The 71,841-nt window shown below is 44.9% G+C and overlaps 3 protein-coding genes, 1 long non-coding RNA gene and 1 pseudogene across 6 annotated transcripts; 1 reads left to right on the top strand and 4 right to left on the bottom strand.

Moving 5' to 3' along the window:
* Positions 1 to 19,759: 19,759 nt before the first annotated feature.
* On the bottom strand, positions 19,760 to 21,463 carry LOC103650259 (uncharacterized). Of its 2 annotated transcripts, none has more exons than XR_002268394.2 (4): positions 21,176 to 21,454; positions 20,884 to 20,969; positions 20,729 to 20,773; positions 19,760 to 20,049 (listed from the first exon to the last, which is right to left on the bottom strand). It is a non-coding gene; the product is annotated as an uncharacterized lncRNA (long non-coding RNA). The 2 variants fall into 2 exon arrangements; XR_002268395.2 differs by having other exon boundaries at positions 19,763 to 20,049; positions 20,884 to 20,976; positions 21,176 to 21,463.
* Positions 21,464 to 23,033: 1,570 nt separating this feature from the next.
* Positions 23,034 to 24,454, bottom strand: LOC100276115 (uncharacterized). The gene is made up of 2 exons (NM_001139047.2): positions 24,302 to 24,454; positions 23,034 to 24,116 (listed from the first exon to the last, which is right to left on the bottom strand). The coding sequence occupies exons 1-2, from the start codon at positions 24,389 to 24,391 to the stop codon at positions 23,583 to 23,585; spliced, it is 624 nt and encodes a 207-aa protein (NP_001132519.2). The 5' UTR covers positions 24,392 to 24,454; the 3' UTR covers positions 23,034 to 23,582.
* A 2,559-nt stretch (positions 24,455 to 27,013) lies between these two features.
* LOC103650260 (transcriptional regulator of RNA polII SAGA subunit) lies at positions 27,014 to 30,545 on the bottom strand. 2 transcript variants are annotated; one of them, XR_002268058.2, is made up of 3 exons: positions 30,294 to 30,545; positions 27,632 to 30,027; positions 27,046 to 27,518 (listed from the first exon to the last, which is right to left on the bottom strand). XR_002268058.2 is itself a non-coding variant. In XM_008675860.3 (2 exons), exon 2 carries the CDS (start codon positions 29,844 to 29,846, stop codon positions 28,875 to 28,877), a length of 972 nt encoding a protein of 323 aa, XP_008674082.1. In that variant the 5' UTR covers positions 29,847 to 30,027; positions 30,294 to 30,545; the 3' UTR covers positions 27,014 to 28,874. The 2 variants fall into 2 exon arrangements, 1 of the variants encoding a protein (XP_008674082.1); XM_008675860.3 differs by having other exon boundaries at positions 27,014 to 30,027.
* A 13,522-nt stretch (positions 30,546 to 44,067) lies between these two features.
* Positions 44,068 to 55,508, top strand: LOC103652040 (DIMBOA UDP-glucosyltransferase BX9-like; annotated as a pseudogene).
* A 281-nt stretch (positions 55,509 to 55,789) lies between these two features.
* Positions 55,790 to 58,809, bottom strand: LOC103650261 (uncharacterized). Its single transcript, XM_008675862.4, has 2 exons — positions 58,294 to 58,809; positions 55,790 to 58,203 (listed from the first exon to the last, which is right to left on the bottom strand). Exons 1-2 carry the CDS (start codon positions 58,349 to 58,351, stop codon positions 55,958 to 55,960), a joined length of 2,304 nt encoding a protein of 767 aa, XP_008674084.1. The 5' UTR covers positions 58,352 to 58,809; the 3' UTR covers positions 55,790 to 55,957.
* Between the last annotated feature and the right edge of the window lie 13,032 nt (positions 58,810 to 71,841).

Below are 71,841 nucleotides of genomic sequence, written 5' to 3'. Positions count from 1 at the left end.
CCTTTGCGCGGGGCAAAAGGACAATTGAGGGGTACCTCGACTTTTTTATTTATACGCGCCTTCGTCGCCTCTCTGTGAGGAGGAAGAGGGGGAACGCGTCACGCTACCCTCAATGGGCAACGAGCATGACGTTTCCGTTGAGCTGTTATCGGGTAATCTGAGTGGGGGTTCGGCTTCATTCGATAGGGGTCGGCTAGCGGTCGGGAGACACACCCCAAAAATTGATGTAACAGCTGTTTCACAGGAGTAGGCAGTTCCCTCTGTTATTTTTCTGCATCTTCATTATTAATCAGCATCATCTCTACCACCGTAGCACTTGGAACTTTCTGCACTAACCCTTGTAGCATAATAGTGGATCCTTGTTTTGGTATGAGCAGCCATTTCTACACCCAATCCACCTCCACGATCATATCATAGTGGGGCAGTTTAAAAAATGTTAAGTCTGACACGAACTCATACCCTTGTATCTGCCACTTAGCCTATAATATGGTGTGCTGGCAAGGTACTACTGCTTCATTAGCCACTTGCACATGCAAACAAGAAGACTTCTAAGATATACCTTGCAAGGACGACTTCCACCTGTCATTCAAGAATGAATAAGAACTTCCACTGTCAATAAGAATGAATAGTGGTATTCCCTGAATACTGCCCTGTGACTTCAGAGTATGTGGAGCATCTGAACCCAGCCATGCTGCTTTGGAAACCGATAGAAACAGTTGTGCATATGGTTCCTCAGTTGTCTCCACCACTGGCTCTTCTTCTGGTTCTTCAGACAACAATTCCCATACTTCATCCATGGCGTGCAATTGAGATTTGGCCACACATTTATGACTGTAACTCCACTTCTCCGCGCATTTATCACACAGTCCCTTGGTCCGTCTGAAACGACGCAGAGAATCCAATTTGTCCGAAGAAGACCATTTATCTGGTTATGCACCGCTCTTCGTGATTTCCTCCTTGTCCATCTTGCCATAATATGATGGTTCTTTGTAAGATGTTCGTCCAAATGGTGGTTTTGTACGTCGCCATTTACTTGAAGACGCTGCTTCCTCCTGCACCAATGCGAGAGAGCAAGCAGTATCGAGAGTCGAAGGCTTTTGCACCATTATGACAGACTTAATATCATCACGTAAGCCGTCCACGAATCTCATGGTGCAGTATAGTGGATCGGCATTGGCTTCGTAAGCTGAAAGATGATCCACAAGAGTAGAAAATTGCTCTACATAATCGGCCATCGATCCCCATTGTCGTATGTGGAACACCTTACGAATGAGAGATTCGGGCTGATCACGGCCAAACCGCTCATGTATTTGGAGGCAAAATTCAGACCAAGACATGGACTGAATCCGGCGCCCGATCGACTGCAACCACCCAACCGCTCGTCCTCCAAAATGAATAGACGCAATTTTAATCCATTTGTGTCTATCTACCTCATACATGTCAAAGTAACTCTCACATCGTGATTTCCACAGCTGTGGATTATCACCGTCGAACTGCGGGAAATTAATCCGAGGCAAACTCCCGTGACCCCCTCTATTTGCTTCCTGATTATCCTCCCAATCAAAATGATGATCCAAGCCAGAACTATCACGAGGCTGCGGATTCGATTTTTTGAAGAATCAGGAGGGGGAGACCCCTACTGCGAATTTTATTAGAAAGCGAAAAGAAAAGGTTAGAACTTAGTCCTTTTACAAACAATAAAAAGAAAATAATAAGAGAGCACTATTCCTATGTCTGCCATAGACTCAGCCAATTCGGGATAGAGGTGTCAAATTTCCCCCGCGCTCTATGAATGATCAGTCGCATTTCTCTACTGAATTCCTGCGTACAGCGGAGCACCGAGGGATCTTTGTTTGAAAACAACCACTCGTTTCGGCTTTTCCAGATGCTCCAAGTCATGAGAATAATAATCTCCATAGAGAAGGGAACGTTAAGCTGGTGTTTAAGGTTCGCTGATGCCTCCTCAGGATTAGAAATTCTGGGCGGAGTAATGCCAATTGAGTTCCAGCAGGCTTTCACGAAGTTGCATCTGAGGAATAGATGATATAGGGTCTCCTCTGTTTGCCAAAGGCAGTTTTCACAAGAATAGGAGTCCAGCTCCATGTTTCTCCTTCTCAGCATATTTCTGATGTTTAGCCTATTTTTGAGCCACAGCCGTAGAAGACTCTATGCTTAGGCTGACATTTGCTTTTCCAAACTACGAGTTTGTACTGATATCGACCAAACCCATGCTCCCGGTGGTGCTGATTCTCGTGATGGCCATAGTGCCGGTATAAGGTGCCCGCCAGTGTAAGATGTCGCAGCATGTTCGCGTCTGGTCGCCGACCCCCAAGGATGCAGGATACACGGGCTGGATGTGTCGTTTAACATCGTCTCCCTTTCCATGAAGAGATTGGCGCGATGTATCTCTAGATTCGGGTTATCCAGTCTCTTCTCAATATCTGGCTTCCAACCTTCGAGCTGTGCGTGATCCATCTCGAGAGCGATGAAGCGTGCTTCCATCTTCTGCTCATTCTCTTTGATTCGCTGCTCGAGCACCCCGCAACGTCCCACCATAGTGCCGGTCAATCGCCCTTCCATGGGAGACATTTCGTCTAACACCTTCTGCATCGCCGCCTCCATTCCTGCGGCCACCGACGACCGTTTGCGACATCCCGGTATGATATGAATCTCCTCTAGGTTTGAAACTAGTCTGATACCAGATGTTGACGGCTCTCGGCGTCAAAAGGAATAAGAAGCAAGAACCGGGAAGAAGGAATTTAGGCGATGAAGATTCTGATGTTCATTTTCTTCGTATCGAGTTCATTGTCTCGGACATATTTATAAAGCGTCTCAGTGCTACCGTCACCGTACTGGAATAGCTACCTGGACCAGCTATACGGACTTTACACGGCCCACGTCGGCCCATGGAATTTCCAATTCGTCTTCCTTTCGCGCCTAGACCTGTTGTCGACACCGTTTTCTTCATCCTGCGCCTCCTCCGTGCCCATGTCGCGCACCACTTCCTTTGCGCTGGCATCGTCCACAGGTTACTGTCTTGTGCCATTCCATCACGGACTGGATGGATCACTGATTCATCAGACATTGCACTTGCACCGGATGGATCACTTGGAGTGTGTTTGGTTTGAGGAATAAAGTGATCCATCTTCTTCTTATTTCTCACTTTTTTGTTTGGTTTGTGAAATATAATAGGTTAATCTATCACCACCTCATTCCTCATAAGCTAATAATTAGTATATACATGAGGAGTGAGTTGATTCCACCAAAATTGATGGAATTAACTTATGATGCATCACCTCATGAAGCATAGAGTGACTACACAAACCAAACACACCATTGGTGTGGGGGGCACAACAACAACGTCTAGATCCAGAAGCAGAAAAAAAATGTGAGGAAGGCCTTGCTGCATGGCAAGTACAGAGAGAGGATGGATCACTCTTGGGGGGAGGGGGGCACAACAACAACGTCTAGATCCAAAAGCAGGAAAAAAATGTGAGGAAGGCCTTGCTGCATGGTTCGTCCTGCTCATGTACAGAGAGAGGATGTATCACTCTTGGGGGGAGGGGGGCACAACAACAACGTCTAGATCCAGAAGCAGAAAAAAAATGTGAGAAAGGCCTTACTGCATGGTTCGTCCTGCTCAAGTACAGAGAGAGAGGATGTATCACTCTTGGAGGGAGGAGGGGGCACAACAACAACGTCTAGATCCAGAAGCAGAAAAAAATGTGAGGAAGGCCTTGCTGCATGGTTCGTCCTGCTCAAGTACAGAGAGAGTGGTGGTTGCATTGACATGGGCGCAAGGAAATCTGTACCTGAGATCAGGCCTACCTCCACGATCCGGATTCGTGGAGAAGATGTGCGGACAGGCTGCTGAAGACGTCGGGCGGTAGTTTTCAGCAGTGGTTGTAACTGAAACCGACTCCTGCGTGTTTGTGTGGCGAGTGCCGCTTGGTAGCTCATGCTTTCGGTATGCATATGTATGTTTCTTGGCTGTAACCCGGACACGGGAGGGGTACTTGTCGTGTGCAGATCGCTTTACCTAATCCTCAGATACTTCTCTATTCTTTCATTAGAAGAATAGAGTCAATTGCAGACGGATCTCTGAATGAGAAAGCCAATTTGAACCGTCAGAAAACTCAGAGGCGTTCCTAGATGATTCGATCTCTCTGATCCAGACGGCTACTGCTTGTGTTGAAGGTCTGAAACCAGTTTCCGTGGGCTGCCTTACCGCTATTTGCAGGTGGTTTGTTCTGTGAGACCGCTGCATGGTTTCACTGGCGAACACCGATGTCGCACATCCAGCTGCAACTGCAAGTAAGTATTCATGCTGAGGCAGATAGCACGGTCTTGGTAAAACTCCCCGGGCGGCCGACAGGTTGCTTGCCAAATGGGCATCGATGGCTTGGCCGTCGGCATTGACAGCCCGACACCTTCGTCCATGTCAACAGCACCACGTTCATCTACATACAACACAACGCAACCAGCTCAGCTGGTACAATGTGATTGATTGATAGATGGACATGGACGGCGAGCTGCTTGCTGTGCAGGGTTTCATGTCATCCCCAGGCTGATGTAGTACTGCCGGCACTGCACCAGCAGACACGGCGCGTGCTGCCGCATATGCCATCTTCGAATGAACGCTCCACGACACTCCAAATTAATTTAGAAGCATATGGTTAGGGTTGCTGACAACAGTTAAACATTGGCGACCTTATTTATTATGGGTACGGACTTCCACAATTAGATTCGACCATTTAGCCTCAACTATATCCTGAACCAACGCCTCATGAAAAAAAACCAATGGGTAATCGATCAAACTACTTGTTGGATATAATCTCAATGTTGAATTTAAACTAGGAAATCAAAACACGGTGGCCAATTAATGCTCTATCTAGAGGCGATACCAAATAGAGATATAATAACTACTACCAATCTCATAAATCAACTTCCTAATTTATGAAAAGTAAAAATATGTGTTTCGTTCAGCTCTCAGAGCTAGATTCGTTGACAAAAATCTCAGAGCTAGCAGAGGCTAAGAGCTCTCACTTTTTCATGTAGCTGTATAGTAGTTTTTCATGTAGCTGTATAGTTCGTCTGACTCTTCCCGTCTCACTGCCTGATGCCCTGATTATATTACCACCTTTTATGGCAAACCTTGTTTCTGTCACTGCCTTTGAACCATGAGTGAAACTAAGGCTATGACCAACAGATCGCGTATATGGCTTTGTAAACCACTATTTTACACAGTAGACTGCATTATTTTTAAAGTGGAGTTTAAAATAAAAAGATGAGAATGAGTAAGGGGGTGTTTGGTTTTAGAGACTAATTTTTAGTCTCTCCAATTTATTCCACTTTAGTCACTAAATTATCAAATATGAAAACTAAAATAGAGTTATAGTTTCCATATTTTGCAATTTATGAACTAAAGTGGAATAAAATGGAGGGACTAAATTAGTCCCTAGTGTTGATTAGACGTAATGTGCTACCGCACATGCTGCTGTCATTCTCTTATATATATATATATATATATATATATATATATATATATATATATATATATATATATATATATATATATATAGAGAGAGAGAGAGAGAGAGAGAGAGAGAGAGAGATTACATGCATGCAGAATTGGCAAGCCAAATTACAGGGACGAAATTACAGGGACGCAGGCGAACTAAGGAAAGAATGCATGCAAGCATTCTATGTATAGATGATTTACTTCTATCTTTAACATCCCCCTCAATCTGGACGGTATGTAATTAAGTTTAGATTGGCACAAATCCCCTGAAAAGCAGGTCCAGGCAATGGCTTGGTCATAATGTCAGCAATTTGATCTTTGGATGAGATTATCCGGACATGAAGTTGATGAGAGGCGACACGCTCACGGACGAAATGATAATCAACCTCAACATGTTTTGTTTGGCGATGAAAAATGGGATTCGCCGAGAGGTAGGTGGCACCAATATTATCACACCATAAGGAAGGAGGTCGCGACAAGGATATACCAAGTTCACGAAGTAGGACTTGAATCCAGATAAGTTCAGCTGTAGTGTTGGCAACAGCCTTGTACTCTGCCTCCGTACTCGATCTAGACACTGTCAGATGCTTACGCGAACTCCAGGAAACCACGTTATTGCCCAAAAAGATGGTATAGCCTCCAGTACTACGACGATCATCTGGATTACCAGCCCAATCAGCGTCAGAAAAGGCACTCAACAGCGTAGGCCCAGACTTGGTGAAGCACAAACCATAAGTAGTAGTAGCTCTTAAATAGCGTAAAATACGCTTGACAGCCGTCCAATGTGCCGTAGTAGGTGCTGAGAGGAATTGACACACTCTATTAACAGAAAAGGAGATATCAGGACGGGTGAATGACAGGTACTACAAGGCACCAACTACACTGCGGTATCGCGTAGTATCTTCTGAAGAAAGAGGGTCACCATCATTAAGACGTAGTTTCTCCACAGGTAGCATGGGAGTAGGAGAACCTGCTGAGGCCTCCATATTCGTCCGTAGCAGGAGATCAGTAATATATTTATGCTGTGTTAAGAGAAGGCCATTGGAAGTATGATGAACTTCAATGCCAAGAAAATAGTTGAGATTACCAAGATCCTTGACAGCAAACTCCATGTGTAGTTGATGAAGAAGACGCTCCGTAGCTGATGAGGAGGAGCTCACAATAATGATGTCATCCACGTATACAAGAATATACATATGAATGCCTTCCCTGTTGAAGATGAATAAGGAAACATCTGCTTTAGAAGGTATGAACCCCAGCTGGATCAGTGTAGTACTCAATCGTGAGAACCAGGCCTGTGGTGCCTGTTTGAGGCCATAAAGAGATTTATCAAGTTTACAAAGATAATCAGGATGATGAGCATCCTGAAAACCTGGAGGTTGCTTCATATAAACGTCTTCATTAAGAACCCCATGTAAGAAGGCATTCTGGATATCAATTTGCCGGAGTGACCATCCATGTGTGACAGCTAGAGAAAGAAGAACTCGAATAGTAGTAGGCTTGATAACCGGACTAAAAGTGTCATCATAATCAAGACCGTGTTGTTGCTTAAAACCCTTTGCAACTAGTCGAGCTTTGTAGCGGTCAATAGATCCATCTGGTTTATGCTTGAGTTTGAAAACCCATTTGGAATCAATCACATTAATACCGGAGCGGGGAGGAACCAAGTGCCATGTCTGATTTCTAATGAGAGCTGCAAATTCATCATTCATAGCCTGACGCCAGAGTGGATGCTTGAGGGCGTCAATGTGTGAGTGTGGTTCGACAGTAGACATATGTTCCACAGAATATGACACTGTCCCATCAGTACGAAGTTTAGGCTTACGAATAGCATTTTGTAGACGTGTACCATACGGGTGTGGCTTGTTTCCTGCAGTTGACGTAGAATTCGGTGCAACATCTGTTGGGGGCAGCGTGGAAACAGTGCCATGCAACAAAGTGGTGGAAACTGGAAGACCCGGAGCAGTGGAGACCGCCTGGGAAGAATCTGTCGCTGTAGTTTCCAGCAGTTGTACAGGTTGATGAGCCCCAGACGTGGAGGGGATGTCGGCTGCCACCATATCGGCTGTTACCACGTCATGGGCTAAGACTGGCGCAAAGTCTTCGGCAGAGGGCACGTCATGGGGCAAGGGCGGTGCATGGTCCTCAGCAGATGGCACATGTCCAGCCACATCATGGGGCAAGGACGGTGCATGGTCCTGAGCAGATGGCACATGTCCAGCATCAGCCACATGTGGGACAGCACACCGGTCTGCAGTCACAGAGTTAGCAGGAAGCAAAGTATACAAGTGATTATTGTTCCAAATAGCACTAGTACTGCCCTGGGATGGTTCTTCAACGGAGGATGAAGGAGTAGCAAAAGGAAATAGAGCCTCGTCAAATACTACATCCCGTGAAATGTAGACTCGACCTGAATCCATATCTAAACATTTATAGCCTTTATGAAGTGAACTATAGCCGATGAAAACACATGGTTTAGAACGAAAGGATAATTTGTGGCGATTGTAAGGACGTAAGTGAGGCCAGCAGGCACAACCAAAAATCTTGAGCAAGGAATAATTGGGTGGTGTTTTGAATAAATGTTGTAGAGGCGACAAATTATCAATTACTCTAGTAGGAAGTCTGTTTATGAGATATGTGGTTGTGGTAAAGGCCTCATCCCAAAATTTTAGGGGCATGGCAGCATGAGCTAAAAGAGCGAGACCTATCTCAACAATGTGACGATGTTTGCGTTCTGCTGACCCGTTTTGTTGGTGAGTGTGTGGACAAGACACACGATGTCCAATACCAAGAGAAGTGAAAAAAAATTATTATGGAGTTTTTGATATTCGCCGCCCCAATCGGACTGAACACACTTAATGTTTTTATCAAGAAGACGCTCAACATGAGCCTGAAATTGTAAGAAAATACGCTGAGCATCAGTCCTATCATGCATGAGGTAAATCCACGTGAATTTGCTAAAAGCATCAATAAAACTGATATAGTATCTGTAGCCACCGACAGACACTGGGGCAGGACCCCAGACATCAGAATATATGAGTTCAAGAGGAGATGTAGCACGGAAAGTAGAACTATAATATGGTAATTGATGACTGATAGTCGCTTAGAGGGGGGGTGAATAGGGCGAAACTGAAATTTACAAATATAAACACAACTACAAGCCGGGTTAGCGTTAGAAATATAAACGAGTCCGCGAGAGAGGGTGAAAAACAAATCGCAAGCAAATGAAGAGTGTAACACGCGGATTTGTTTTACCGAGGTTCGGTTCTCGCAAACCTACTCCCCGTTGAGGAGGCCACAAAGGCCGGGTCTCTTTCAACCCTTCCCTCTCTCAAACGGTCCCTCGGACCGAGTGAGCTTCTCTTCTCAAATCGAAACCGGGAACAAAACTTCCCCGCAAGGGCCACCACACACTTGGTGCCTCTTGCCTCAATTACAATGGAGTTTTGATCACAAGAACAAGTGAGAAAGAAAAGAAGCAATCCAAGCGCAAGAGCTCAAAAGAACACGGCAAATCTCTCTCGCTAATCGCTAAAGCCTTGTGTGGAATTGGAGAGGATTTGATCTCTTTGGTGTGTCTAGAATTGAATGCCTAGCTCTTGTAAGTGGTTGAGAAGTGGAAAACTTGGATGCAATGAATGGTGGGGTGGTTGGGGTATTTATAGCCCCAACCACCAAACATGACCGTTGGTGGAGGCTGTTTGTCGTATGGTGCACCGGACAGTCCGGTGCACACCGGACATGTCCGGTGCGCCAGCCACGTCACCAATGCCGTTGAATTCTGACCGTTGGAGCTTCTGTCATCTGGGCCCACCTGGGTGTCCGGTGCACACCGGACATGTACTGTTCAATGTCCGGTGCGCCAGTATGGGCGTGCCTGACTTCTGCGCGCGCAGCGCGCGCATTTAATGCGTCGCAGGTAGCCGTTGGCGCCGAAATAGCCGTTGCTCTGCTGGTTCACCGGACAGTCCGGTGTACATCGGACATGTCCGGTGAATTATAGCGGAGCAGCCGCTCTGTTTTCCCGAAGCTGGCGAGTTCCTGAGGCGCCGTTCCTTGGAGCACCGGACACTGTCCGGTGTACACCGGACAGTTCGGTGAATTATAGCGGAGCGCCTCTGGAAATTCCCGAAGGTGGCAAGTTTGAGTTGGAGTCCTCTGGTGCACCGGACATTGTCCGGTGGTGCACCGGACACTGTCCTGTGTGCACCGGACAGTCCGGTGCCCCCAGACCAGAGGTGCCTTCGGTTGCCCCTTTGCTCCTTTATTGAATCCAATACTTGATCTTTTTATTGGCTAAGAGTGAACCTTTTACACCTGTATAACTTATACACGAGAGCAAACTAGTTAGTCCAATTATTTGTGTTGGGCAATTCAACCACCAAAATTATTTAGGAACTAGGTGTAAGCCTAATTCCCTTTCAATCTCCCCCTTTTTGGTGATTGATGCCAACACAAACCAAAGCAAATATAGAAGTGCATGATTGAACTAGTTTGCATAATGTAAGTGTAAAGGTTGCTTGGAATTGAGCCAATATAAATACTTACAAGATATGCATGGATCGTTTCTTCGTTTTTAACATTTTGGACCACGCTTGCACCACATGTTTTGTTTTTGCAAACTATTTTGTAAATTCTTTTCAAAGTTCTTTTGCAAATAGTCAAAGGCAAATGAATAAGATTTTGAGAAGCATTTTCAAGATTTGAAATTTTCTCCCCCGGTTTCAAATGCTTTTCCTTTGACTAAACAAAACTCCCCCTAAACGGGATCCACCTCTTAGTGTTCAAGAGGGTTTTGATATATCATTTTGAAATACTACTTTATCCCCCTTTTGAACACAATAAGATATCAATTGAAAATACTCTTTGAAAAACTAAGTTTTCCAAATTGGTGGCGGTGCGGTCCTTTTGCTTTGGGCTCTCATATTTTCTCCCCTTTGGCATGAATCGCCAAAAACGGAATCATTAGAGCCCTAGAAGTACTTTCTTCCCCTTTGGTTATAAATAAGTGAGTTAAGATTATACCAAAGATGAAGTCCTTTTGCTCTCTCCCCCAAAAATGGAGAGTTGCTTGAAGTGACGGCGAAGGAAGAATTACGGAGTGGAAGCCTTTGTCTTCGCCGAAGACTCCAATTCCCTTTCAATATACCTATGACTTGGTTTGAAATAGACTTGAAAAAACACATTAGTCATAGCATATGAAAGAGACATGATCAAAGGTATATAAATGAGCTATATATGTAAGTCAACAAAAGAAGTTGCGCGAATCAAGAATATTGAGCTCATGCCTAAGTTTGTTAAAAGTTTGTTCATCAAGTGGCTTGGTAAAGATATCGACTAATTGATCTTTAGTGTTAATGTAAGAAATCTCGATATCTCCCTTTTATTGGTGATCCCTAAGAAAATGATACCGAATGGCTATGTGTTTAGTGCGGCTATGCTCGACGGGATTATCCGCCATCTTGATTGCACTCTCATTATCACATAGCAAAGGGACTTTGGTTAATTTGTAACTGTAGTCACGCAGGGTTTGCCTCATCCAAAGTAATTGCGCGCAACAATGGCCTGCGACAATGTACTCGGCTTCGGCGGTTGAAAGAGCGACCGAATTTTGCTTCTTTGAAGCCCAAGACACCAAGGATCTTCCCAAGAACTGGCAAGTCCCCGATGTGCTCTTCCTATTGATTTTGCACCCCGCCCAATCGGCATCCGAATATCCAATCAAATCGAATGTGGATCCCCTAGGATACCAAAGCCCAAACTTAGGAGTATAAGCCAAATATCTCAAGATCTGTTTTACGGCCGTAAGGTGAGCTTCCTCAGGGTCGGCTTGGAATCTTGCACACATGCATACGGAAAGCATAATATCCGGTCGAGATGCACATAAATAGAGTAAAGAACCTATCATCGACCGGTATACCTTTTGATCCACGGACTTACCTCCCGTGTCGAGGTCGAGATGCCCATTGGTTCCCATGGGTGTCTTGATGGGCTTGGCATCCTTCATTCCAAACTTGTTTAGAATGTCTTGAGTATACTTCGTTTGGCTTAAGAAGGTGCCTTCTTGGAGTTGCTTCACTTGAAATCCTAAGAAATACTTCAACTCCCCCATCATAGACATCTCGAACTTTTGTGTCATGATCCTACTAAATTCTTCACATGTAGACTTGTTAGTAGACCCAAATATAATATCATCAACATAAATTTGGCATACAAACAAGTCATTATCAAGAGTTTTAGTGAATAGAGTAGGATCGGCCTTTCCGACTTTGAATTCATTAGTGATGAGAAAATCCCTGAGGCATTCATACCATGCTCTTGGGGCTTGCTTGAGCCCATAGAGCGCCTTAGAGAGTTTGTATACATGGTTAGGGTACTCACTATCTTCAAAGCCGGGAGGTTGCTCAACATAGACCTCTTCTTTGATTGGTCCATTGAGGAAGGCACTTTTCACGTCCATTTGATAAAGCTTAAAGCCATGGTAAGTAGCATAGGCCAATAATATGCGAATTGATTCAAGCCTAGCTACGGGTGCATAGGTTTCACCAAAATCCAAACCTTCGACTTGGGAGTATCCCTTGGCCACAAGTCGAGCTTTGTTCCTTGTCACCACACCATGCTCGTCTTGCTTGTTGCGGAAGACCCATTTGGTTCCTACAACATTTTGGTTAGGACGTGGAACTAAATGTCATACCTCATTCCTAGTGAAGTTGTTGAGCTCCTCTTGCATCGCCACCACCCAATCCGAATCTTGGAGTGCTTCCTCTACCCTGTGTGGCTCAATAGAGAAAATAAAAGAGTAATGCTCACAAAAATGTGCAACACGAGATCTAGTAGTTACCCCCTTATTAATGTCGCCGAGGATGGTGTCGACAGGGTGATCTCGTTGGATTGCTTGGTGGACTCTTGGGTGTGGCGGCCTTTGCTCTTCATCCTCCTTGTCTTGATCATTTGCATCTCCCCCTTGATCATTGCTGTCATCTTGAGGTGGCTCATTTGCTTGATCTTCTACTTCATCAACTTGAGCCTCATCTTCATCTTGAGTTGGTGGAGATGCTTGCGTGGAGGAGGACGGTTGATCTTGTGCATTTGGAGGCTCTTCGGATTCCTTAGGACACACATCCCCAATGGACATGTTCCTTAGCGCGATGCACGGAGCCTCTTCATTACCTATCTCATCAAGATCAACTTGCTCTACTTGAGAGCCGTTAGTCTCATCAAACACAACGTCACAAGAAACTTCAACTTGTCCAGTGGACTTGTTAAAGACTCTATATGCCCTCGTGTTTGAATCATATCCTAGTAAAAAGCCTTCTACAGTCTTAGGAGCAAATTTAGATTTTCTACCTCTTTTAACAAGAATAAAACATTTGCTACCAAAGACTCTAAAATATGAAATATTGGGCTTTTTACCGGTTAGGAGTTCATATGATGTCTTCTTGAGGATTCGGTGAAGATATAACCGATTGATGGCGTAGCAAGCGGTGTTGACCGCCTCGGCCCAAAACCGATCCGAAGTCTTGTACTCATCAAGCATGGTCCTTGCCATGTCCAATAGAGTTCGATTCTTCCTCTCCACTACACCATTTTGTTGTGGCGTGTAGGGAGAAGAGAACTCATGCTTGATGCCCTCCTCCTCAAGAAAGCCTTCAATTTGAGAGTTCTTGAACTTCGTCCCGTTGTCGCTTCTTATTTTCTTGATCCTTAAGCCGAACTCATTTTGAGCCCGTCTCAAGAATCCTTTTAAGGTCTCTTGGGTTTGAGATTTTTCCTGCAAAAAGAATACCCAAGTGAAGCGAGAATAATCATCCACTATTACAAGACAATACTTACTCCCGCCGATGCTTATGAAGGCAATCGGGCCGAATAGATCCATGTGGAGTAGCTCAAGCGGCCTGTCGGTCGTCATGATGTTCTTGTGTGGATGATGGGCACTAACTTGCTTTCCTACTTGGCATGCGCTACAAATCCTGTCTTTCTCAAAATAAACATTGGTTAGTCCTAAAATGTGTTTTCCCTTTAGAAGCTTGTGAAGATTCTTCATTCCAACATGTGCTAGTCGGCGATGCCAGAGCCAGCCCATGTTAGTCTTAGCAATTAAGCAAGTGTCGAGTTCAGCTCTATCAAAATCTACCAAGTATAGCTGACCCTCTAACACTCCCTTAAATGCCATTGAATCATCACTTCTTCTAAAGACAGTGACACCTACATCAGTGAAAAGACAGTTGTAGCCCATATTGCATAATTGAGATACAGAAAGCAAATTGTAATCTAAAGAATCTACAAGAAAAACATTGGAAATAGAATGGTCAGGAGATATAGCAATTTTACCCAATCCTTTGACCAAACCTTGGTTTCCATCCCCGAATGTGATTGCTCGTTGGGGATCTTTGTTTTTCTCGTAGGAGGAGAACATCTTCTTCTCCCCTGTCATATGGTTTGTGCACCCGCTGTCGATGATCCAACTTGAGCCCCCGGATGCATAAACCTACAAAACAAGTTTAGTTCTTGACTTTAGGTACCCAAATGGTTTTGGGTCCTTTGGCATTAGACACAAGAACTTTGGGTACCCAAACACAAGTCTTTGACCCCTTGTGCTTGCCCCCAACATATTTGGCAACTACTTTGCCGGATTTGTTAGTCAAAACATATGATGCATCAAAGGTTTTAAATGAAAGACTATGTTCATTTGATGCACTAGGAGTTCTCTTCTTAGGCAACTTAGCACGGGTTGGTTGCCTAGAGCTAGATGTCTCACCCTTATACATAAAAGCATGGTTAGGGCCAGAGTGAGACTTCCTAGAATGAATCCTCCTAATTTTGCTCTCGGGATAACCGGCAGGGTACAAAATGTAACCCTCGTTATCCTGAGGCATGGGAGCCTTGCCCTTTACAAAATTAGATAATCTTTTAGGAGGGGCATTAAGTTTGATATTGTCTCCCCTTTGGAAGCCAATGCCATCCTTGATGCCAGGGCGTCTCCCATTATAGAGCATACTTCTAGCAAATTTAAATTTTTCATTTTCTAAGTTATGCTCGGCAATTTTAGCATCTAATTTAGCTATATGATCATTTTGTTTTTTAATTAAAGCCATGTGATCATGTATAGCATCAATGTTAACATCTCTACATCTAGTACAAATAGATACATGCTCAACAATAGATGTAGAGGGTTTGCAAGATTTTAATTCTACAACCTTAGCATGTAACATATCATTCTTAGTTCTAAGGTCGGAAATGGTAGCTTTGCAAACATCAAAATCTTTAGCCTTAGCAAGCAATTTTTCATTTTCAATTCTAAGGCTAGCAAGAGAAATGTTCAATTCTTCAATTCTAGCAAGTAAATCATCATCATTATTTCTAGAATTGGTAATTGAAACATTACAAACATGAGAATCAACCTTAGCTAACAAATTAGCATTTTCATTTCTAAGGTTGTCTATAGTCTCATGGCAAGTGCTTAGCTCACTAGACAATTTTTCACATTTTTCTACTTCTAGAGCATAAGCATTTTTAACCTTAACATGTTTCTTGTTTTCCTTAATTAGGAAGTCCTCTTGAGAATCCAAAATGTCATCCTTTTCATGAATGGCACTAATCAATTCATTTAATTTTTCTTTTTGTTCCATGTTAAGGTTGGCAAAAAGGGTACGCAAATTATCTTCCTCATCACTAGCATTATCATCACTAGAGGATTCATATTTAGTGGAGGATTTAGATTTAACCTTCTTCCTTTTGCCGTCCTTTGCCATGAGGCATTTGTGGCCGACGTTGGGAAAGAGAAGTCCTTTGGTGACGGCGATGTTGGCGGCGTCCTCGTCGTCGGAGGAGTCGCTAGAGCTTTCGTCGGAGTCCCACTCCCGACAAACATGGACATCGCCGCCCTTCTTCTTGTAGTACCTCTTCTTCTCCTTTCTTCTCCCCTTCTTGTCGTCGCCCCTGTCACTATCACTTGATAATGGACATTTAGCTATAAAGTGACCGGGCTTACCACACTTGTAGCAAACCTTCTTGGAGCGGGACTTGTAGTCTTTCCCTCTCCTTTGCTTGAGGATTTGGCGGAAGCTCTTGATGACGAGCGCCATTTCCTCATTGTCGAGCTTGGAGGCGTCGATTGGTTGTCGACTTGATGTAGACTCCTCCTTCTTTTCCTCCGTCGCCTTGAATGCGACGGGTTGAGCTTCGGATGTGGAGGGATCATTAAGCTCGTTGATCTTCCTTGAGCCTTCGATCATGCACTCAAAACTTACAAAATTCCCGATTACTTCCTCGGGGGTCATTAGTGTATACCTTGGGTTGCCACGGATTAATTGAACTTGAGTAGGGTTAAGGAAAATAAGAGATCTTAGAATAACCTTAACCACCTCGTGGTCATCCCACTTTTTGCTCTCGAGGTTGCGCACTTGATTCACCAAGGTCTTGAGCCGGTTGTACATGTTTTGTGGCTCCTCCCCTTTGCGAAGCCGGAACCGACCGAGCTCCCCCTCGATCGTCTCCCGCTTGGTGATCTTTGTGAGCTCATCTCCTTCGTGAGCGGTTTTGAGCACATCCCAAACCTCCTTGGCGCTCTTCAACCCTTGCACTTTGTTATACTCCTCTCTACTTAGAGAGGCGAGGAGTATTGTTGTCGCTTGAGAGTTGAAGTGCTCGATTTGGGCCACCTCATCCTCATCATAGTCTTTATCCCCTACGGATGGTACCTGTGCACCAAACTCAACAACATCCCATATACTTTTGTGGAGTGAGGTTAGATGAAATCACATTAAATCACTCCACCTAGCATAATCTTCACCATCAAAAGTTGGTGGTTTGCCTAATGGGACGGAAAGTAAAGGCGCATGTTTAGAAATGCGAGGGTAGTGTAGGGGAATCTTACTATACTTCTTGCGCTCTTGGCGCTTAGAAGTGACGGATGCCGCGTCGGAGCCGGAGGTGGATTGCGATGAAGAATCGGTCTCGTAGTAGACCACTTTCCTCATCCTCTTTTTCTTGTCCCCACTCCGACGCGTCTTGTGAGAAGAGGATTTCTCCTTCTTCTCTTTTTGGTGTGAAGAAGACTTCTTCTCCTTCCCTTTGGAGGAGTTCTTCTTCTCCTTTCTCTTGGTGCGGGACTCCTCCGATGAAGTGCTCCCATGGCTTGTAGTGGGCTTTTCGCCGGTCTCCATCTCCTTCTTGGCGTGATCTCCCGACATCACTTCGAGCGGTTAGGCTCTAATGAAGCACCGGGCTCTGATACCAATTGATAGTCGCCTAGAGGGGGGGTGAATAGGGCGAAACGAAATTTACAAATATAAACACAACTACAAGCCGGGTTAGCGTTAGAAATATAAACGAGTCCGCGAGAGAGGGTGAAAAACAAATCGCAAGCAAATGAAGAGTGTAACACGCGGATTTGTTTTACCGAGGTTCGGTTCTCGCAAACCTACTCCCCGTTGAGGAGGCCACAAAGGTCGGGTCTCTTTCAACCCTTCCCTCTCTCAAACAGTCCCTCGGACCGAGTGAGCTTCTCTTCTCAAATCGAAACCGGGAACAAAACTTCCCCGCAAGGGCCACCACACACTTGGTGCCTCTTGCCTCAATTACAATGGAGTTTTGATCACAAGAACAAGTGAGAAAGAAAAGAAGCAATCCAAGCGCAAGAGCTCAAAAGAACACGGCAAATCTCTCTCGCTAATCGCTAAAGCCTTGTGTGGAATTGGAGAGGATTTGATCTCTTTGGTGTGTCTAGAATTGAATGTCTAGCTCTTGTAAGTGGTTGAGAAGTGGAAAACTTGGATGCAATGAATGGTGGGGTGGTTGAGGTATTTATAGCCCCAACCACCAAACATGACCGTTGGTGGAGGCTGTCTGTCGTATGGTGCACCGGACAGTCAGGTGCACACCGGACATGTCCGGTGCGCCAACCACGTCACCAATGTCGTTGGATTCTGACCGTTGGAGCTTCTGTCATCTGGGCCCGCCTGGGTGTCCGGTGCACACCGGACATGTATTGTTCAATGTCCGGTGCGCCAGTATGGGCGTGCCTGACTTCTGCGCGCGCAGCGCGCGCATTTAATGCGTCGCAGGTAGCCGTTGGCGCCGAAATAGCCGTTGCTCTGCTGGTTCACCGGACAGTCCGGTGTACACCGGACATGTCCGGTGAATTATAGCGGAGCAACCGCTCTGTTTTCCCGAAGCTGGCGAGTTCCTGAGGCGCCGTTCCTTGGAGCACCGGACACTGTCCGGTGTACACCGGACAGTTCGGTGAATTATAGCGGAGCGCCTCTGGAAATTCCCGAAGGTGGCAAGTTTGAGTTGGAGTCCTCTGGTGCACCGGACATTGTCCGGTGGTGCACCGGACATTGTCCGGTGGTGCACCGGACACTGTCCTGTGTGCACCGGACAGTCCGGTGCCCCCAGACCAGAGGTGCCTTCGGTTGCCCCTTTGCTCCTTTGTTGAATCCAATACTTGATCTTTTTATTGGCTAAGAGTGAACCTTTTACACCTGTATAACTTATACACTAGAGCAAACTAGTTAGTCCAATTATTTGTGTTGGGCAATTCAACCACCAAAATTATTTAGGAACTAGGTGTAAGCCTAATTCTCTTTCAATGACTTTTAGCTAATTGACATGCATTACAGACAGTAGACAGACTAGTTTCTTCACGACACGGGAGATGATGAAGACTTAAAATGGACCTCACAACTTGGACTGAGGGGTGACCAAACCGAGCATGCCACTGCGCAGGTCGTGCCGAGCAACTTAGATGTGCTTGTTTAATAGACGCAAGATCAGCAGGCTTGATGGGATAGAGGCCGGATTCACATTTTCCTTCCAGAAGAAGATTCCGAGTGGCACGATCCTTGATTAAAAAGTGAGAGGGATGAAATTCAAAGAAAACATCATTATCACGGGTTAACTTATGGACAGATAAAAGATGTTTAGATATTTGGGGGACATGAAGAACATTTTTTAGTGCAAGAGGGAGAGTATTAGTATTAATGGAACAAGAACCAAGATGCATAATTTGCAAACCTGCGTCGTTGCCAACTTGCACGGTGTCAGTGCCACGGTATTGTTCTCTCAAGGCGAGACGATCCAACTCACTGGTTATATGATCAGTTGCCCCGGTGTCACTATACCAGTTAGGATCGACCTGATAGGAAGATGTTGCAGCAATCGTGGCTGGTGGAGAGTCCTGTTGATAAGATTTATCATGGTGATACCAGCATTTGATGGCCGTGTGACCCAACTTGCCACAGATTTGACATGGATCACGGCTAGCAGAACCAGTACGTCCGCGTCCATGAAAAGTATTTCGGCCACGCGAAGAACCACGACCGCGGCCGCGATTTGGAGATCCACCACGCCCAGCATAGTTGGCCATAGTGCCAACATTAAGACGCGTCTCCGCTTGATGTTGGAGCTGACGAGCTTCATAGGACAAAAAATGAGCATAAATATCATCAAAAGTTAGAGCCTCACTTTTTGTGGTCATAGCCGTGACGAACGAGTCGTAGTATGGTCCAAGGCCGGCAAGAAGATAGGCCACTTTTTCATCTTCACGGAGAGGCGCAGCAGCCGCCGCCAGATCAGATGCATAGCTCTTGATCTTGCGAAAATAATCAGTAGCAGAAAGGTCCCGCTTCTTGATAGTAGCAAGATCCATCCGGATTTGAACAATACGAGCCCGCGAGGCAGAAGAAAACATGTTGTTGAGAATATCCCAGGCTTCCTTAGAAGATGTCGCAGTCATTACATCACCGAGAACATCTTCAGTCATTGAAGAAAGAAGTCCACTCACTACACGACGGTTCACTTACAGCGACCTACGGTTGGTTGCTAAAACGACCTTCAACGACCTACGGTTGGTCGCTAAAAACTTTTAGCGACTCATAAGGATGGTCGCTGTAAGTGCCGTCGCTAAAGGCTTTAGCGACCGACATCTTTTTAGCGACCGACCGTCCGTTGCTAATATTATATATTTAGCGACCAACTGTGGGTTGTTGTACTATAGATTTAGCAACCAATCGTGAGTCGTTATACTATACATTTAGCAACCAACAGAAAGTTGCCCCTAGTTATAGTCGTTAATAATGATAATATACCATTAATTAGCATTCAACAACTGTTATATATACAAAAGCATCACAAATCACCAATTTTTATACAGATAATCACATAGATATACAAATTTAATTAGTATTGCACAATGATAGATCCACATCACATAAACCATCAACAAGCACCACAACAAAATCATTCACAAAACCTACACATGTTATTATGTTTTGCACATATTTGCAAACACTTTACAAAATCATTCACAAAAGTACTAACGCTTCAAGTGATTCACAAAAGCCTTCACAAAAGCACTCCAACTTCTTGTATCAGTGAACAAAGCTCCCTTTTCTTCTCCTCCAAATCTTTAGATTTAAGATCAGTCACTGACTTAGCTTCCAGTAGAGCATTTTCAGCTGTTCCAGAGGTTGCTGTTGATGCTTTATGTTGAGCAGCCTCTAGCTCCTTGAATAGCTATCATTTGTCTGAAAAAATTGCATATGTTGAATAGAACTACTCAATGTGCCTCTATTTACAGAACAATTGCATATGTTGAATAGCTATCATTTGTCTGAAAAAATACCTACATGACTAAATTCACCAAATAGTGCCACATACCTATTTAGCTTGGAGACATAAAAAAACTTTGGAATGGAGGATGTTAAAATAGTATGGCTCAATTAATTTAGTGTTAAGACATAGTATGTCTGCAAATACATATATTCCCCATTACAAAGCTAACCCAAGAACTGCTACCTGCCTTGACATAGATGATTATTAAAAGCTATAGATTCATGAGATGCTATCTGGTTTAGGCCCCCTGCCTCCACTAAGTGTGACATAATCCAATTAACAAAATCATGTAATCAATACGTTGACATGGTGACAAATTCTACAATGCTAATCCATACATAGGTCGAGGACACTACAGCTACCCACAGATTATTATTTTTCTTCAAGATGCTCGGCAAACATGGATACCATGATGAAGTCGCAGCATCATATGACTAACTTGCTGGATATTGGGAAGTCAGATACATTAAAAACTCCTGGCAAACCAGACCTCAACCTAAAGGCAATTTGGAAACAGGAATGATAATCAAACATAATTCAATGGAGTTCAGCAAGATTGGTCGAACCAGTACGCACTATTGATGGGCTTACCTTTCAGAAAACAGAGTACCCACAGCTTCAATTTATCGCCCGCATCTGCAGAAGAAATCATCCCAGAGTTAGAGGCAGGGTTCGTTGTAAAGCAGTTCGTCTAGAACTAGATACGAGATTGAATCGGAGCTAAAAGATTAGAGAGAATTTATTACCCACGTTCCTTGAAAAAGGAATTAATCACCCCAAAAAATGCAGGAATAAACTGTGTATACAGGAGGAAGTAGGAACACACTTTAGCCTGCAAACTTTCACAAATGGAGCATTATTACAGGTAATGCATGCAACAAGCACGCTGTCAGTGCTTCTATTTTGCAAGATTGAAAGCTGGAACCGATAAATTTGCTGGCAGCCAACTGTGCTCAGATTTGCTTCTATTATTACAGGTAAAGCTGGAGCATTATTACAGGTACATTTGCTTCTATTTTACAAGCACGCTGTTAGTACCTGCAAAGAAGCCAACTGTGCTCAGATTTGCTGCAGCCATGGCAGCGGTTCCTGGCGTCCTGGCGAGAGCAACAGCGTGGCTGCGCTGCTCGGCGGCCGGTTGCCTAGCAGCGGCTGGAGAAGAGGAGGGGAGAGAAGCGAGGAGAGAGAGGGAGAGCCGCTTGGGAGAGAGAGGAGCAGAGCAGGGAGAGGCGACGGCTACCAGGGGAGAGCGGCGGTGGCCTGAGGGAGGATAGGGCAGGGACGGCGGCTGGGGAGATGGGCCAAGTGGGCCGGCTAGGTTAGGTTAGGTTAGGTTTTAGTTTTTTATTTCTTTTTTTTTCTATTTCCTTTTGTAAATTCGAATTATATTTTTAAATAACCCTAAATTTCATAATAATCACAACAAAACTATTTATAAATAAAATATTTATTTTTGGACTAATAATTATTATATTACTTATTTGGATTTCCATTTAATTAGAAATGTTATTAAATGTTAAAAATCAATTATGAGCAAATAAAAAATCATTCCAAATGCAAATAAATGGCACATAATTAAACGAAAAACTTATTACCCTGATTACCACTAAAATTATTAATATACATATTTTCCGAAAACCTTATTTTAGCAATTCATTATTGTTTCGTAAAATGAGATTTTCTTTACAAGATCAAATCCATAAATTGGATTTGCAAAAAACAATTCAAACAAAACATATGCTTCGGCACGAGTGCAACAAACACTTGGTAAAATTTTATCTATTCAAGAATTGTTCAACTTATTTATATTACCCTTTTACTATTAGAAATCATAAGTATTTTTTTCCTTTCTATTGAAAAATAATAATATAAAGTAAGTTATCTTCAATTGATGGATTTATGGTGTTACCTGAGGGAGGTGGGCGACGACGGCGATGTCGGGAGGAGACAGAGACGGCGTGGGAGGGAGAGTTAGGTAGATGGGCCCCTAGTAGGCCTTAGGGTTAGGGAGGGTTTTATTTTTTATTTTATTTCGAAATGCATTTTTAAATTACTCAAAAATTCATAAAAAATTACCAAATAAATAATAGAATTTTGAATAAATTATTACGAATGCAAATAAATAATAAACATTTGAAACGGCTTTCAACTCGAATCTAATATCATATAAGCACAAAGAACACAATTGCATATTATAGTCATGTCCATACATAAACAAACCATAAAATAATACAAGCAATATTAAAAAGAAATAAATCACCACGCAATTTAGCGATCAATGTTTACTTGTTTTAATTAATTTTTAGTCACTAACATCTACAGGCATGTTCAGGCTATAAGATTTGATAGTGATCCTTGCTCTATAGCGACCCACCGCTAGTCCCCGACGACATCTATAGCGACCAACCATAAGTTGTTAAATTTCTAGACTTTTAGCGACCAACCGAACGTTGCTACAAAAGGATTTAGCGACTGACCGTCGGTCCCTAATCTTTAGCAACCAACAGTTGGTACCTAATAAGGGTCGCTAAAGATCAACCGTCGTGTAGTGACTGAGGATGTGTTGATCCTGATTGAACCACCGATCATATGCGGGGTTTGGGATAGCCCTGGCATTTGGATCGATAGACGATGCAATTTGCTGTGGCGGTGCTGGATTAGAACCATCCAAAAAACCCAGCAACTGTGCACCACGAAGATGAGGGAGAAGCTGAGCACGCCAAAGAAGAAAATTTGTTTTGGTGAGACGAATAGTGACTGCTTGATGAATTGGGATATGAGGAGCAGCAGAAGATGAATTCGCCATAGTTGAGGAGGAGGAGGAGGTGGTGGAGGAATTTGTGGGAGAAGAAGGTATGGTGGAGATTAGAACCTTGGCTCTGTTACCATGTTGATTAGACGTAATGTGCTACCGCACAGACTGCTGTCATTCTCTTATATATATACAGATTACATGCATGCAGAATTGGCAAGCCAAATTACAGGGACGAAATTACAGGGACGCAGGCGAACTAAGGAAAGAATGCATGCAAGCATTCTATGTATAGATGATTTACTTCTATCTTTAACACCTAGTAACCAAACACTACCTAAGCTGCTTGAAACAATATAGTTTGAAATAAAAGATGTAAATAAGTAAGTTGTTAGAGATAGTCTAAAGAATGCCAAGAATTTTGAATGAATAGTGGCAATATTATTACTCCTGAATCAGCACTAGTTTGAACATTATTAATCAATCAGGATGCACTCATTAGTCATGATCAATTAGCATCTTTGGATCAGGATTATTAGGACACAAGCGCCACCTAGGACATAGCAAAAACAAACAAAACAAAAAACTAGTGGCTACTGCTTCTACAACACAACGCAAACCAGGTACAATGTGATTGATTGATCGATGGACATGGACGGCGAGCTGCAGCTTGCTGCAGCAGCCTGCAGGGTTTCATGTCATCCTCAGGGTGAGGTACTGCCGGCACTGCAGCAGCCACGGCGCGTGCTGCCGCATCATCATGCTTTCTTCAAGGTCAAACGCCACGGCCCTCTGGCACGGCGGCGGCGGAACGTGGAATGCTGCCGCAGGCCCGTCATCGGAGCAGTACTCGGCCGACGAAGGCGACGATAGGACGCTCGCGCCGGAGCAGTCGGGCCCGAAGGGGGAGGAGACGGCGCCGGCGTCGTCGCGAGGCTCTGCTGCTTGCCTCCTCCTCCTCCTGTCGCTCTTGCGACGGCCGGCGGGTGAGCAGCGCCCGCCGACGGCGAGCGTCAGCTCCAGCTCCGTGCCGGCGGCGGCGTCCTCGTCCTCGTCGGCGCTGGCTATGTACTCGTCGGCCGGGAGCTGCAGGCCCAGCGGCAGCGCCCGCCGCGGCTGCTTGCTGCGCCGGCGGGGGGTGGTCACCGGCTTGGCTCCGGTCAGGTCGTCACTCGTCGTCATCATCAGCTCCCTCTGTATACGGTACAGGCGGTGTAGCTCGTGGACCTGAGAGGACGATTGCCGTATAGCAAGCAGAGCAGGGGATTATGCATAATCGACCAGTACAGTGGCGAGAGGCTCATACGATCGACACTTGATTTCCAGGATGAAAGAAAGAAAGAAAGAAAGAAAGAAAGAAAGAAAGAAAGAAAGAAAGAAGTAGCAATCTTGCGTTGGTGCTTCATTATTACCTGCTGCCTGAAGGTTTCTTCGTGCTTGAGCATGGCCATCTTCATGACCTCAATGTCGCATTGCCTCACGCGCTGCCTGTCCGTCATCATCCTCTTAATATTGGCTGGAACAAAACACACGAGGCTGTTGAAAAAAAAGGAGAGCAGGTTTTGTGGTGGTTCTGAAACCTTGTTGTGGCAGGGGGAGCTGATTTATAAACAACCTCCTCCAAGGCAAGGCTCCAACGCCGATGCCGGCTGGGGGTGCCTTTCCGTTCGTTAGACACTTAGACACGGGAGAGAGAGAGAGTTTGCATGGCTTCCCGCCCAGCTGCATGCAACCTGGCTAATGGCACACTGTCAGTGTCCCTCGCTCTCTTGCTAAGCATGCATGCAGTGCCCCTCCCAGAGCAGACAAGACAGAGGCCTGCAGAGCTGCAGGAGGAGGGGCGGAGGCGAGGGCGCGAGACCAGATGAGAAGTGCATTCCAAACAGCGGACACACACATACACACACACACTTTTTTTGTGTAGATGTGATCATTGCTCTGTGCAGTTTGTTTAATACGTCCTGTGCGCAGTGAGATGGAGGAGCTGACAGCTACGTAGCTTATCACTGAAAACAAGCAAAATGGATCGGAAGGAGCTGACCATTATTATATGTATGTGGATGAGCAATATAATATAATGAGAAGATTCTCTCATTCTGTGCTACCTCTGCATCACAGCAAAAGGCTGGTTGGCTCGATGGATGGATGGATGCACAGACCCCCTTTGGCGGGAAACATGAAGCGCGTCAGCGCGTGCATGTCTGCTCAACTGCTGAGAGGCTCTGGTTTGATATTATATTGCAATGCAGATGCATGCGCCAATCAGTGGCTTCATCAGACAAATTGCCCAGTCAAAAGTCACTCCCGGCTAGTTTGCTGACTGCATGGTGTGTTGACGTGTTGTTGCAGCAGATTAGTTGTCGAGAATATGTTAGCAGCAGAAGGTTTTATGCATGCTTAGTTAGCTGCAACGGTGATTAATTAGCCGGTGGCCGGCGTTCTCTGGCCAGAGTTCAGCGGTGGTGAAGTAACTGGAAAGGCTAAGCAAGAGAGAGGATGGGTGGGTGGATGGATGGTCCGGGGGGGAAGGACAAGACAGCGGTGATGCACGCCTTGCCGGCGGAGGGAGGAGCAGCCGTACAATGTGCCAGGCAAGAGAGAGAGATAGAGAGACTTGTAAGTAATCCCCACATAGTCACTAACAAAAAAGGAGCTGCAAAAGAATACTGTTACCTCTACTCCATTACAATTAACAGTTGCTAATACGAAGTAGCAGCTCAAAAATGCAAAAAAAGAAGAAGACGAAGAAAAGCATTCATCATCATGGCCAGACGAGACCCAAGACTCCAAGAGGTGTGTGTGAGGCTGCTGCTGGGGGAAGAAAAAAAAACAGCAGAAGCTTTGTAGGCTAGGCACACACTTGTAAAAGGTCAAAGGCAACTTTCGTCCAATCACTCCAGCAGGCCGGCGGCTGCCTCATCGATGGTTTGGTTTCCTCTGCGAAAGCAATTGGCCAGCCAGACAGACTGCGGTAGTAATCAGACAATGATAAAGCATGTAGTAGTAGTAGTAGTGTGTGTGTCAGCATGGCATGCCGCACGCTGGCTGCCTCTGCCTGCCTACAATTCAGTGGTCAACTTTTCAGAGAGGGGAGGAAAGCATATGCACCGCACATCGGTCGCCGCGAAGAGAATGCAGGCTGCAGCCTCCGTTCTGTCGCCCCTCCGCCGCACGAGCTCCTCGAAGCCGCGGACCTCGTCATCATCCCGGTCTCCTCGAGGCCTGTGCCGCGTGTGAGACTACTACTCCTACTCCAATTGCACGGCCATGTAAACACCTCTCAGGAGTTGACACAAAACCAGTACTGCGGCTAGGATTAGTATACTCTGCTTAACGTGCAAACATTGACTGCCACAAAGGAAGTATTCATCCTTACTAGTTACTACGTTTTCCTTGATAATGCCTGGATTGTTTGGCCCACATGATTAAAAGGTCTAATCTTTCTCCTTACAATGGTTACTAAAAGCATGAACCGGAAATCAGGATCGGTTACAAGTCATCCCTGAGCTGGCCCTGCAGAGGATTTCAGGTGACTGTTGGGGTGCTGGAGCTGGGGCTGGGTCGCTGGGACTGGGAGCCGACAGTTTTGCCCGGCACGCACGCTCGCCACCTGAGAAAAAGAAGAAACACCAGTGGGAAAGCCAAGGGAAGCAGGCGCAGGGGAAAAAAAAGAGGTGGCATGGCAGGGAGGGGTCTGAAAAGACGAGCTTCGTGATGACCTCACACTAACCTTTGTAGCCCAAAAGTGTGCACATCCTCTAGGCCTCTTGTTCCCTTCCTTTTGCTTCCTACTATTCTCTATTTTGAACATTGAAACTGAGAGTAATCTGTGTTGGCCAGATGACCCGGTGGTGCAATAGAACAAGCACTATAGAATTTCAAGTCACAAATAAACGTTATTCTGTTCGGGAATCTCTTCATCCTGTTGTCTTCACGACAAAAAAAAAATACTCGCCGGAATCCACACAACAATTGGGGGGATATTTCTTCCACATTCCGGTTTCCCGCGGCAGAGATAAATCCCCAACAAAGATTTATGGCTCCCCTTAAATTATAATTAGAACGTACGTCTTTCATTATTAATACAAAACATTGTCAATTATACACATTATCGGATGTAAAAATATCATTATGTATATATTAAAATGAATCACAATTATACAATGAGTGTGGTCTATTGACATGATAATTATTTATTTTTATCGTTAACTATTACACGAAAACACCACCACGTACATGTTTAACGTGTCTCCGTAGAGAACAGAGATAGAAAATGATTTCCGTCCTCGTTTACACATTTATATCCTCGTGGGAAACGAAACTTCACTGTCTCTAATGAAAGAATTTCCCATGGTGAATTGGGAATCGAGGCCCGTTGCCATCTAAGAAGGGACCGACGGCTTCATGCTCACCAGAATCCTCTACGAAGGCCTGAATGCCTGACACCGTGGACTTGCCGAATCATATCTTCAGCTTTCTGCATCTTGGGTCCTCTGTATAAATCTGTAACAGTCTTTTTTTCTCTCTATAATATATACAGGGAAGACAAAAGACAGACTGGAGTGGGTACAACATGGAACGCTCTTGTAGCAAATGAATCATACCACAATGCAGATAAAACCCCGACGCCTGCATCGGAGTGCACGTACATATTCAGGATAGTAGAACAGCACAGAAGACACCATGTAGAAACAAATCACTATGGAAGAATACTAAGATGCAGAGAAACGAATTGTCCGTACAGTTTCGTAGCTATATGTTGGCTCCGAGTCAAGCTGGACCTATACCAGATAATGACAGGAAGAGAGAAAAAAAGAAACAAGAATTTATATGGCACCCTTAAGCAACACTAATTAATAAATGATCAACAGTAATAGCCAAATAGATGGATGCCTATGCACATTAAAATAAACAAACCAATAACCTGGCCAGACAAACTAGATCACAGCAGACAAGAGGCAACAAACCCAAGATATCCAACAGCAAAATATTCTAAACACAGTACCTGATTCTCTGTACAGGCACAACATGGTAACATTGGTGCATAAGGCGTTGAAAAAAAGGGGTTTTCATATATATGCCATTATGAAAATTGTGTATTCTAAAAATGTCATTATAGTTCATGATATCCGGTAGTTGCCATTATTTGATCAAAAAAATTAACCCGTGCCATATTGTACATTCGTATGGCATGTTTTATCCCTATTCCCTAGCAACGAAGTCCAGGTCACCACATTGGACATGTCAGCCACATGGAAAGTAGGCAGTAAAGTCGAGGGAATGTGCGGAGGATTTGCTGGACAACAAGAACAGGAATGACGGCGGCAAAGAAGTCAGCAGGGAGAAGGACGCCGCACACCACAGAACACCGGGTGCCGCGTCCATGGCTGCCGCTGCCGGAGGACGAGGAGGTCGCGTGCTGGAGCTGGCCCATGTCCATGGCTGCCGCTGCTTACTGCAGGGAGTGGAGCCGGCCCATGTCCATGGCTGCTTGAGCTTGCCGCTGGTGGCTGCTTGAGCTTGGTGCTTGGAGACAAGCAGTATGTAAAAGGAAGTCAACAAGGGCATCTGGTAGGGGCCAACGTATATAATGGATGCGCCAATTTTTTTATCAAATAATGGGAATCACCGCACGAATTATAATGACAGTTTTAGAAAACACATTTTTCATAATGGCAAATATCTGCAAAACGCTCGAAAAAAAAGGCACGACACATTCCAGAATCTTTTGTTATAATTATTTCCTTTGCGAATAATCACAGCTAAATGGAACTCACTATCATGTACTGCATCCTAAGAAGTATCACCCTCACCAGCCATGGGTACACTACCCAGTCCTATAGTAAAACTTCACTATACCTCAACCTAACTACCTGTAGCTGTAGTTTCTACAGCAGGATAGAAGGCCCTACAACATACTGCCTAAACTTGACCAACTCCACCATAGGGTTTGCCAAAAATGTGGAGGAAACTAACTGCTCTCTATCAGTTGTGGAGATAGGAAGAAATCTTCTCATGAATCACCACGGACCCCACTAACTGAGCATCTGATAGCACTGCTGTCGAGAGATCAGGCAGGGAAGCTTGATAACAATGGCTTGATTCCAAAGGAAAGCCATTGTTCTGCCCACTATTTACTGAAGCAGTGGTGCGGCTATTTGCTTGGTGCATCGTCCTGTTGATTCCCCTTGCCTTCGCAATACCTAGACAGGGCTTCAGCATCCGAGTCATGTATGCATTCAACCCAGCGTTCAACACATCAGCAAACTCTTTGGATACACTGAGACCTTGAGCCTTCAACTTATCATCAAGTAGCTTGGACAGCGTCTGAGAATCTGGCAGTTCACCATAATTGCAGCACACATCTAAAGCGCAAGATATCAAAGGCTCAGAATTCTGAACCTTTGGAACCCCCACTGGGGGCCTTATCGGGCTTCGGCTCTGCACACAGACTGGGCTACCACGGGCCTGGTTGACCTCCTCGCCATCCTCCACAGAGATTACCTCCTGCAAAACCTTGCAACCAGCTGACACAAACTCCCCCCCAGCACTCGGATGACCAAGAGGAGACTTCCCAATCGGGCTCGGCTTATCACTGAACCTCTTAGTCCGGGGCCTCACCCTCCTCACCGGCAATAAGCCATTGCTGAATGTCCCATTGGACACCGTGCTAGTCTGCGAGTTTCCAGTGGCCGCCTGCATGCTTGGCGGAGGCCCATCCGATAGACAAGCATTGCTGAGGATGGACCGGAGGAGGAAATTGTGGAGCTTGATGTTCTCCTTCCCCAATGTAGTAACACAGATCTTCTCAAACTCATCCTTGCCGAGCTGACAGCCGAGGAACTTCTTGAGGCTGCGGAAGTAGAGCTCAGCGCGCAGGGGCCCCAGCCGCTTGACGATCTGATCCTTGAGCTGGAGCGTGTCGACGCGAGCCAACTTCTTAGACGGCGGCGGCATCTCGGCGGCAGCACAAAATGTAGGCCCGCGGACGATGCGGCCGAGCAGCTCCGGTAAGAGCAAACCCTAGATGATTAAGAGCAAACCCTAGACGATGATGCCGTCCACCGGCTCCGGAGACCCGCGGCGGTCGAGCTCGCCGCGTAAACGAGCTCCCGAGCACGGCCGAAACTACCCCAGCCTGCACGATCAGATCCAGAAGCAGCAATTCAGCAGAGAGAATCACCTCGGAGCACGCGAACTCGGGAGGTCGCTCCACGGCTAAATTCAGCAACGCTATTGACAAAATCGAGCTTCGAGCAAGCCCGGACACGGACTCCCCGATCGGGAGCGAGCAGGCCGCGAATCCCGGCGAGCTCTAGCGAATTCGGTGTGGGGAAACCGCGTGGAGCAGCTCGAATTGGGGAGGAAACGAAGTAGATTGGGAGGAGACGGCGGGGGACTCACCTCGACTAGGGTTCCGGCGTGATCGAGCCGCCGGCGGCGAGTCAGTCAGAATTGGGGTCAAAAAACGGAGAAAAAAATTTCTTTCTCTCTTTTTTTCCCCACCCGCCGCAATTGGAGTTTTTTCCCCAAATTTATTTGTTTGGGGACGACGAACAATGTGGGTGACGCTATCTAGGGGTGCGTACCGAATTACCTGTCCTCATATTGGCTTAATGTCCCGCTGTCAGGTGGGTCCCGGACTTCAGGTTCGGTAAGCGTTCCGATCTGATAGTTATCCATGCTGGCACGTGCCGTCGTCGCCCGGTAACACATAATTTGGCTGAGAGATGGTTAACCCCAAATTGTTAACTATATCTCAAATAGTCATTGATGTTAGCTCCTTTAACCCAGTTAAAACTAGCTAACAATTTATTAGCTAAGTACTAATTAGCTCGGGAGATTTGGAAAATAGTCCTAGGCTTTTATTCCAGTAGAAAATATGTGATGACATTGTATTATATTAGTGCATATGCATATTATATTTTTGTTGTTCTAGGTGTTCTTCTCGGTTTGACTGGGAGAGTTGAGCGAGGATGAAGTAAGTGAGAGAGAGGCTTTTAAAAGAGACAAGGAAGTATATGTAGCTGAAAGCATCTAGGCCCCTGGTTGGTTTTAGTGATTAATGACAACGTAATATTATATGTGACTAACGTGTGTTTTGCAGAGACAAATGGTAAGTTAGGTCGCATGATAGGTAGAAGTACTACAACGGTGAAAACAATCCCGGAAATAAGAACTCGAAGCGACGGCTAAAACGACGGAACAAAAGGTGAAGGTCTACGGAGTCCGAGTGTCAAGGAGATGTGGACACTCGCGTTTTAGTTAGGTCTTTTATTCTCTTTTAGCCGTACTATAAAGAGGGGTTGTCGATGAGTAGTTTGACCAAGAGAGTTCTAGTGTAGTGTTGGTGCACAATCACACTCATATACAGTGCTAGGTGTCACTCTAGAACTCACACACAAGTTAGAGCGAAAACCGATTTGAAAATCAGCTGAAAAACAAGACTTAGTGTTTCTGGCTTAGGGGCACCGGACTGTCCGGTGTGCACCGGACTGTCCGGTGCACCCTCTGCCAGGTGGGCCCAGGCTGGTCCACAGCAGAGTTTTCCCCGTCGCAGAAACCCGAGAGCGCAGCCTTCAGAGATGAATTTTAGTGGCACACCGGACACCGCACCGGACTGTCCGGTGTGCACCGGACAGTGGACTGTTCACTGTCCGGTGCGCCATGAGTCCAACGGCTCTCTGTCAGAACTAGCCGTTGGAAGTGACCGGTGGCGCACCGGTGGCGCACCGTTGGCGCACCGGTGGCGCACCGGACTGTCCGGTGCGCCATCGCGCAGTAAATTGCCTGTAACGGCTAGTTGGTGGGTGAGGGCTATTTATACCCCCTCCACCCACCATATTCAATGTCTTGCACTCCACATTTATTCCAGCACATTGGTAGAGCATTGCAAGCACCAAAAGCCTAGTGAGGAGATTAGAGAATCATAATCCGCGCTTGTTCCTCATTAGCGCTAGTGAGAGCCACCTAGAGCACACACCACTTGCATTAGGCTTCTCTTGGTCAAGCGAAAGTCTACGGCTTGTTACTCTTGGTGATCGGCATCACCTAGACGGCTTGGTGGCGTTGGGAGCTCGGTGATCACCGTGAAGATCTTGTTGGTGACCCGACTCAAGTTTGTAAGCGGTCTCGAGGGATCCACCGCGCTGGAGTGGCAAAGGATCATCTCGTAGTGAGCACTTGGTTCTTGCGAGGACCAAGGGGGAGCGATACCCTTGCGCGGGTGCTCCAACGAGGACTAGTGGAGAGTGCCGACTCTTCGATACCTCGGGAAAAGTTGGAGGAGTCTTCTAAACTTTGCTTTACATTCCGCACTTAATTCAAGCACTTTACATTGTGTATTTGTTTAGCAAGTATTTGAAGTATTATCTTAGCTTTGTTACATTTCTAGTATTATATTCTTAGTGCTAGTTGTTGGGGTGAAGTTGGGCTCTTGTTTAGCTCTTGCTTAGGTTTTAATTAGTGTTGATTTTTAGAAAAGCCCAATTCACCCCCCTCTTGGGCATCGTGATCCTTTCAGTAGCCTTTCTGCCATATCCCTGTGTCAGGATACACGACAGGTGATTATTGGAGACACAAGGAATAAACAAGTCAAGACTTCACTCCCAATAGGTATTTAAATTTCGGTAGTGCTGCATAGGCCAGAAAGGTCAAAAGGTATGAAACTTTGGCACTAGCTTTTTGGGCTTGGGTAGAGGTGATATGTGGTGTTTGAGCATTGGAGAACCATGAATTAGTGACAAACCCACTGATTCTTAATTGTACGATATCTCTACACTATGAACTATATAAAACATACAACATATTTTATAAGCTTTTGGTGTCCCTCCTTTGTCATGAGCATTCTCCTATTTTGGTGCTTTTCCTATCACAATGATTGGTAAACAGATTAGTCCTCTAATTGTATGGTAATTATCACCAAAACCCACAATTAGGGCTTGATTGCACTTACACCAACCTTATTAGCTCTTTAAATAGTTATTGTGAAAGATGTATGCGGCAAGAAAGTTGTTGAGAGGGCTTATAGTGCCTATATGGTGCTCAGAAATTATCAAAACTATCACAAAAAGAAGTCCAAGTAAAAGCTAAAACAAAATAATACCAAATCTTGCACTCCTTTTAAGAAGAACAAGAGAATGTCCAGATGCCAAGGGAAGCCAAAGAATAATTTTGTAAACATTAAGGGCCTATTTGAAAGCTCAGTATATTTGCAAATTTGAAGCAATACTATGGTTTTTTATGATACTGTGGTATTGAAAGTAAAAAGGTGTTTGGTTAGTACTGGTAAAATCAGAGTTTTGGATACTATAATCATGATTTCTGTTTTCTCCATGCATCACTTATCCTCCCAGTCCCAGCGCCTCCCTCAAGTCACACGTCCTCCCCCCACCCCACGTCGCTGCTGAGAGCACCTAGAGGGGGGTGAATAGGTGATCCTGTAAAACTTAAACTTTAATGCCACAAAACTTGGTTAGGAGTTAGCACAATAAAGCCAAGTGGCTAGATAAGAGTCTTTGCAAGACACGATAACCACACGAAGATCAATCACAGATAGACACAATGGTTTTATCCCGTGGTTCGGCCAAGTTCAACACTTGCCTACTCCACGTTGTGGCGTCCCAACGGACGAGGGTTGCAATCAACCCCTCTCAAGCGGTCCAAAGACCCACTTGAATACCACGGTGTTTTGCTTTGCTTTACTATATCCTGTTTGCGAGGAATCTCCACAACTTGGAGCCTCTCGCCCTTACACTTTGATGTCCACAAAGAAGCACGGGGTAAGGGAGGGATGAGCAACACACACAAGACACGAAATCAGAGTACCAACACGCACACAAATGACAACAAGAGCTCACAACACAACCCGGCGAGTTCACAACTCAAATGGAGCTCTAGTTGCTATCACAACGAATCAAATGCGCGGAATTGAAGTCTTGGTGCTTAGGAATGCTTAGAGAATGCTTGGTGTACTCCTCCATGCGCCTAGGGGTCCCTTTTATAGCCCCAAGGCAGCTAGGAGCCGTTGAGTGCATTCCAGGAAGGCAATTCTTGCCTTCTGTCGCCTGGCGCACCGGACACTGTCCGGTGCGGATTTCTTTCCTTATTTGGCGAAGCCGACCGTTGGCGCTTTGGAGCCGTTGGCGCACCGGATAGTCCGGTGCCCCTTCCGACAGTTGGCACTTGCCACGCGTCGCGCGCGGATTCCGCGGCCGACCGTTGGCCCGGCCGACTGTTGGCTCACCGGACAGTCCGGTGCACCACCGGACAGTCCGGTGATTTATAGCCGTACGCCGTCGTTGAAGTCCCGAGAGCAGCAAGTTCGCCTGAGTCAGCCTGGCGCATCGGACACTGTATGGTGCACCACCGGACAATGTCCGGTGCACCACCGGACAGTCCGGTGCACCCAGACTGAGCAGACTTTGGCTGAACAAAGCCATCTCTTTTCCAATTTGATTTCTCATGTTCCCAGCACGTACATTAGTCCTCAAAACAATGTACTAAGTCTAGAAACATACCTTTAGACTTGATTTGCACCTTATCCATCATTTGACATAGTTTATCACTTAAGCACTTGTGTTGGACACTAAATCACCAAAATACTTAGAAATGGCCCAAGGGCACATTTCCCTTTCAATCTCCCCCTTTTTGGTGATTTATGCCAACACAATATAAAGCAACTAAAAGAGGTGCAACATCAATGCAAATGAAAACTCAAATTCGTTTTGATTCAAATTTGGCATATTTGGATCATCCTTTGCCACCACTTGGTTTGTTTTTGCAAATCAAACTCAATTTCCTATCTCTAAGTCAAAACCACTTGTTGAGGCATAGAGAGAGACATTCCAAGAGAAATTTATCAAGAATTCAAAAACTCCCCCTATTTCCCATAATCAACCATTCTCCCCACAAGAGGCCAACTTTTGACAAAAGAGACAATAAGAGATTTTTGACAAACAAATAACTCTATTCTACTATTTTCAAAATTCTCAAGTGGTAGCTGATCCATTTATTGCTTTGGCCTTACTTTCTCCCCCTTTGGCATCAAGCACCAAAACGGGATCAATCTTGGCCCTTTAACCCCATTGCCTCACCAAAATTTTCAACGAAGAGTAAATAGGCAATAAGAGTACAAAGATGAACTTGGAATTTGTTACTCTTTCATCGGAGTGCAGTGGAAGTCTTGCATGGTCCAAGTCCACATTTCCCTTTCAAACCTCCTTTGAGACTAAATTAAGAAAACTCAAGTACACAGTTAGCCTCAAAGGGTCAAGTTGTAGCACATCTCCCCCTAAATATGTGCATCACTTGCAAATGGACTTGTGAGGTCCGGGGAGTGCTTGTACAACTTGAGCACCATAAACAACAAAATGCATTAAGGAATATGATCAAGGCATATACACATGTATGCTATGAATCAATCCAAGTTCCGCGAATCTAAGACATTTAGCTCACTACGCAGCCTGCAAAAGGTCTTCTCATCTAGAGGCTTGGTAAAGATATCGGCTAGCTGGTTCTTGGTGCTAACATGAAACACTTCGATATCTCCCTTTTGCTGGTGGTCTCTCAAAAAGTGATGTCGGATGTCAATGTGCTTTGTGCGGCTGTGTTCAACAGGATTATCCGCCATGCGGATAGCACTCTCATTATCACATAGGAGTGGGACTTTGCTCAGATTGTAGCCAAAGTCCCTGAGGGTTTGCCTCATCCAAAGTAGTTGCGCGCAACACTGTCCTGCGGCAACGTACTCGGCCTCAGCGGTGGATAGGGCAACAGAGGTTTGTTTCTTAGAACTCCACGACACCAGGGACCTTCCTAAGAATTGGCACGTCCGTGATGTACTCTTCCTATCGACCTTACATCCAGCATAATCGGAGTCTGAGTATCCAATCAAGTCAAAGGTAGACCCCTTTGGATACCAGATCCCGAAGCAAGGCGTAACGACTAAATATCTAAGAATTCGCTTCACAGCCACTAAGTGACAATCCCTTGGATCGGATTGAAATCTAGCACACATGCATACACTGAGCATAATATCCGGTCTACTAGCACATAAATAAAGTAAAGACCCTATCATAGACCGGTATGCCTTTTGATCAACGGACTTACCTCCTTTGTTGAGGTCGGTGTGTCCGTCGGTTCCCATTGGAGTCTTTGCGGGCTTGGCGTCCTTCATTCCAAACCGCTTGATCAAGTCTTGCGTGTACTTTGTTTGGGAGATGAAGGTCCCATCCTTGAGTTGCCTCACTTGGAACCCAAGGAAATAGCTTAACTCGCCCATCATCGACATCTCAAATTGAGTCATCACCCTGCTAAACTCTTCACAAGACTTTTGGTTAGTAGAACCAAATATTATGTCATCGACATAAATTTGGCACACAAAAAGATCACCCTCACATGTCTTAGTAAAAAGAGTTGGATCGGCTTTCCCAACCTTGAAAGCATTAGCAATTAAAAAGTCTCTAAGGCATTCATACCATGCTCTTGGGGCTTGCTTAAGTCCATAGAGCGCCTTAGAGAGCTTACACACGTGGTCAGGGTACCGTTCATCCTCGAAGCCAGGGGGTTGCTCCACGTACACCTCCTCCTTGATTGGCCCGTTGAGGAAAGCGCTCTTCACATCCATTTGGAACAACCTGAAAGAATGGTGAGCGGCATATGCTAGCAAAATACGAATGGACTCTAGCCTAGCCACAGGAGCAAAAGTCTCCTCAAAGTCCAAACCTGCGACTTGGGCATAACCTTTTGCCACAAGTCATGCCTTGTTCCTTGTCACCACCTCGTGCTCGTCTTGTTTGTTGCGGAACACCCACTTGGTTCCCACAACATTTTGCTTGGGACGAGGCACTAGTGTCCAAACTTCATTTCTCTTGAAGTTGTTGAGCTCCTCTTGCATGGCCAACACCCAGTCCGGATCTAGCAAGGCCTCTTCTACCCTGAAAGGCTCAATAGAAGAGACAAAGGAGTAATGCTCACAAAAATTAACTAATCGAGACCGAGTAGTTACTCCCTTGCTAATGTCACCCAAAATCTGGTCGACGGGATGATCCTTTTGAATCATCGCTCGGACTTGAGTTGGAGGTGCCGGTTGTGCTTCTTCCTCTATCACATGAACATCTTGTGCTCCCCCTTGATCATATGCCTCCTCTTGATTAACCTGTTCATCATCTTGAGTTGGGGGATGCACCATTGTTGAGGAAGAAGGTTGATCTTGCTCCTTTTGTTCCAGTGGCCTCACATCTCCAATCGCCATGGTATGCATTGCAGCCGTTGGAATGTCTTCTTCATCTACATCATCAAGATCAACAACTTGCTCTCTTGGAGAGCCATTAGTCTCATCAAATACAACGTCGCTAGAGATTTTGACCAAACCCGATGATTTGTTGAAGACTCTATACGCCTTTGTATTTGAGTCATAACCTAACAAAAACCCTTCTACCGCTTTGGGAGCAAATTTGGAATTCCTACCTTTCTTCACTAGAATGTAGCATTTACTCCCAAAAACTCAGAAATACGAAACATTGGGTTTGTTACCGGTTAGTAACTCATACGAAGTCTTCTTGAGGAGGCGATGAAGGTAGACCCGGTTGATGGCGTGACAAGCCGTGTTCACGGCTTCCGACCAAAAGCGCTCAGGGGTCTTGAACTCTCCAAGCATCGTCCTTCCCATGTCTATAAGCGTCCTGTTCTTCCTCTCTACCACACCATTTTGCTGTGGTGTGTAGGGAGCGGAGAACTCGTGCTTGATTCCTTCCTCCTCAAGATACTCCTCCACTTGAAGGTTCTTGAATTCGGACCCATTGTCGCTCCTTATCTTCTTCACCTTGAGCTCAAACTCGTTTTGAGCTCTCCTTAGGAAGCGCTTGAGGGTCCCTTGGGTTTCAGATTTTTCCTGCAAAAAGAATACCCAAGTGAAGCGGGAAAAATCATCAACTATAACAAGACCATACTTACTTCCTCCTATGCTTAGATAGGCGACGGGTCCGAAGAGGTCCATATGAAGTAACTCCAGGGGTTTTGATGTTGTCATCACATTCTTGGCATGATGAGAGCTTCCCACCTGTTTCCCTGCCTGACAAGCTACACAAGGTCTATCTTTTTCGAAAGTAACATTAGTTAGACCTATCACGTGTTCTCCCTTTAGAAGCTTGTGAAGGTTCTTCATCCCCACATGTGTTAAGCGGCGATGCCACAGCCAGCCCATGCTAGTCTTAGCAATTAAGCATGCATCTAGACCGGCCTCCCCTTTTGCAAAATCAACTAAATAGAGTTTGCCGTCTAATACACCCTTAAAAGCTAATGAACCATCACTTCTTCTAAAGACAGACACATCTACATTTGTGAATAGACAATTATATCCCATATTACATAATTGACTTACGGATAACAAATTATATCCAAGTGACTCAACTAAGAATACATTAGAAATAGAGTGCTCATTTGAGATTGCAATCTTGCCTAAGCCCTTAACCTTGCCTTGATTCCCGTCACCGAATATGATTGAATCTTGGGAATCTTTATTCTTGACGTAGGAGGTGAACATCTTCTTCTCCCCCGTCATGTGGTTTGTGCATCCGCTGTCGATAATCCAGCTTGATCCCCCGGATGCATAAACCTGCAAGGCAAATTTAGGCTTGGGTCTTAGGTACCCAACTCTTGTTGGGTCCTACAAGGTTAGTGACAATATCCTTAGGGACCTAAATGCAAGTTTTATCTCCCTTGCATTTTGCCCCTAGTTTCCTAGCAATCACTTTCCTATCCTTTCTACAAATCGCAAATGAAGCATTGCAAGCATGATAAATTGTAGAAGGTTCAGTTATTATTTTCCTAGAAACATGAACAACATTTCTTCTAGGCATGTGATTAATAACATTTCTCCTAGCTAAATTTCTATCATGCATAATAGAAGAGCTAGAAGCAACCATGGCATGAGAATCAAAAGCATCATAACTTCTATAAATATTTCTAGAATGTCTCCTATCATGATACATGAAGGCATGGTTCTTTTGAGCACTACTAGCCATAGGGGCCTTCCCTTTCTCCTTGGCGGAGATGGAAGCCTTATGGCTTGTTAAGTTCTTGACTTCCCTCTTGAAGCCAAGACCATCCTTAATTGAGGGGTGTCTACCAATCGTGTAGGCATCCCTTGCCAATTTTAGCTTGTCAAATTCACTCTTGCTAGTTTTAAGTTGGGCATTAAGACTAGCCACTTCATCATTTAATTTAGAAATGCAACCTAGGTGTTCACTACAAGCATCAACATTAAAATCTTTGCACCTATTGCAAATCATAACATGTTATACACAAGAGTTAGATTTATTTGCTACTTCTAGTTTAGCATTTAAATCATCATTAACACCTTTTAAAGTAGAAATGGTTTCATGACAAGTAGATAGTTCACAAGAAAGCATTTCATTCCTTTTAACTTCTAGAGCAAGAGAATTTTGTGCACTAACAAATTTATCATGCTCTTCATATAAAAGGTCCTCTTGTTTTTCTAGTAATCTATTCTTATCATTCAAAGCATCAATCAATTCATTAATCTTATCAATCTTAGTTCTATCTAAGCCCTTGAATAAGCATGAATAGTCTATTTCATCATCATCACTAGACTCATCCTCGCTTGAAGAAGCATAAGTAGTATTGTTTCGAGTACATACCTTCTTCTCCTTTGCCATGAGGCATGTGTGATGCTCGTTGGGGAAGAGGGATGACTTGTTGAAGGCGGTGGCGGCGAGTCCTTCGTTGTCGGAGTCGGACGAGGAGCAATCCGAATCCCACTCCTTTCCAAGATGTGCCTCGCCCTTCGCCTTCTTGTAGTTCTTCTTCTTTTCCCACTTTCCACTCTTATTTTCCTGGTCACTATCATTATCGGGACAATTTGCAATAAAATGACCAATCTTACCACATTTGAAGCAGGAGCGCTTCCCCTTCGTCTTGTTCTTGTTGGGGTGCTCCTTGCGACCCTTTAGCGCCGTTTTGAAGCGCTTGATGATGAGGGCCATCTCTTCATCATTAAGTCCGGCCGCCTCAACTTGCGCCACCTTGCTAGGTAGCGCCTCCTTGCTCCTTGTTGCCTTGAGAGCAATAGTTTGAGGCTCTTGGATTGGGCCATTTAATGCATCGTCGACGTATCTAGCCTCCTTGATCATCATCCGCCCGCTTACGAATTTTCCAAGGATCTCCTCGGGCGTCATCTTCGTGTTCCTAGGATTCTCACGAATATTGTTCACAAGATGTGGATCAAGGACGGTAAAGGACCTTAGCATTAGGCGGACAACGTCGTGGTCCGTCCATCGCGTGCTTCCATAGCTCCTTATCTTGTTGACGAGGGTTTTGAGCCTGTTGTACGTTTGGGTTGGCTCCTCCCCTCTTATCATCGTGAATCTCCCGAGTTCGCCCTCCACCAACTCCATCTTGGTGAGCATGGTGACGTCGTTCCCCTCATGTGAGATCTTGAGGGTGTCCCAGATCTGCTTAGCATTGTCCAAGCCACTCACCTTATGGTACTTGTCCCTGCACAATGAGGCTAACAACACAGTAGTAGCTTGTGCATTTTTATGAATCTGTTCATTGATAAACAAAGGACTATCCGAGCTATGAAATTTCATTCCACTCTCTACTATTTCCCATATACTAGGATGGAGAGAGAACAAGTGACTACACATTTTGTGACTCCAAAATCCGTAGTCCTCTCCATCAAAATGAGGAGGTTTACCAAGTGGAATGGATAGTAAATGAGCATTGTTACTTTGAGGAATACGAGAACAATCAAAAGAGAAGTTTGAATTAACTGTCTTCTTATTCTCGTAGACGTTGTCGTCGTCCTTTTGGGAAGAAGAGGATTCGTCGCTGTCGTAGTAGACTATCTCTTTGATGCGCCTTGTTTTCTTCTTCCTCCCATCTTTTCTTTTGAGGCTCGAGCCCGAGTCAGTAGGCTTGTCCTCCTTTGGATCATTGACGAAGGACTCCTTCTTCTTATCGTTGACCACCATCCCCTTGCCCTTAGGATCCATCTCTTCGGGCGATTAGTCCCTTTCTTGAAGAGAACGACTCCGATACCAATTGAGAGCACCTAGAGGGGGGGGGGGGTGAATAGGTGATCCTGTAAAACTTAAACTTTAATGCCACAAAACTTGGTTAGGAGTTAGCACAATAAAGCCAAGTGGCTAGATAAGAGTCTTTGCAAGACACGATAACCACACAAAGATCAATCACAGATAGACACAGTGGTTTTATCTCGTGGTTCGGCCAAGTTCAACACTTGCCTACTCCACGTTGTGGCGTCCCAACGGACGAGGGTTGCAATCAACCCCTCTCAAGCGGTCCAAAGACCCACTTGAATACCACGGTGTTTTGCTTTGCTTTACTATATCCTGTTTGCGAGGAATCCCCACAACTTGGAGCCTCTCGCCCTTACACTTTGATGTTCACAAAGAAGCACAGAGTAAGGGAGGGATGAGCAACGCACACAAGACACGAAATCAGAGTACCAACACGCACACAAATCACAACAAGAGCTCACAACACAACCCGGCGAGTTCACAACTCAAATGGAGCTCTAGTTGCTATCACAACGAATCAAATGCACGGAATCGAAGTCTTGGTGCTTAGAAATGCTTGGTGTACTCCTCCATGCGCCTAGCGGTCCCTTTTATAGCCCCAAGGTAGCTAGGAGTCGTTGAGTGCATTCCAGGAAGGCAATTCTTGCCTTCTGTCGCCTGGCGCACCGGACAGTCCGGTGCACCACCGGTCACTGTCCGGTGCGGATTTCTTTCCTTATTTGGCGAAGCCGACCGTTGGCGCTTTGGAGCCGTTGGCGCACCGGACAGTCCGGTGCCCCTTCCGACAGTTGGCACTTGCCACGCGTCGCGCGCGGATTCCGCGGCCGACCGTTGGCCCGGCCGACTGTTGGTTCACCGGACAGTCCGGTGATTTATAGCCGTACGCCGTCGTTGAAGTCCCGAGAGCAGCAAGTTCGCCTGAGTCAGCCTGGCGCACCGGACACTGTCCGGTGCACCACCGGACAGTCCGGTGCACCCAGACTGAGCAGACTTTGGCTGAACAAAGCCATCTCTTTTCCAATTTGATTTCTCATGTTCCCAGCACTTAGACACAATACATTAGTCCTCAAAACAATGTACTAAGTCTAGAAACATACCTTTAGACTTGATTTGCACCTTATCCATCATTTGACATAGTTTATCACTTAAGCACTTGTGTTGGACACTAAATCACCAAAATACTTAGAAATGGCCCAAGGGCACATTTCCCTTTCAGCTGCCCCGCGCCACCAGAATCTTGCACGCGTCGTCGCTTCGCCACTGTCGGTCCCACCCCTTGCATGTGCCGCCACAACCGCACTTCCTCCCCATGCGTTGTCTCAACCTAGACTCTAGCGTTGTATGGCGATTTCTTTACGCACCCCCATAGATATTGCCGAAGGGCCTTAATCTTGTTGTGCCATATATGTATGGCGATTTCTCCTATATTTTTTTGTTGCCAAATCAAAGTAACCATATCATGGAATCCCTCTCTAATAAACCATCCTAACTCAAATTAAAACTCGGTGTGGTTTTCCAGGCTCGTAGGTACTTTGCCGTTCAGTAATAAAAGTGTATGATTGGACCAGGATGTGTCAAGCGCGTGGACTATGACGTTAGGGAATTTAAGCCCCCACTCCGGGGCCCGGGCTTATTAAAACTCTATCTAGCTTTTCAAAAGTGGTGGAACCAAGTCATTTGCCATGTAAATTGCCATCCCACCAATTCTAAATTCGCTATGATAGCATTAAATAAATTAGACCATCAATAGATGAAATTATCATTACTTTTGTCTTCTGCTCTTCACGTAATATTAAAATTCCCCCTATGATAAAAGGATGTGTTTCAGCACCACACACACCTATATAGTTCTGTTATTTAATTACAGTGAAACCCAATGAAATGAACATAATTTAAAATTGGGTTTTTTACATCCCTCCCCTTACTTGGGACCCTCTCCTCGTTGCTACCCCTAGTTTTACTTTGTGCTCAGTTTTCCCCTTCGCGATCAAACTGAGGCATCAGTGGCATCCTTCTGTGCCGTTTCCGTCAACTTCCGTTAAAATGTGCTGACGTTACATAGTAGAAAAAAAAGGCAAAAAGCACAATACAATGGTTGGGCAAGGAATCGAACCCAGCACCACCCGATCACATACAGAACCGAACACCATCAAACTACAAGAACATTACTGACAGATACAATACAAATATATTTCATATGTATTCACTATTTTATAGAGTTCATATAAATTACTGCACACATATTTGTAGCAATTATAATTCGAACATTAGGTATCTAAATAAGATATGAAAAATTACTGCGCACATATTTGATATATATTCACTAGATGCTTGAGATAAATAGATCATGATGTTATACAAAAGTATGAACATATATGCTTCACAAATGAACACGTCTAAGGAAAGGAACGAGTGGGATAGTTTTTTTTTCTTAATTTTGTGTATCTTGTAGTCCAAAGGAATGAAAAAAGTTAACGTTTCTGGCTGGACGATTTGAAGTGGGCGCTCTTCGCACTCTAGAACTTGGATTATTTACTATTTTTTGACACTTCAATGCCTTTCCAATTGAAAAAAGAAATAAAATGTGTGGATATAGGTGCTTCACAAATAGACACATCTCTCGCTAAGTCCCCGTAACATTCACTATAACGTCAATGTTTGAGCTATCTTTCTTACATTTCCTTGTTTTTTGGTTCAAAAGTGTACCATTAGTTCACCATACTATTACAAACTCACTTCATGTGAAGGTGCCCCTTTTTTGTATCATCTACTAATTTTTATGGTTTAAATGTCTTTCCAAGCCAGAAAAAATAAATAAATACCAAACATGTTCAAAAAATAGTGAAACTTGGCATGGAGTCATAACATGGTCCTAGTTTCTTTACATAAAAATATCATGAGGTTATACAAAAGTGTGGATATAGGTGCTTCCAAATGGACACATCTCTCACTATGTTTCATGACATTCAACTATAACATCAGTGCTTGAGCTATATTTCTTACGTTTGTCATTGTCTTTGCTTCAAAAGTGCACCATTAGGTCATCTAACAGTTACAAACTTACTTCATGTAAATATGCCACTTTTTATTATCTACTAATTTATATGCTTTAAATGCCTTTTCATGACGAAAATAAATAAATAAACGCCAAATATGGTCAGAAAATAGTGAAACTTGGCATGGAGTCATAATTTGGTCCTAGTCGCTTGTGGTAAATAGATCATGAGGTTATGCAAAAGTATGAATATAGGTGCTTCACAAATAGACACATCTCTCACTATGTTTCATAACATTCAACTATAACATCAGTGCTTGAGCTATATTTCTTACTTTTTTCTTTGTTTTTGCTTCAAAAGTGCACCATTAGTTCATCTAACGGTTACAAACTTACTTCATGCAAAGATGCCACTTTTTTGATTGATTACTAATTTATATGCTTTAAATGCCTTTTCAAGCCGAAAATAAATAAATAAATACCAAATGTTGTCAGAAAATAGTGAAACTTGGCATGGAGTCATAATTTGGTACTAGCTGCTTGAGATAAATAGAGCATAAGGTTATGCAAAAGTGTCAATATAGGTGCTTCACAAATGGACACATCTCTCACTATGTTTCATGACATTCAACTATAACATCAGTGCTTGAGCTATATTTCTTACGTTTGTTATTGTCTTTGCTTCAAAAGTGCACCATTAGGTCATCTAACAGTTACAAACTTACTTCATGTAAATATGCCACTTTTTTATTATCTACTAATTTGGTCAGAAAATAGTGAAACTTGGCATGGAGTCATAATTTGGTCCTAGTTGCTTGTGGTAAATAGAACATGAGTCATGTGGTCCTGGTCCGACGAGGCCACCAGCTGCATGAATGAATCGCTGCGTCGGGCACGCCTGTAGTTGTAGCTAGCAGATGAGTTTCTTCTGTCGGTTGCGTCACATGGTCACATTTGTGTGCATCGACACACATTCCTTCAAATTTCATCTCTATCTGTTGACCTTGCATTGCAACAACCTCGCTCTATCGGCAAGTCTCGATGGCCGGACAAGAGCATCACTACTGGAGAATCGTTCTGTTTCCGTTGCCGCTCCAGGGCCACATCCGTCCTACGCTCCAGCTCGCCGCGCTGCTCCATGCGCGGGGCCTCGCTGTGACGGTCCTCCACACCGGCTTGAACGCCCCCGACGCCTCACGCCACACAGAGCTCACCTTCGTCCCCATCCACGAGCCGTCGTTCCCCGACGAGGTCACGTCCCCCGGCACCGACATCGTCACGCAGCTCCTGGCCCTGAACGCCGCCTGCGAGGCGCCCTTCCGGGAGGCCCTCGCATCGCTGCTTCGTGGTGGCCAGGACGTCGCGTGCGCTGTGGTCGACGGGCAGTGCTACTCGGCGCTGCGTGCGACACACTGGCTGGGCGTCCCGGCGCTCCCGCTGCGGACAGACAGCGCCGCCACGTTCCGCAGCATGCTCGCCTACCCACGGCTGCGTGACGCCGGTTTCATTCCCGTCAAAGGCAAGTAAAGAAAGACCAAACTCGCACTGGATCGTGTCAGATAGATCTTGCAACGCACAGGCACAGAATGTCACTGTTGATTAGCTAGTTGCAGAGGAGAGGCTGGACGAGCCGGTGCCGGGTCTCGAGCCGCTCTGAGCGCGGGACCTGATCCGCGTCGACGGCAGTGACACGTGCGGCTTCGTCGGCCACGTCGTCGGCGCCGTGCGGGCCTCGGCGTCCGGCGTCGTCATCAACACGTTCGAGAGGATGGAGGCGTCGGAGCTAGCCAAGATCCAGCGCGAGCTGTCCCGTCCGGCGTTCGCGGTGGGGCCTCTGCACTTGCTGTCCCAGGCACCGGCGGAGCAGAGCCTGCACGCGCCCGACCGCGGCTGCCTGGCTTGGCTGGACGACCACCCGCCACGCTCCGTGCTGTACGTGAGCTTGGGAAGTGTGGCCTGCGTCGACCGCGGCGCGTTCGTGGAGATGGCGTGGGGGCTGGCCCGCAGCGGGGTGTCGTTCCTCTGGGTTGTCCGGCCGGGCTTGGTCGACGGCGTGGCGAGAGCAGGTGAAAGTCGCCTAGAGGGGGGTGAATAGGGCGAAACTGAAATTTACAAATATAAACACAACTACAAGCCGGGTTAGCGTTAGAAATATAAACGAGTCCGCGAGAGAGGGTCGAAAACAAATCGCAAGCAAATAAGAAGTGTGACACGCAGATTTGTTTTACCGAGGTTCGGTTCTTGCAAACCTACTCCCCGTTGAGGAGGCCACAAAGGCCGGGTCTCTTTCAACCCTTCCCTCTCTCAAACGGTCCCTCGGACCGAGTGAGCTTTTCTCTTCTTAATCACTTGGAACACAAAGTTCCTACAAGGATCACCACAAGATTGGTGTCTCTTGCCTCAATTACAAGTGAGTTTGATCGCAATGAAAGAATCAAGAAAGCACGATTGAAAAGGCCAAGCGACAAGAGCGACAAATAACACACGGATCACTTTCTCTCTCAAGTCACTAATCACTAATGATCTCTTTTCTCAATAGTGAAACTTGGAGAGAGATGGAGGCTTTGAATGTGTCTTGGATTGGATTGCTAGCTCTTGTATTGAATGTTGAAGGTTGGAATGCTTGGGATCAATGAATGGAGGTGGTTGGGGTGGTATTTATAGCCACCAACCACTTCCTAGCCGTTGGGCCATTCTGCTGAGCGCGGACGGTCCGCCCTCCTGGTGCGGACGGTCCGCCCTTGAAGATCAACGGCTGAAAAAGCAACGGTCAGCAGTAACGGCTATATCAACGGCTATATTGCATTTAATGCGTCGTCAGATGTCAGACAGAGCCAGTCGCGGACGGTCCGGTCGTGCACCCCGGACGGTCCGCGAGGCCCCCTATAATTCATTTCTCCGAACCCGTCACCTTTGGGTTTTTCGGTTTCTTACCGACCGGACGGTCCGCGCCTGAGGCCAGACGGTCCGCACGAGGGCACGGACGATCTTTGCTTTTCCTCCGGACAGTCCGTAGTGGAAACTTGTGTTTTTGCATTGGTTCTGTCCGAGGGTCATTCTTGTGTCGCGGACGGTCCGCCGCAGGAGCCCGGACGGTCCGCGCTTGGCCTGTTTTTCCAAAAAGCTTCTCCTGTCCGGAATAATCTACGGTATTCCGGACAGTCGATTTAGTATAGTTATAGATGAACCTTTGGTACCTGTAGAACATATAATCTAGAGCAAACTAGTTAGTCCAATTGTTTGTGTTGGGCGATTTAACCACCAAAACTATTTAGGAACTAGGTGTAAGCCTAATTCCCTTTCAATCTCCCCCTTTTTGGTGATTGATGCCAACACAAACCAAAGCAAATATAAAAATGCATAATTGAACTAGTTTGCATAATGTGAGTGCAAAGGTTGCTTGGAATTGAGCCAATATAAATACTTACAAGATATGCATGGATTGTTACTTTCTTATATAACATTTTGGACCACGCTTGCACCATATGTTTTGTTTTTGCAAATACTTTTGTAAATCCCCTTTTTTTTAAAGTTCTTTTTGCAAATAGTCAAAGGTAAATGAATAAGATTTCGCAAAGCATTTTCAAGATTTGAGATTTTCTCCCCCTGTTTCAAATGCTTCTCCTTTGACTAAACAAAACTCCCCCTAAATGAGATCCTCCTCTTAGTGTTCAAGAGGGTTTTGATATATCATTTTTGAAATACTACTTTCTCCCCCTTTTGAACACAATAGGATGCCAATTGATAAAATTCTTTGAAAACACGAAGTTTTTGAAATTGGTGGTGGTGCGGTCCTTTTGCTTTGGGCTCATACTTTCTCCCCCTTTGGCATGAATCGCCAAAAACGGAATCATTAGAGCCCTCGAAGTGCTATCTTCCCCTTTGGTCATAAATAAATGAGTTAAGATTATACCAAAGACGAAGTCCTTTTGCTCTCTCCCCCAAGGATGGAGAGTGGCTTGGAGCGACGGCGAAGGTTGAGTTACGGAGTGGAAGCCTTTGTCTTCGCCGAAGACTCCAATTCCCTTTTAATATACCTATGACTTGGTTTGAGATAGACTTGAAAACACATTTAGTCATAGCATATAGAAGAGATATGATCAAAGGTATATAAATGAGCTATGTGTGCAATCTTAGCAAAAGAAATTGCGAGAATCAAGAATATTGAGCTCATGCCTAAGTTTGGTAAAAGTTTGTTCATCAAGGGGCTTGGTGAAGATATCGGCTAATTGATCTTTAGTATTAATGTAAGAAATCTTGATATCTCCCTTTTGTTGGTGATCCCTCAAAAAGTGATACCGAATGGCTATGTGTTTAGTGCGGCTATGCTCGACGGGATTGTCGGCCATTTTGATTGCACTCTCATTATCACATAGTAAAGGAACTTTGGTCAATTTGTAACCGTAGTCCCGCAGGGTTTGCCTCATCCAAAGCAATTGCGCGCAACAATGGCCTGCGGCAATGTACTCGGCTTCGGCGGTAGAAAGAGCGACCGAGTTTTGCTTCTTTGAAGCCCAAGACACCAAGGACCTTCCCAAGAACTGGCAAGTCCCCGATGTGCTCTTCCTATTGATTTTACACCCCGCCCAATCGGCATCCGAATAACCAATTAAATCAAAAGTGGATCCCCTAGGATACCAAAGCCCAAACTTAGGAGTATAAGCCAAATATCTCAAGATTCGTTTTACGGCCGTAAGGTGAGCTTCCTTAGGGTCGGCTTGGAATCTTGCACACATGCATACGGAAAGCATAATATCCGGTCGAGATGCACATAAATAAAGTAAAGAACCTATCATCGACCGGTATACCTTTTGATCCACGGACTTACCTCCCGTGTCGAGGTCGAGATGCCCATTTGTTCCCATGGGTGTCTTGATGGGTTTGGCATCCTTCATTCCAAACTTGCTTAGAATATCTTGAGTGTACTTCGTTTGGCTTAGGAAGGTGCCTTCTTGGAGTTGCTTCACTTGAAATCCTAAGAAGTACTTCAACTCCCCCATCATAGACATCTCGAACTTTTGTGTCATGATCCTACTAAACTCTTCACATGTAGATTCGTTAGTAGACCCAAATATAATATCATCAACATAAATTTGGCACACAAACAAATCATTTTCAAGTGTTTTGGTAAAGAGTGTAGGATCGGCTTTTCCGACTTGAATCCATTTGCAATAAGAAAATCTCTAAGGCATTCATACCATGCTCTTGGGGCTTGCTTGAGCCCATAAAGCGCCTTAGAGAGCTTATAGACATGGTTAGGATACTCACTGTCTTCAAAGCCGGGAGGTTGCTCAACATAGACCTCTTCCTTGATTGGTCCATTGAGGAAGGCACTTTTCACGTCCATTTGATAAAGCTTAAAGCCATGGTAAGTAGCATAGGCTAATAATATTCGAATTGACTCAAGCCTAGCTACAGGTGCATAGGTTTCACCGAAATCCAAACCTTCGACTTGGGAGTATCCTTTGGCCACAAGTCGAGCTTTGTTCCTTGTCACCACACCATGCTCGTCTTGCTTGTTGCGGAAGACCCATTTGGTTCCTACAACATTTTGATTAGGGCGTGGAACTAAATGCCATACCTCATTCCTAGTGAAGTTGTTGAGCTCCTCTTGCATCGCCACCACCCAATCCGAATCTTGTAGTGCTTCCTCTATCCTGTGTGGCTCAATAGAGGAAACAAACGAGTAATGTTCACAAAAATGTGCAACACGAGATCTAGTAGTTACCCCCTTATGAATGTCGCCGAGGATGGTGTCGACGGGGTGATCTCGTTGAATTGCTTGATGGACTCTTGGGTGTGGCGGCCTTTGTTCCTCATCCTCCTTGTCTTCCTTATTTGCATCTCCCCCTTGATCAATGCCATCATCTTGAGGTGGCTCATTTGCTTGATCCTCTACTTCATCAACTTGAGCTTCATCCTCATTTTGAGTCGGTGGAGATGCTTGCATGGAGGAGGATGGTTGATCTTGTGCATTTGGAGGCTCTTCGGATTCCTTAGGACACACATCCCCAATGGACATGTTCCTTAGCGCGATGCACGGAGCCTCTTCTTCACCTATCTCATCAAGATCAACTTGCTCTACTTGAGAGCCATTAGTCTCATCAAACACAACGTCACATGAGACTTCAACTAGTCCAGTGGACTTGTTAAAGACCCTATATGCCCTTGTGTTTGAGTCATAACCAAGTAAAAAGCCTTCTACAGTCTTAGGAGCAAATTTAGATTTTCTACCTCTTTTAATAAGAATAAAGCATTTGCTACCAAAGACTCTAAAATATGAAATGTTGGGCTTTTTACCGGTTAGGAGTTCATATGATGTCTTCTTGAGGATTCAGTGTAGATATAACCGGTTGATGGCGTAGCAAGCGGTGTTGACCGCCTCCGCCCAAAACCGATCCGAAGTCTTGTATTCATCAAGCATGGTCCTTGCCATGTCCAATAGAGTTCGATTCTTCCTCTCCACTACACCATTTTGTTGTGGCGTGTAGGGAGAAGAGAACTCATGCTTGATGCCCTCCTCCTCAAGGAAGCCTTCGATTTGAGAGTTCTTGAACTCCGTTCCGTTGTCGCTTCTTATTTTCTTGATCCTTAAGCCGAACTCATTTTGAGCCCGTCTTAAGAATCCCTTTAAGGTCTCTTGGGTTTGAGATTTTTCCTGTAAAAAGAATACCCAAGTGAAGCGAGAATAATCATCCACAATAACGAGACAGTACTTACTCCCGCCGATGCTTATGTAAGCTATCGGGCCGAATAGATCCATGTGCAGGAGCTCCAGTGGCCTGTCGGTCGTCATTATGTTCTTATGCGGATGATGAGTGCCAACTTGTTTCCCTGCTTGGCATGCGCTACAAATCCTGTCTTTCTCAAAATAAACATTTGTTAATCCTAAAATGTGTTCTCCCTTTAGAAGCTTGTGAAGATTCTTCATCCCAACATGGGCTAGTCGGCGGTGCCAGAGCCAACCCATGTTAGTCTTAGCAATTAAGCAAGTGTCGAGTTCAGCTCTATCAAAGTCTACCAAGTATAGCTGACCCTCTAACACTCCCTTAAATGCTATTGAATCATCACTTCTTCTAAAGACAGTGACACCAATATCAGTAAAAAGACAGTTGTAGCCCATTTGACATAATTGAGATACAGAGAGCAAGTTGTAATCTAAAGAATCAACAAGAAAAACATTGGAAATAGAATGGTCAGGAGATATAGCAATTTTACCCAATCCTTTGACCAAACTTTGATTTCCATCCCCGAATGTGATAGCTCGTTGGGGATCTTGGTTTTTCTCATATGAGGAGAACATCTTCTTCTCCCCTGTCATGTGGTTTGTGCACCCGTTGTCGAGTATCCAACTTGAGCCCCCGGATGCATAAACCTACAAAACAAGTTTAGTTCTTGGCTTTAGGTACCCAAATGGTTTTGGGTCCTTTGGCATTAGACACAAGAACTTTGGGTACCCAAACACAAGTCTTGGAGCCCTTGTGCTTGCCCCCAACATATTTGGCAACTATCTTGCCGGATTTGTTAGTCAACACATAAGATGCATCAAAAGTTTTAAATGAAATGTCATGATCATTTGATGCACTAGGAGTTTTCTTTCTAGGCAACTTAGCACGGGTTGGTTGCCTAGAGCTAGATGTCTCACTCTTATACATGAAAGCATGATTAGGGCCAGAGTGAGACTTCCTAGAATGAATTCTGCTAATTTTGCTCTCGGGATAACCGACAGGGTATAAAATGTAACACTCGTTATCCTGAGGCATGGGAGCCTTGCCCTTAACAAAATTAGACAATCTTTTAGGAGGGGCACTAAGTTTGACATTGTCTCCCCTTTGGTAGCCAATGCCATCCTTGATGCCAGGGCGTCTCCCATTATAGAGCATACTTCTAGCAAATTTGAATTTTTCATTTTCCAAGTTATGCTCGGCAATTTTTGCATCTAATTTTGCTATATGATCATTTTGTTGTTTAATCAAAGACATGTGATCATGTATAGCATCAACGTTAACATCTCTACATCTAGTACAAATAGAAACATGCTCAATACTAGATGTAGAGGGTTTGCAAGATTTTAATTCTACGACCTTAGCATGTAACATGTCATTCTTAGTTCTAAGGTCGGAAATAGTAGCATTGCAAACATCAAAATCTTTAGCCTTAGCAAGCAATTTTTCATTTTCAATTCTAAGGCTAGCAAGGGAAGCATTTAACTCATCAATCCTAGCAAGTAAATCAATATTATCATCTCTAGGATTTGAAGTTGAAATATTGCAAACATGTGAATCAACCTTAGCATTTAAACTAGCATTTTCATTCCTAAGGTTGTCAATCATCTCACGGCAAGTGCTTAGCTCACTAGATAATTTTTCACATTTTTCTACTTCTAGAGCATAAGCATTTTTAACCTTAACATGCTTCTTATTTTCTTTAATAAGGAAGTCCTCTTGGGTGTCCAAAAGGTCATCCTTTTCATGAATAGCACTAATTAATTCATTAAGTTTCTCCTTTTGTTGCATGTTGAGGTTGGCAAAAAGGGTACGCAAATTATCCTCCTCATCACTAGCATTATCATCACTAGAAGACTCATATTTAGTGGAGGAGTTAGATTTAACCTTCTTCCGTTTGCCGTCCTTTGCCATGAGGCACTTGTGGCCGACGTTGGGGAAGAGAAGCCCTTTGGTGACGGCGATGTTGGCGGCGTCCTCGTCGTCGGAGGAGTCGCTTGAGCTTTCGTCGGAATCCCACTCCTGACAAACATGGGCATCGCCGCCCTTCTTCTTGTAGTACCTCTTCTTCTCCTTTCTTCTCCCTTTCTTGTCGTCGCCCCTGTCACTATCACTTGATAATGGACATTTAGCAATAAAATGGCCGGGCTTACCACACTTGTAGCAAACTTTCTTGGAGCGGGACTTGTAGTCTTTCCCCCTCCTTTGTTTGAGGATTTGGCGGAAGCTCTTGATGACGAGCGCCATCTCCTCATTGTCAAGCTTGGAGGCGTCGATTGGTTGTCTACTTGATGTAGACTCCTCCTTCTTTTCTTCCATCGCCTTGAATGCGACGGGTTGAGCTTCGGATGTAGATGGATCATCAAGCTCGTTGATCTTCCTCGAGCCTTCGATCATGCACTCAAAACTTACAAAATGCCCGATTACTTCCTCGGGGGTCATTTTAGTATATCTTGGATTACCACGAATTAATTGAACTTGAGTAGGGTTAAGGAAAATAAGAGATCTTAGAATAACCTTAACCATTTCATGGTCGTCCCACTTTACGCTCCCGAGGTTGCGCACTTGGTTCACCAAGGTCTTGAGCCGGTTGTACATGTGTTGTGGCTCCTCCCCTTTGCGAAGCCGGAACCGACCGAGCTCCCCCTCGATCGTTTCCCGCTTGGTGATCTTGGTGAGCTCGTCTCCCTCGTGCGCGGTTTTGAGCACATCCCAAACCTCCTTGGCGCTCTTCAACCCTTGAACTTTGTTATACTCCTCTCTACTCAAAGAGGCGAGGAGTATTGTTGTCGCTTGAGAGTTGAAGTGCTCGATTTGGGCCACCTCATCCTCGTCATAGTCTTTATCCCCTACCGATGGTACCTGTGCACCAAACTCAACAACATCCCATATACTTTTGTGGAGTGAGGTTAGATGAAATCGCATTAAATCACTCCACCTAGCATAATCTTCACCATCAAAAGTTGGTGGTTTGCCTAATGGGACGGAAAGTAAAGGTGCATGTTTAGAAATGCGAGAATAGTGTAGGGGGATCTTACTAAACTTCTTACGCTCTTGGCGTTTAGAAGTTACGGAGGGCGCTTCGGAGCCGGAGGTCGATGTTGATGAAGTGTCGGTCTCGTAGTAGACCACTTTCCTCATCCTCTTTTGCTTGTCCCCGCTTCGATGCGGCTTGTGGGAAGAAGATTTTTCCTTCTTCTCTTTGTGGTGAGAAGAAGATTTCTTCTCCTTCCCTTTGTTGCAGGAGCTCTTCTTCTTCTCCCTCCTCTTGGTGCGGGACTCTTCCGATGAAGTGCTCCCGTGGCTTGTAGTGGGCTTTTCGCCGGTCTCCATCTCCTTCTTGGCGTGATCTCCCGACATCACTTCGAGCGGTTAGGCTCTAATGAAGCACCGGGCTCTGATACCAATTGAAAGTCGCCTAGAGGGGGGGTGAATAGGGCGAAACTGAAATTTACAAATATAAACACAACTACAAGCCGGGTTAGCGTTAGAAATATAAACGAGTCCGCGAGAGAGGGTCGAAAACAAATCGCAAGCAAATAAGAAGTGTGACACGCGGATTTGTTTTACCGAGGTTCGGTTCTTGCAAACCTACTCCCCGTTGAGGAGGCCACAAAGGCCGGGTCTCTTTCAACCCTTCCCTCTCTCAAACGGTCCCTCGGACCGAGTGAGCTTTTCTCTTCTTAATCACTTGGAACACAAAGTTCCTACAAGGATCACCACAAGATTGGTGTCTCTTGCCTCAATTACAAGTGAGTTTGATCGCAATGAAAGAATCAAGAAAGCACGATTGAAAAGGCCAAGCGACAAGAGCGACAAATAACACACGGATCACTTTCTCTCTCAAGTCACTAATCACTAATGATCTCTTTTCTCAATAGTGAAACTTGGAGAGAGATGGAGGCTTTGAATGTGTCTTGGATTGGATTGCTAGCTCTTGTATTGAATGTTGAAGGTTGGAATGCTTGGGATCAATGAATGGAGGTGGTTGGGGTGGTATTTATAGCCACCAACCACTTCCTAGCCGTTGGGCCATTCTGCTGAGCGCGGACGGTCCGCCCTCCTGGTGCGGACGGTCCGCCCTTGAAGATCAACGGCTGAAAAGCAACGGTCAGCAGTAACGGCTATATCAACAGCTATATTGCATTTAATGCGTCGTCAGATGTCAGACAGAGCCAGTCGCGGACGGTCCGGTCGTGCACCCCGGACGGTCCGCGAGGCCCCCTATAATTCATTTCTCCGAACCCGTCACCTTCGGGTTTTTCGGTTTCTTACCGACCGGACGGTCCGCGCCTGAGGCCGGACGGTCCGCACGAGGGCACGAACGATCTTTGCTTTTCCTCCGGACAGTCCGTAGTGGAAACTTGTGTTTTTGCATTGGTTCTGTCCGAGGGTCATTCTTGTGTCGCGGACGGTCCGCCGCAGGAGCCCGGACGGTCCGCGCTTGGCCTGTTTTTCCAAAAAGCTTCTCCTGTCCGGAATAATCTACGGTATTCCGGACAGTCGATTTAGTATAGTTATAGATGAACCTTTGGTACCTGTAGAACATATAATCTAGAGCAAACTAGTTAGTCCAATTGTTTGTGTTGGGCGATTTAACCACCAAAACTATTTAGGAACTAGGTGTAAGCCTAATTCCCTTTCAGCAGGGCCGACGCAAACTGGGTGGGCGGGCGGCCGGAGCTCGAGCAGGGCCTGCTGCGGTGGTCCGGGGCCGAACGTCGGGCGGGCGGGTGACCGGAGCTCGAGCAGGGCAGACGACAGTGGTGTTGGGCCGAACGTCGCGCGGGAGGGCGGAGCTCGAGCAGGGCCAGCAGCGACGGTGCGGGGCTGAACGCCGGGTGGGCGGGCAGCCGGAGCTCGAGCAGGGCCGGCGGCGGTGTTGGGCCGAACAACGAGGAGCCGACGGTCATGGGCATGAGATGGGCGCAAACCGGGCGGGCGGCGGTCGATGGCTGTTGAGCCTGAGCAAAGAGATTGGGGAATGGGAGAAGATTGGGGACTTTGTTTTGGTGGGTCCCAAGTGTAAGAAACGGAGATAAACAGAAACGACGTTGGTGGGCATTGTTGAGTAGTTTTTGTGCAGCAAGTGTTGAAATGAGGAAGATGTAAAACTATGGGTAAAAATGAGTAGTGTGTCCAAACTAAGGATACAGATGTAAAAAAACACTTTAAAATTCTGCAATGCAATGTGGCCGGATATGTAACACTTGAACATATCAACCACATTGGCAGTGACACTATTCTACTACTCTATTAACTGAATGTTACAAAGCTCAAGGGTTACAATTCCGCATAAATCTTCGTACTGTCATGTCTGCATTTTATGGTATAGTACACATACATGAAGCTGTCATGTTCTCTGATAGCAACTGTGGCAAAGAAAAAGACAACAAATGAAATGACGAGCACCGTTATCTCTTCTCTAACAGGGCCCTTTGCTGTACCTTGTGTTGAGGCGTCTTCATTGTTTGATTCTGAACGGGGCCCATAGTTAGCGAAGTGTAAAGACAGGAGAGGGTTTCCAAGAAACGATTGCTCGTTGAAGGTGGAGAGCTGGCCAGTAGATGGAACATTGCCGGAGAGAAGTGGATTGTAGGAAACGTTGAACTTGCTGAGTTTATAGAGCTGGTTCAGGCTAGACGGAAGTTGGTCAGAGAAGTTGTTGAAAGACAAGTCGAGGGTCTCAAGGAGTACCATCCGACCAATCTCGGTTGGAATCTCACCAGAAATCATGTTCCTAGAGACGTTAAGCGCGACGAGTGACATCTGGCTGATCTCTGACGGCAGGACACCGGAGAGCAAGTTTTCATCAAGGATGAGGAGGTTGAAGTTCCTCATTGCAGAAACCATGGGTGGTATTTGTCCTGACAACAGGTTCCCTGACAGCCTAACATAACCCAGGATGATACATGGCTGGACAGAAGGCGGTGTAACGATACCATAGCCCTTCAAGATCCGGTCCTCCAGGCTCCGGCAGTCCTTCCAAGACATCTCCGATTCGACGTAGTTGAACCCTGGGTAACCAAGGGGAATCCACCGCACCACAGAGGGACACTTCCCGGTGCCAATCTCCAGTTCTGCAGCATCCTTTTGGTTCCTAGCAAATGTTGGACTAGGGTCTCTCCCGACACCCGCTATCTCCGGGGGGATCTGGCCAGATAGCCTGTTCGCCGCAAGGTTGAGCCACAGCAAGCTGGTACAGTTCCCTATTTCCTTTGGGATCTCTCCAGAGAGCTGGTTTCCAGCGAGCATCAACACGAGAAGCGAGGAGAGGCTACCGACATCTGCAGGGATACCACCAGTCAGGTTGTTGTATGACAGGTCCAATACCTGTAGCTGCGCGATCTGTCCATACGCCGCGGGGATCTGCCCGGAGAAGGTGTTCTCGGCCAGCACGAGGTACTTGATGCTTGCCATGCTTGTGACCTCCGTGGGCAGCTTTCCGGAGAACCGGTTGAGGCTGAGATCGAGCATGGCGAGCTTAGGCAGCCCAAGAATGCCAGAGGACACGATTCCACCAGTATAGCTGTTCGAGTGAAGTATGAGGTGCGTCAGGCTTTCTAACTTGGCAAACAATCCTTGCACCTCCCCACCAAAACCGTTGCCACTGATGTCCAGATACCTGAGCGCAGTACAGTTCGTCAGGCTAAGTGGCATCTCGCGGTCGAAGCTGTTGCTCCCCAGGATCAGTGTCTCAAGCCCAGGGATGGCTCCAACCCCTGCCGGTATCTGCCCGCCGAAACCGTTCCCCGACAGCGACAGGTACGTCAAGCCGGGGCAGTTGGACACGGAATCAGGAAAGCTGCCAGACAAACGGTTGCCGGAGAGGTCCAGGGACTGCAGCCCACACCGCTCTGGGAACACGCCAGGAGGAACGGTCCCGGACAGCCGATTCTCGGCAGCACTGAACTGAGCTAGGCTCGCGATGCCCTGCGTGACCCGGCCAGTGAAGCCGTTCATGCTGAGATCCACGTACCGAAGCCGCGGGCAGTTACCGAGCAAGCCGGCGATGTCGCCTCCGAGGCTGTTGCCGGAGACGTTGAGCACGACGAGGTCGTCACATGCTCCGAGGAAGTTGAAGTTCCCGCTGACGACGACGACTTCGCCCTCGAGCCGGTTCCGCGACACGTCTAACGTCCTCAGCTTTGTCAGGCTGGGCACGCCAAGGGCTCCGGATATGAGGTTGTACGAGAGGTTGAGGTGTTGCAGCCCCACGCACCTGTCGAGGTCAGCCGGGAGCTCGCCGGCGATGGAGTTGTCGGAGAGGTCCAGGCGGACGAGGCCGCTGAGCCCCGAGAAGTTGCCGAAGAGCGGGCCCGATATGCTGGAGCTGGAGAGGTCGAGGGAGCTCACGCGGCCGTCCGCGTCGCACCCGACCCCCCGCCAGCTGCCGCACGGCGACGGCGAGGCCTCCGGCCATCCGTCGTACGCGCCCCGGTTTATCTGGTTGTGCGCCCGCAGGAAGGCCTTGAGCTGGATGAGCACCGCCATGTCGTCGCCGCCGGTGGTCCCGCTTACCAGTTCCGCTGCACAGGTAACGCGGGATCGAATGTTGGTTGAAAAGAGCAAAGGGGTTCGGAAGCAGATGACGACGACGCGCAAGAGCAGGCTTATACCGGAGATTAGCAGCGAGCACATCAGTTGGAGAAGATGGTGGTGGTGGAGCCTGGACATGGATGCGGGATTGTGGATTATATTGCTTCTGAGTTCTGATGGAGTCGGTTGCCCATCAAATCACTAACTGCCTGTGTTTGTTTTTTCAGTTCTCTGGTAGCACGTCCATATATGTGGAGTCAGCCCATCAAATAACCGTTTGCGTGGTGGTTGGCTAGCTGAGATTGAGAAGGTCTCCCCCTGTCTCGTGGAAAACGCATGCCAAAACGTGATACGTTAGCAAATGGCAGAGTTTCCGTCAATCTCCGTGTGCTGGAGCTGGACTGGAGAGATTTGGTGAGAAGGGCGGCGTGCCTTCAGAAAGACAAAGACAAGGGCGGGGTGCCTGATGGTAGCTGTGGATGACGCTGGTGTAAGTTGACTATCCGTTGATGATCGTGAATATCGTTCGCTTCTTTTCTTTCTTTTTTTTTTGTGCGTGTGAACGTGATGAGTAGGTTTTCCGGCCAACCCGTTTTTCAGAGGTGCCAACGTCAATCTCCGCCTTGAAGGCAGACTCCTACTGTTTTGGCTTTTCCAGTTTGGAGTTACGTGACGTTTATTAGTACTATATGTACCTACACACCGCATCTTCAAGTCGCGTCCTTAGGGCATGTACAGTGGTGTTTAATGTGGAGGCTCTTAAGGTGTTTTAGGGGGTTATTTGCAAAAAAATCTTAGAGCCGTCTCTCCGTGAAGAGACGCCTCTGGCTCGTAAACCAAGTAACAACAGACGCCTCACTTCCCACTGTACGAATTTGTCGTCTGTTCTATCGATCTGATGCTATACAAATACATTTAATTCTGTATTTATTAACAGACTACGTTTAGAGACACTCCATTGTACAATAGAGTCTCTTAGTTGTCTCCTGTGCTTGGAGAACCGTTTTGGTGTCTCTCCACTGTTTTAATTTGGGGCATGTATGGCGTGTTAGTGCCCCAAGATCGTGTCGACCATGAATTGCCTGCTTGCGTGGAGCATGCACGCAAGTCGATACGCATGGCCGGTTTGGTTTTGGCTTCTGGGGGAGGCGGGCGGCCACGACGGTCGTCTTCTTCATCTTGGTTGTTAGCTGAACGTACATATGTTAGTTCTAGTGGTCTTTACTGTGTTCAACTTAGACAGTCCGAGGTAAATTAATGGATAATAGAATGGATCTACACTACACATGGGCTCACTCTTAAGAACAGAGGGGATTAAGGGTTACCGTCTTGTAGGCGCGGTGGTGTACCTGGTCGGCTGGTCGCCGTGGCCGGGATGTTGTCGCCGTCGCTGCCACCCTGCAGAGGAGGGACAGGCGTCCAGATCCGAGCTGTCGTCAGGGTGTAGCTCTTCCAGTTACTTCGACGCCTAGACGATGGTACCTTTTCATGGATTAGGATTTTGAGGTGAGGTTGTAACACCCCGGAATCCACAGACGCCTCGAGATGCTACTGGACTTCACTACCAACAGCCGAAAACTAAGAAATATAAAATTCAGCGGCAACTCCTTTGTATTTTGTAAGCATCGTGCAAACAAAATAGACATAATCAGTTATAATCCATCACACTAACATGAAAAACCTTCTAGCAAGAATGAACAACCACAACGAATATGATTAACATTTATGCCACCTCAGAAATATCAACCTCAATCTTAATAAACAAAACTAAATATTCGGTTCTTAATTAATCTTTCAATCATGTGTGCAACGTGTTGCTACTTCCTATTCCCCTTGACAAGCATCATAATCCTGCATTGAGTAACATCTCGGCAAGCAAATTTGTTTTGACAAGATATTCAAATCACAAGTTAAATTATCAATGGTTTAAAGTAACTTCAATTGATAAGAATAATACTTTCAGATAGAGAATCCAATAACTATAATATATAAAATACCATCTCCTTTTGAACAACTACATCAGGTTGTATAATCACTTCACGTCGTCGACATCTACAAATGCTTCAATGAATGCATATGAATGCAATAGATATGACTTCTGCCTCATACCACGAAGGGTATGGAGCCGCATCGCACCCCTCCTCAGGCAACATACGATGCTATATTGTACCGGTACAATTGGACCATAGGCCACGACATAACTTCAGATGTAATGAAGCATGATATGCACATGACATGCTTCAATTTATAAAATACTTCAATGATACTTTGCTGCCTTCAAATAAATGTGGTTTACCACATAAATAATGCTAGAACAATAACATTTTCATATGTATAGAATTAAGTATCATTTCCATTAGCTAACAACGTGATTGGATACCCAGCCACGTGTGCCCAGGCCCTCCACGTACCGTTCATTGTGCTTCGCCGGTGATTGGTGGGCTGTGTTAAAATATACTCAGTGCTCAGTGGTAAAGAAAGTAGAGTAAGAGACATAATGGCAGAGACAAGTAACTGTCATCTTTATTGCAGAGATCCTTGTTTATATACAAGTAGATACAGTGTCTCCCAAGGGGTGTGTCCCTTGGGAATAACTGTCAGGGGTTGATCATATATTATACAAATATTTTGTAACACTCCCCCTTGATCAATCCAAGTCCATTTGATCGTCTGTAAGATGTCTTTCAATGTTTCATCTCCTCAAAAACCCTGTGGGAAAAATAAGGAGTACACAATACTTTTGGATCATGAGTACAACTCACATTGAACTCCAAAAGAAAAATATGCTTGTAATCATCATTCGTAAAAACCCCTTTGGGGAAAAATCAATGATGAAGCATATAGCTTAGTTGATATTACCTCATTAAAAACTTTGGATGAGAAAACCTCAACAAGGCAAAACTCATACAAAGAAAAGAGTGTAATATGATGGTACAAAACAGATCAAATATCATGAAGAATTACTCCCCCTGATCCTTGCAAGCACTTAAGTCTTCCCATACCAATCACCTCAACACATTTCTGAAAACGTTGAGTATGGTAGAGATTTTGTGAATATATCAGCAATATTATCACAAGACTTTGTTTGCAAGATGGATAATACAATTTAGGAGCAATATGCTTATTAATGTTGCTCCTGATATAACATGTTTCCATCTGAACAACACAAGCTCAATTATCCTTATAGATAATTATCGGTGGTTCATTTGAACCATGGTATGCCATTGTTCTCCCATGGACCTCTAGCCCAAAGAACAATAATATGTCTATAATCATCATCTCAAAACCCCCGTGGGGAAAATAAATGATGAGACATATAACTCAGGTTAATATTTCTCCAAGATAATCTTGCTAGAAAATCTGAGAAATCAACATATCAGCTGAGTCTCCTTAAAAACCCAACGGGGAAAATAAGGAGAGTAGTCATTATCTATTGTTGATCCATTTGAACTCTAGGGACATAAACTCATATCCTAGTTCAAATACAACAATAACTATGTCATAATGTATCATCCTTGAAAACCTCTACGGGAAAAATAGATGATACGACATAGACCTTGTGTTGATGTTGTCTCGTTAAAAACTTTGAATGAGAAACCCAATCAGGGAAAAACTCATGCGAAGAAAAGAGTACAACATGATGTGTAAACAAGTTCTTCTGATCAAAAGGAAACTCCCCCTGATCTTTACGAATCACTAAGTCATCTCATACCTGCTCTCAAACACATTAAAAATGTGAAGTAAGGTAGAGACTTAGTTCGTAACTTGTTTTTCATCTAAACAACACAAAGTAATATTATCTCCATAGATAATAAGGTCAATGATATAAAATCATGACCACCACATACCCTCAGTATGTAGTATATCATTCTGTACAATCCCACGAAGTGTGCTACAGAATGATTAGTGTAAGTGACCATTAATCTCTGTTGATTGACATTTATCAAACAGTAGGTCCAACTTAACAGAAGTATGTCATTGATCTTGTACCTGGGGATCTTCTATAGATATCCAAGATCAGTATATCCAAACATAAGGAGAGCATGAGTACACCTGGAGATCATAACTCGATCTCACGTGCTGTTAGCTAGCAAATCATTGCAAAGCAATATCCGGTCGGATGCTCTTGCAAGATACAATAGCACATCTCATGATCTGAAAGAATCAAATAACCATGACTCTTTCATATTGAATTTCTTCAATATATGTTGGATATAGACAACTTTGTATCCAAGATACTTAAGATAGTTTACTTTGAATTGGAAATCTCTTTCAATTCATATCCTCTATCTTGAACTCCGTCGATAAGTAATGTATGTTTCAAATATGCTGCACATATTTACACTGAACATACCATACTTTGTGTATCCTTTCAGAAAGAAGGATTCACTAGGTCGAATGTACCATATTTGACCAAGATGCTCTAAGTCACAAAGACTTTCCAAGCATTGTAAATTTGTGATTGATGATTATGTATTTGGAATCCTTCAAGAGTCCACATATACCATAATCTAGTGACCACATATGCATATGTTGTCACTACATCTATCAACTGCACAGATAGATGATTTACTGCCCTTTGTGTTGTATCGGAATTTTACTACTCACGATAGAAGAGAATTTATAGCATTAAAATAATGCTTGGGTTTGCGTATAAACCCAGTTGCTACTAGCCATGCTTTCTCACCACCTCATTGTTTCCAAGTCCATGAAAACAAACTTGTATCCACAGTAAGATACCTTGAAGTGAAAATAAGTTAACACTTCTTTCCGGTGAGCAAGGCTATCTCTGCAATATTGTATCACTCAACAAGATCTAGTTTGAGCATACTCATGCTTTGCTATGGCCATAGTCTTTTGGATCACTTGGAGTGCATATACAATTTGCTGAGATGTATGTGTCGACACTTGTAGCTTTTAAATAACACAATTCTCCAGTTGACATAAAGTCATTTTTATGTACCCTTATGATTCCTCGTGAAATCCCAAAACGAGAATCAAGGGCTTCCGAACCTAGCCTCATCAGTGCGCACTGAGCTAGGTTGTGAATGTCTTCCACTCACAGGATAATTCATATCCTCTAGGTGTCCACCAACGCTAAGTTGGTTACCAACGAATAGTTGGTTTGCATTTACTATCTCAGAAGGTCTAGCCTTCAGCTGCTTGCAAGCATCTTAATCCCAATTTGTGACCATAATTCTCCCCCTCTTATTTACAACATCATTGTAATAGGGAGTTGAGTGGTGTTCCATGTAACCACTCTTTCTGGCACTTCCATGTAGGATTAGTTTGAGTGACACCTCATAGTAAATGCACATGGCAGTTAATTTGCAACTTCTTGCAAATCATTTGAACCCAAAAGGTTCAGTTTTAGTACGTGATCCTGAGCCTGAATGCTTACTGCATTCATTATAATTTCCTGGCATTCTTTTTGGTACTTGATATCTCCCCCTAATGCCTGGAAAAGCTCATGATTCAAGCTAGCGTACGAGCCGTAAATAGATTCTCAAGAAGAGATTCTAAAACTTAATGATCGACGGAGAATAAATTCTCACATAGATCCCCAGCTTTCTGTGTGCCCATACATGTACGCTGCGGTGGTGAGATTGGGAACATACCCAATTTACACATGGGAAATCTTTCACGGATTCCCACGTACTAAAAACCATAGGGGAACTTGTACATGCAGTTAATCACAAGTCAAGAGCGTGCAAAAGCTTCCTGACTCCAACCATAACCAGTTGGAAATGACAATTCATTACTGATGGTCATTAATGATCTGAAATTATCGAATCTATCACAGATTCATTATATCCTTTATGGATATCATTCTGAATACCAAGACAAACAATCATCATTGTAAGCCCATTTGGTAAATTCAGTAGTGTGGAGGCTAATGTGCTCAAGCTTGAGACATTATTACTTAATGGTCATGTGTTGTCCGAAGGACACACTTCAGGTCATCATATAGATGCACCAAATAACCATATAAAGCCTTCAATGTCCATACCATCTATGTAATGGACCACACCCGTTCCTTTGAAACAATTCAAAGAACTTAACCAATTCAGATCAGATTTTAAGATAAGAGGGACTTAAAATCTCATTCCCAATGATACTCATCAAGTATCCATCTTATGGGAAAACATGACCAACAGAATTGTTCATAACTTTTCATTTCATCCCAATAATGGAATTACCAATTCAGTCTTACCCAGCATGGTAAGTATCATCACATGAAAAGTTATAACATATGCAACACTTTGTATGGGAGGATGTATGTAGAATACAGTCCATAAGAAATGTTTCTGAGAAACATATGCAATATCCATCACTATCACCTTGTGTTTCCACATGATAGTAATTTTATGGATATCTCTATAATTTGGTAAAATAAATTAGGATATATCAACACATCCTTGATACTTCCATTACCAAAAGGGGACTAGATATTAACATATCATGATATCGCGTGAAGCGATTGTCAAAATATTCTTTCATCTTTCCAAACGAATATGAGAATATTTTGTTTCTCCACTTATAGAGTTTGTGGCTCAATTATCCATATTGCATGTTTCTTCCTCAATTGGAAGAATCCCTGTACAAGTTTGCACAACTCAAATCAATGAGTCTTCAACTCCCTTGATGAGTTGGTTCAACTCTAATCCATGAGTTTGTTCAACTCAAATCATATGAGTTTTTACACTCAAATCACATGAGTGTGTTCAACTCACACCGCATGAGTTGAACCTATCACAACATCAAATATGAGACTATACCAAATCTCATGCATCATTTAAATATTACTCAAAAGCAAATCATCTAACAAAGTGGTCTTCTCTTAGAAAAAGAAGTGTTGTTACATGATTAGTCCAAATCATGAATTACACAACTAACCACTGTTATCATGTCAGATGGAAGATTGAAGTACACTTCATATCTTAGCTTTCATGAGTAGTATGCATCTATTGGGATTTCATATACATGATTAGATGCTTAGGCATACAACAGTATACCACGTATAGTGTAATGACAAAAGAGTTTGTCATACTCATTGCCCTTCCCTTGTTAATGTGCTTATATATTTGCTTTCAAGCAAAAATATTTGAATACAAAGTGTTAGTCTACAACATAATGTAGACACTTACTCATAAGTCCACATGTCTTATGATTTTCTTTGCTATTCATTTTGCGCTTGCATATCAAGCCTCAAAAGCACATAAGTTCTTTTCATAAGAACCATAAGAGAAAGAGAGCATCTCATTTCCTCCAAATGAAGAGGTGAATTCCCATGTCATGCAAAAATGAAATGAACATATCCAATGAACATTAAGGATAATTAAGCCCATTAGGCGAGTTCATCAAACTCTATTAAATAATTCCTCCAAATGGCTTAACCATTTTCGTTTGTTGTTGCAACTTTGTCGCAAAATATATCATATCTTTATATGTTGGAGAATTCCAGGTATCACATAAAGTGTACCAAAGTTTTTTGAAAATTGGTGTACACAACGTAGATAATCTCCATGTAATGAAACAATGGAGTAGATCTCCCAGTAGTGGGCAAAACTTTTGCTGCCTGAAAGCATGGTCTCTGGGCTGATATATTCAAGGAACATACTGCAGCCAATGCTTAGGACTCCACTACCCTGCGCTTGACCAAAATTTCAAAAATAAAATGGAAATCACCATAAAGGTGAATAACCAACATCACATCTCCAACATATCTACTTGGGAGAACACATAGGTAATCATCATGACCATATGATGTAGACCTCTTGCTGATGGGCAAATAACATTTTGCTGTCTAAAAGCTTGGTCTTAGGGCAAATAAATTCCAAGAACTTATTGCAGCCAAAGCCTAGAACTCCATCATGTGTTGAAATATCCCAAGTTCAAGATATGTGTCATATTTTGCAAGAATTCATCATTTAATTAAGTAGAACTTAATTAAAAGAATTCTTTTGGCAATCACCATGACTGCAGCGTCCAGCCTGGCTCCATAGCCCACGACGCCTGCTTGGTCCGTGATCTTTTTGGGTTAGCACGTATAGGTAATCATCTCGAAAGATGTAGACCTCATAGTGATAGGCATTTCAAATGCGGCCTAAAGCACGGTGTCTAGGCTACTAAACTCTATAAAGAATTTAGCGCAGCCAGTGCTTAGGACTCCATCACCCTATGCTTTTTCCAAAAAATACAACCTTATATTGCATGAGGACCTGAAAGGGAATTAGGCTTACACCTAGTTCCTAAATAATTTTGGTGGTTGAGTTGCCCAACACAAATAATTGGACTAACTAGTTTGCTCTAGTGTATAAGTTATACAGGTGCCAAAGGTTCACACTTAGCCAATAAAAAGACCAAGTATTGGGTTCAACAAAAGAGCAAAGGGACAACCGAAGGCACCTCTGGTCTGGGGCACCGGACTGTCCGGTGTGCCACCGGACATGTCCGGTGCACCAAAGGACTCCAGCGCAAACTTGTCACCTTCGGGAAATTCCAGAGGCAACTCCACTATAATTCACCGGTCTGTCCGGTGTACACCGGACAGTGTCCGGTGCTCCAGGGAAGAGCGGCCTCAGGAACTCGCCAGCTTCGGGAAACTGCAACGGCTGCTCCGCTATAATTCACCGGACATGTCCGGTGTACACCGGACTGTCCGGTGTAACTGCGGGGCAACGGCTACTTCGCGCCAACGGTCACCTGCAACGGCATTTAATGCGCGCCAGAACGCGCAGAAGTCAGGCACGCGCGTAGTGGCGCACCGGACACTCTACAGTACATGTCCGGTGCGCCACCGGACATCCAGGCGGGCCCAGAAGACAGTGCTCCAACGGTCGAATCCCAACGGGTTTGGTGACGTGGCTGGCGCACCGGACATGTCCGGTGTGCACCGGACTGTCCGGTGCACCATGCGACAGACAGCCCCACCAAACGGCTAGTTTGGTGGTTGGGGCTATAAATACCCCCAACCACCCACCATTCATTACATCCAAGTTTTCCACTTCTCAACCACTTACAAGAGCTAGGCATTCAATTCTAGACACACCCAAGTGATCAAATCCTCTCCAATTCCACACAAGGCTTGAGTGATTAGCAAGAGAGATTTGTCGTGTTCTTTTGAGCTCTTGCGCTTGGATGGCTTCTTTTCTTTCTCACTTGTTCTTGTGATCAAAACTCCATTGTAATCAAGGCAAGAGGCACCAATTGTGTGGTGGCCCTTGCAGGGAAGTTTTGTTCCCGGTTTTGATTTGAGAAGAGAAGCTCACTCGGTCCGAGGGACCGTTTGAGAGAGGGTAAGGGTTGAAAGAGACCCGGCCTTTGTGGCCTCCTCAACGGGGAGTAGGTTTGCGAGAACCGAACCTCGGTAAAACAAATCCGCGTGTCACACTCTTCATTTGCTTGCGATTTGTTTTGCACCCTCTCTCGCGGACTCGATTTTATTTCTAACGCTAACCCGGCTTGTAGTTGTGATTAGTTTGAGAATTTCAGTTTCGCCCTATTCACCCCCCCTCTAGGCGACTATCAATTGGTATCAAAGCCCGGTGCTTCATTAGAGCCTAACCGCTCGAAGTGATGTCGGGAGATCACGCCAAGAAGGAGATGGAGACCGGCGAAAAGCCCACTACAAGCCACGGGAACACTTCATCGGAAGAGTCCCGCACCAAGAGGAAGGAGAAGAAGAAGGACTCCTCCAAAGGGAAGGAGAAGAGATCTTCTTCACACCACAAAGAGAAGAAGGAGAAGTCCTCTTCCCACAAGCCGCATCGGAGTGGGGACAAGAAAAAGAGGATGAGGAAGGTGGTCTACTACGAGACCGATTCTTCATCGACATCCACCTCCAGCTCCGACGCGGCATCCATCACTTCAAAGCGCCAAGAGCGTAAGAAGTATAGTAAGATCCCCCTACGCTACCCTCGCATTTCTAAACATACACCTTTACTTTCTGTCCCATTAGGCAAACCACCCACATTTGATGGTGAAGATTATGCTAGGTGGAGTGATTTAATGCAATTTCATCTAACCTCACTCCACAAAAGTATATGGGATGTTGTTGAGTTTGGTGCACAGGTACCATCCATAGGGGATGAAAACTATGATGAGGATGAAGTAGCCCAAATCGAGCACTTCAACTCCCAAGCCACAACCATACTCCTCGCCTCTCTAAGTAGAGAGGAATATAACAAGGTGCAAGGGTTGAAGAATGCGAAGGAGATTTGGGATCTACTCAAGACCGCGCACGAGGGTGATGAACTCACCAAGATCACCAAGCGGGAAACGATCGAGGGGGAGCTCGGTCGCTTCCGTCTTCGCCAAGGGTAGGAGCCACAAGATATGTACAACCGGCTCAAAACCTTGGTGAACCAAGTGCGCAACCTCGGGAGCAAGAAATGGGACGACCACGAGGTGGTTAAGGTTATTCTTAGATCACTCATCTTCCTTAACCCCACTCAAGTTCAATTAATTTGTGGTAATCCTAGATACACACTAATGACTCCCGAGGAAGTTATCGGGAATTTTGTGAGCTTTGAATGTATGATCAAGGGCTCAAAGAAGATCAACGAGCTTGATGATCCCTCCACATCCGAAGCACAACCGGTGGCATTCAAGGTGACGGAGGAGAAGAAGGAGGAGTCTACACAAAGTAGACAACCAATCGACGCTTCAAAGCTCGACAACGAGGAGATGGCTTTAATCATCAAAAGCTTTCGCCAAATCCTCAAGCAACGGAAGGGGAAGGATTACAAATCCCGTTCCAAGAAGGTTTGCTACAAGTGTGGTAAGCCCGGTCACTTTATTGCTAAATGTCCATTATCAAGTGACAGTGACATGGATAACGACAAGAAGGGCAAGAGGAGAGAAAAGAAGAGGTACCACAAGAAGAGGAGCGGCGATGCCCACGTATGCCGCGAGTGGGACTCCGACGAGAGCTCCACCGACTCCTCCAACGACGAGGATGCTGCCAACATCGTCGTCACCAAGGGACTCCTCTTCCCAAACGTCGGCCACAAGTGCCTCATGGCAAAGGACGGCAAAAAGAAGAAGGTTAAATCTAAATCCTCCACTAAATATGAGTCTTCTAGTGATGATAATGCTAGTGATGAGGAGGATAATTTGCGTACCCTTTTTGCCAACATTAACATGGAACAAAAGGAAAAATTAAATGAATTAATTAGTGCTATTGATGAAAAGGATGACCTTTTGGATTCCCAAGAGGACTTTCTAATTAAGGAAAATAAGAAACATGTTAAGGTTAAAAATGCTTATGCTCTAGAAATAGAAAAATATGAGAAATTATCTAGTGAGCTAAGCACATGCCATGACACTATTATCAACCTTAGAAATGAAAATGCCAAATTAATTGCTAAGGTTGATTCTCATATTTGTAATGTTTCAACTTCCAATCCTAGAGATGACAATGTTGATTTACTAGCTAGGATTGATGAGTTGAATGCTTCTCTTACTAGCCTTAGAATTGAGAATGAAAAATTGCTTGCTAAGGCTAAAGATTTTGATGTTTGCAATGCTACTATTTTCGACCTTAGAACTAAGAATGATATATTGCATGCTAAGGTTGTAGAATTAAAATCTTGCAAAACCTCTACATCTACCGTTGAGCACACTTCTATTTGTACTAGATGTAGAGATGTTGATGTTAATGCTATTCATGATCACATGTCCTTAATTAAACAACAAAATGATCATATAGCAAAATTAGATGCTAAAATTGCCGAGCATAACTTAGAAAATGAAAAATTCAAATTTGCTAGAAGTATGCTCTATAGTGGGAGACGCCCTGGCATTAAGGACGGTATCGGCTTCCAAAGGGGAGACAATGTCAAAATTAGTGCCCCTCCTAAGAAATTGTCAAACTTTGTTAAGGGCAAGGCTCCCATGCCTCAAGATAACGAGGGTTACATCTTGTACCCTGCCGGTTATCCCGAGAGCAAAATTAGGAGAATTCATTCTAGGAAGTCTCACTCTGGCCCTAATCATGCATTATGTATAAGGGTGAGACATCTAGCTCTAGGCAACCAACCCGTGCTAAGTTGCCTAAGAAGAAAACTCCTAGTGCATCAAATGAACATAGCTTTTCATTTAAAACTTTTGATGCATCATATGTTTTGACTAACAAATCCGGCAAGGTCGTTGCCAAATTTGTTGGGGGCAAACACGAGGGCTCCAAGACTTGTGTTTGGGTACCCAAAGTTCTTGTTTCTAATGCCAAAGGACCCAAAACCGTTTGGGTACCTAAAGTCAAGAACTAAACTTGTTTTGTAGGTTTATGCATCCGGGGGCTCAAGTTGGATCATCGATAGCGGGTGCACAAACCACATGACTGGGGAGAAGAAAATGTTCTCCTCCTACGAGAAAAACCAAGATCCTCAACGAGCGATCACATTCGGGGATGGAAACCAAGGTTTGGTCAAAGGATTGGGTAAAATTGCTATATCTCCTGACCATTCTATTTCCAATGTTTTTCTTGTTGATTCATTAGATTACAATTTGCTTTCCGTATCTCAATTATGCAAAATGGGCTACAACTGTCTCTTTACTGATGTAGGTGTCACTGTCTTTAGAAGAAGTGATGATTCAATAGCATTTAAGGGTGTGTTAGAGGGTCAGCTATACTTAGTAGATTTTGATAGAGCTAAACTCGACACATGCTTATTGCTAAGACTAACATGGGTTGACTCTGGCACCGCCGACTAGCCCATGTTGGGATGAAGAATCTTCATAAGCTTCTAAAGGGATAGCACATTTTAGGACTAACCAATGTTCATTTTGAGAAAGACAGGGTTTGTAGCGCATGCCAAGCAGGAAAGCAAGTTGGTGCCCATCATCCACACAAGAACATCATGACGACCGACAGGCCGCTTGAGCTACTCCACATGGATCTATTCGACCCGATTGCTTACATAAGCATCGGCGGGAGTAAGTATTGTCTTGTAATAGTGGATGATTATTCTCGCTTCATTCGGGTGTTCTTTTTGCAGGAAAAATCTCAAACCCAAGAGACCTTAAAGGGATTCTTGAGACGGGCTCAAAATGAGTTCGGCTTAAAGATCAAGAAAATTAGAAGCGACAACGGGACGAAGTTCAAGAACTCTCAAATTGAAGGCTTCCTTGAGGAGGAGGGCATCAAGCATGAGTTCTCTTCTCCCTACACCCCACAACAAAATGGTGTAGTGGAGAGGAAGAATAGAACTCTATTGGACATGGCAAGAACCATGCTTGATGAGTACAAGACTTCGGATCGGTTTTGGGTCGAGGCGGTCAACACCGCTTGCTACGCCATCAACCGGTTATATCTACACCGAATCCTCAAGATGTCTCATCCTATGAACTCCTAACTGGTAAAAAGCCCAACATTTCATATTTTAGAGTCTTTGGTAGCAAATGCTTTATTCTTGTTAAAAGAGGTAGAAAATCTAAATTTGCTCCTAAGACTGTAGAAGGCTTTTTACTAGGATATGATTCAAACACAAGGGCATATAGAGTCTTTAACAAGTCCTCCGGACAAGTTGAAGTTTCTTGTGACGTTGTGTTTGATGAGACTAACGGCTCTCAAGTAGAGCAAGTTGATCTTGATGAGATAGGTATTGAAGAGGCACCGGGCATCG

Source organism: Zea mays, chromosome 3 (genome assembly GCF_902167145.1).
Source record: "Zea mays cultivar B73 chromosome 3, Zm-B73-REFERENCE-NAM-5.0, whole genome shotgun sequence".
Taxonomy (NCBI): domain Eukaryota; kingdom Viridiplantae; phylum Streptophyta; class Magnoliopsida; order Poales; family Poaceae; genus Zea; species Zea mays.
This window is presented reverse-complemented; position numbering and strand designations above follow the sequence as displayed.

Excerpts from the sequence above, each read along its gene's own strand:
- LOC100276115 (NM_001139047.2), bottom strand. The coding sequence starts at position 24,391 with ATGATGACGGACAGGCAGCGCGTGAGGCAATGCGACATTGAGGTCATG. Across the intron at positions 24,117-24,301 it reads AAGAAACCTTCAGGCAGCAG|GTCCACGAGCTACACCGCCT; the intron begins GTAATAATGAAG and ends TCGTCCTCTCAG.
- LOC103650260 (XM_008675860.3), bottom strand. The coding sequence starts at position 29,846 with ATGCCGCCGCCGTCTAAGAAGTTGGCTCGCGTCGACACGCTCCAGCTC.
- LOC103650261 (XM_008675862.4), bottom strand. The coding sequence starts at position 58,351 with ATGTCCAGGCTCCACCACCACCATCTTCTCCAACTGATGTGCTCGCTG. Across the intron at positions 58,204-58,293 it reads GTGCTCGCTGCTAATCTCCG|CGGAACTGGTAAGCGGGACC; the intron begins GTATAAGCCTGC and ends TTACCTGTGCAG.